Genomic DNA, 53,582 nt, shown 5'->3' with positions numbered 1-53,582 from the left:
GACACAGCCTCCAGGGCGCTCTCCTATTTGGGTCAGGATCACCAATGGCCCAAGCTCCACCCAGAAGAAGAGGTGGGCTCTTCTTATGGAAATCACCGCCCCGCACCCCTGCCCCGGCTCCCTGTGACTCTGAGGGAGTTCTCTGAGGGTGGCTTAAGCTGAGAATGGCCCCCGCTCACTGCAGAGTCACCTCCTGTCCCCACGGCCCTTTCCCCTGCCCACCTCTCCCTCTATGGCCAGCCCGCCTCCCCGCTGGCCCCCACGGCAGCCTCGTCCTGGCCTCTGGTCTCCTCCATCCCCCTTGTGCCGTCTCCTGTAGGACCTGGGTCCCTCTCACGCCCCCGCTGTCCCCAGGTTCAGCCACAGCGCCTACTACAGGCCCAACCTCTTCCCAAGCCTCTTGCCACCCACGGGTCCCGCCACACCAGCTCCTTGCCACTCGCCAAACTTTCTCCCCCTGGTCTTTGCTCAGGCTGTCGCCTCTGCCTGGACAGCCCTGCCTCCAACAGAAAGCACGAAGTTCCCCTCGGTCTCCTTGGAAGACATATCAGTTCCTCTCCCCAGTACCTCCCTCCAAGCCCCGCATGGGGTCCAGCCCTTACCGAGCATCAGTAAAGCAGGTCTGGACAGAGGGGGCTGGGGCTCAGCTGCTCCCTCCAGGTGGACAGATAGCCACGTAGCTTGTTACACTCGGCTTTGGGGGGGAGAAAGATGATCAGCGTGTTAGTGGCAGAGAGCACCAGGGGGTGAGAAATTAAAAAGCCGGAGCGGCCTGAGGCTGTGTTACTAGGAGCATAGTGTCTAGAGGAAAGGAGGTGACAGTCCTGCTCTGTCGAGGAGAATTCTAAACACAAAACCTGAGAGGGACGTTGAAAAAGCAGAGCTAATTCTCAGGAATCCACCTGGAGATTGGTGGGGCTGGAGAGGATGTCTGGAGAGAGGTCAAGGGCATGGTGACCTCTACCTGGGAGGTCTGCTGGGCAATCCTAGGACCCAGAGGAGCAGGGGTGCTGAAGCGGGGAGCAGGGGAAGCTGCGGGGACAGTCTCCCTGTCCCTGAGAAGGGGTGGTGGCCTGGGAAGGCAGAGCGAGCTCCCCGTCCCGGGGGGTATGAGCAGGGGCCATATGGTGCTCCATGGGGGTCTGAAGCTCCTTTCTGTCCCTTCAGCCTGAGCATCTGTGCCGTGGTTGTGTTCCAGCCATGGATGCCCACCCGAAGGAGATGGTGCCTCTCATGGGCAGAATAGCCACTATGCCCAGTGGGAACGCTGCCATCCTGCAGGAGAAGAGGCTGGCAGAGATCACCCCCACCAAGAGGTAGGACCAGCAGGTTCAGGCCTGGGTGCTCTGCTGTGAGGGGCACAGGAGGAGCCTGGCACCCACCTTCAGGGACCCCTTGCCTGGGGTGGACCTGAGAATCTCAGTCTCATCTGGGGTGGCCTGGTGCCCAGCCAGGTATAAAGGGGGGTGTAGGGGGGACAGCACTGCATACTCTGGGGTTGAGCTCGGGAGGTTAGTATGACTGGAATAATCAAGGGAGGCCTCCCTGGGGGCCCAGGGGCACCAAGGCCGAAACATTCAGAAAGACTCCTGGGGGAGGTGGGGAGTTGCTGGAGCCCGAGATAAGGAGCAGAAAGATGGGTGGAAATTCCAGGTAGCAGGGACCCCCTACAGCATACATTTTTTTTTTTTTTTTTTTTTTTACAGCATACATTTTTCAAGTCCACTGGGGGCTTTCATATCCACTGGGTGCGTAGCCAGGTAATTCAGGCTCTCCAACCCTGCCTGTGTAAGAGGGACACCAGCCACGGCACCAGCCCACAGAGTAACAGTTAATTGCAATCGTGCCGACAACGTGCTCGGCATGGCGCATGTTGGCGCTGATAATGTTTTGTTACCTTGAACTTTGTCTTCATTGTTGTCGTTGTCACTGTCATGCCCCAGGGCCCCTGGAAACTGCACAGGGCTGGGACAGTTATGACCACTTCCCAGTTGAGGACACGGAGGTGGCGGGAGCAGAGAAAGTCCTTCTCCGGGGTCACAGCTGGCCCCTGAGCTGTCTCCACCGCAGTCCTCGCCTGAGCCGATTCGGTGTCCCTCAAGCCTGAATGCCCCTCCTCCAACCCCGCGGCACTTCCCTTGGACCCGGGTGGGTCCCCGGGGTCTAGGTTGGCCCATTTGCCCTGCCTCTTCGGCCCCTGTCCCAGGCCCCTTCTTGGGCCGAGGTGAGCCGGGTGCTTTCCCTTCTCTTGATTTGAGTAGAAATTGCTGAGGCCTTCCGTGCACGAGGCGGGGGGCTGGGCCCAGGCTGGGCAAGAACACCTGCCCCAGTTCACAGTCTGGATGGTGAGGGGCCCCCCAGGGAGAAAGTGGGGAGTGGCCTGGAGAGAGGGTGAACTAGGCGGGGCCGGGCCTGAGGAGGGGCAGGTCGTTCTGATCCTGTGGGCATGTCGTTGAGGAGCTGCTGTTACAGTGGATGGTGGCAGGTGGACAGGAAGGGAGAAGGCAGAGGCTTGGGGCAGGAACCAGTGAGGAATCCCATGGGACTAAAGTGCCGGGTGGGTGAGGGTGTCTTTGGGGGGGATAAGTTCCACCGGGGCTGGGTCTTGGCAGTCAGTTAAGGACATTTGACAATTGGGGGTAGTGGGGAGCCATGGAGGGATTTTGTGTGAGAGGGAGGGCATGGCAAGATTTGCATTTTAGAAAGGATACTCTGGGTGATCTGTGTGGGTGATGGATTGGAGGGGAGTCTGTTGTGACTATTGCCCAGGTGATAGGTGGTGAGCCTGCTGGTGAGGGATGGAGAAGCAGGCACAGATCAGAGAAGTATTAGGATAGTGGAGTCTGCCGGGTCAACTCTGGGAGGGGAGGGAGGAGGACCGAGAGACATCCCCTCCTCCGATGGGGGGACCTGGAGGGGTGATGGGGCCACCTCTGACATGAGCACTTCAGAGGAGCAGGAACAAGGGCAGGAGGAAGGAGCCAAGTTCAGCTGTGAAATGTTGGCTGAGAGGTTCCAGTGGCTCATTCAGGTGGAAGCTCCATCCTGGAGCGCAGGAGAGAAAACTGGGTGGATGTGGAGACCAGACAGGTGTCGGGGGCCCATGTGGGAAGCCTGGGTCTGGGAGGGCTTGTCTGGGTAGTAGCAGAGATATCTTGGATCTAAGCCACCAGCACTGCCCTCCTGCCTCCTTTCCCCCTTCCCTCCCCTCTCACTTTCCCAGGGGAGGTTTGGACCTCAGAGAAGGACTGAGGACAGAGTTTCAGGAAAATCCCAGATGCTTCCTGCAGTCGGGCTGCCCTTCTGAGCCCATCCTGGCTCATGAACTTAGTTCCAGGGTCAGCTCTGCCAACGGCCCCCGCCCAGCTAAGGGCCTGGTGTGAGGTGTGAACTTTGTCTCATGAATCGGTGGTCCCTTCTCCTTCCCAAGGCTCTTTGAGGGACCTCGTGTGCCTACTTCTCCCCAGACCCCAAAGGTTTGGGCAACTCCCTCAGAACGGAGTATAGGACTCAGGTTTAGAAAGAAAAAGAAAAGAAAATATTATATGTCAGAAGGCAGTTCTGACCACTGAGGAAATATGTACTAATGGGGGAATTGAAGGAAGCAAGAAATCTAGATTGGGGAGAAATTTCTGGACCTGGAGCTTTTTCTGAAGCATCATGCCCCTCCCTGTGAGTGGCTGCTATGGTTACCTCCCCCTGGGCGTCACCTTGCCCAGGGACACAGAGACAGGCCATGAAGGCTGCAGAGGCACTGGCCTTGAAGCTCAGAGCACTTGGGCTTTTCTTTGGACAAAGTAGGAGAGATAAGCTCCTCCCCAGGCCTGAGTCCGCCTGGGGATTGTTCTCTGCCTTCAAAGGAACAGAAATGCAGGAGGAATTGTACAGAGCTGTCTGCGCATCTGAGTTAACAGCACCTAGGTGGTGGTGCCTTTCTGGCTGGGTCAAAGTAGGAATAAACAAACAGCACCTGCTGCAAGTTAGGAGACAGGATGTCACCTGGCCAAGACCTTGCTGTCTGCTCATGCTGGTGGATGAGATGTGGCACATGCAGTGGCAAGTAGGGCAGGCAGGGGACAGGCCCTCGTGGTCTAGCAGCTCCCTGTCCCAGGAGTTAGGTCCTTACATACAGCTGCGTCCTTTCCAGCTCAGCTCTCACCATCCACCTTCCCAGCCATTGAAGTCCTCCTTCCTCAGTCACAGCCCTCAACTTCCTGTTGAGGGATGCAACCTCACAACTTTTACAGTTTAAGGGTGTGTTGGTCTGTCTGATTATTGGTCTCTCCATCTATCACCTATCTGCCCACCCAAGTATTCATTCCTCAGACAGTCATCCATCCATCCATTCATCCTTCCAACCATCCATCATCTACCCATCTATTCATCCGTCCACTCATGTGTCCAACCAGCCATTCTTTTTTCCACTCATTTATCTTTCACCTATCCATCCTTACACTCAGCCACTGTTAGGTCTTCTGAGCGTCACGACAAATGTTGGGTTCTAGAGAATTAGGACGATGCAACTGTAGTTTCTGCTGTTGAAGAACTTACAGCCAAGGGACAGTGTGTTATTGCCTAGAGCAGCGATCCCCAACATTTTTGGCACTGGGGGCTGTTTTTGTGGAAGACGGTTTTTCCAAGGACCGGGGGGAGGATGGTTTCGGGATGATTCGAACGCATTACATTTATTGTGCACTTTATTTCTATTATTATTTCATCAGCTCCACCTCAGATCATCAGGCATTAGAGCCCAGGGGTTTGGGACCCCTGGTCTAGAGCAAGAAAAGCAATGGCCTTACTGTGCTATAATCTGGTCTGATCCTTGGGGCCAGTTCTTACCAACCCACTGAAACAAGAGCTTTGTGAGGGGAGGAATTTTTGTCTACTTGTTTACCACTGTATCCGCAGCTTCTAGAATAGTGCTTGGCACATTGTACATGCTCAGTAAATATTTGTTGAGTAAATGCACTACTGAACCCAGATATGTAGGGTGGGATGGAGGTCAGGGCAGGAGCTGGACCTATTGTCCTGGGGAAACACCTGCAGGTGTGGGAGTTGGGCTCTGCCTGGAGATAGTCAGCAAATCTCAACCAGGATGTTTTGCTAGTAGATGTGTTTGTTAGTCGCTGGGTCAGAGCTGCCATAGTGGTGTGGTGACGACTTTGGGGTGGCAGTTCTGGGGTACTGCCGGGGTGCAGGGAAAGGTGATCTCACAGGATGACCTCTGATGCCCATTTCAGCTGGACGGTCCCTAAGTAGACAGTCCTAGAGCAGCACTGGCTCCAGAGTCCAGGTCTTTTTTATTTGTTTTGTTTCTTGTTTTTTGCGGTACGCGGGCCTCTCACTGTTGTGGCCTCTCCCGTTGTGGAGCACAGGCTCCGGACGCGCAGGCTTAGCGGCCATGGCTCACAGGCCCAGCCGGCATGTGGGATCTTCCCGGACCGGGGCACGAACCCATGTCCCCTGCATCGGCAGGCGGACTCTCAACCACTGCGCCACCAGGGAAGCCCCAGAGTCCAGGTCTTAAGGATCATGTAGCCCAACCATTTTCCATCCGGTGAGGACACTTGGTCCAGAGAAGGCCAGTGACCTCCTGGGGTCACACAAGAGGAGAGGCAGAGCCAGAGCCAGACTAGAACCCAGGCTTTGGGCTACCAGCTAGGGGTTTGCTCCTCCCTTTGTCTTCTCTTTTGGAAGAATGATTTGATTTTAGGTCAAGTCAGAAGGTTCCTATTGATAGGCAGGAGACAGGCAGGTGGGGGGGCCAATGTATCAGGGAGCCTTGCCCTCACGCCATTTATGCCGCATTTCTGGACTAGCTCTGAGCCTTCCAGGCTTGCCTGGGAGTGAGCACTCCGTGAGATGAGCACCCTTGACAGTGGGGTTGCAGGACACACAGGTGGACAGGCCCTGTCCCAGCTCTAATGGCCTTGCTTGGGTGTCCCCCCAGTGCACACTTCTTCCTGGAGATAGAAGGGTTCGAGCCCAGCTCCACTGTCACCAAGACCTCTCCCCTCATCTTCTCCAAGCCCATGGACTCCAACATCCGGCAATGGTGAGTACTGCGACCCCAGCATCCGGCACTGGTGAGTACTGCGACCCGCCAGCCTGCCACCCCTGCCCTGGCCCAGCCCTCAGCTCTCGCGGGCGGGCAGTGACTCGCCCTGGGCCACACAGCCAGGCCTGCTTGGGGCATACTACCATTGTCCATTTAAAAACTTGACCCTCTCTCTGTCCTCCCCATTCCCCCAGCAGCCTCCCTGGCAGCTGTGATGACATGGACTCCCCACATTCTCCTCAGGATGACGTGACAGAGACCCCATTTAATCCCAACAGTCCCAGGTGAGCCTGGCCCTTCCCCTCCTCCCATCGTGCCCACCAGGCAGGCGCCAGAGGGACAGGAACCAGGACCCTGCAGGAAAGAGAAAGAGGCCAATCCTGGGGTACAAAAGTCTGGGCCCATAGCTATGGCATGTAGGTCATTTTTGGGGGGAAGGGAGTATTACATTTTATGAAAGTAATACCCGTTCATTATAAAACATCCGGACAACAGTATGCAGCAGAATGAGAACTTAACGCAATGCCATATACGTAAATTAAATATATATGCATGTAGGGGACGTCCCTGGCGGTCCAGTGGTTAAGACTTCGCCTCCCAATGCAGGGGTGCCAGTTCCATCCCTGGTAGGGAGCTAAGATCCCACACGCCTCGCAGCCAAAAACCCAAAACATAAAGCAGAAGGAATGTTGTAACAAATTCAACCAAGACTTAAAGAAAAACATACATGCATGTAGCCATCAAACATCAATGTGCATTTTGCAAGAACACACACAAACAAAAGGAAACACATCACGCATTCCCGTGGCTGCCTATTTGGAGTGTAGGGGTGGGGAGAGAGATATGAAAAGTATTCAAACAACACAAAATATGAAAGCGAAATTCCCCTTCCTCTGATCTCATTCTTTCGAGGTAATCAGGATGAAGAGTTAGGCACGTATCTTTCCTGATCATTACTATGTGGATCCAAAGATACAGTTTGATAAAATGTGCTTGCATTTGGGTTAGAAGCGGAGCAGCACAGGGCAACATGAATCCCAGCACCTCCGCCCACCCCCCAGCACTAAAGGAGGGGATTTCAGGCACTGTGACAGGCGCGTGCAGATGGTGGGGGCTGGCGCCGAGCCCCCTGTAGGCACAGCGGCTTTGTAGGGGTAACGGGAGACAGTGGTGCACGTGTGGTGAGTTGGAAACATTTTCTGGCCTCAGTGCAAACCTGGCCAAGCAAGAGCAGAGGCACAAACAGAAGCGGCTGAAGAAGCACATCTTTGCGGCTGTGTCGGAGGGCTGCGTGCAGCAGCTGCTGGAGCTGCTGATGGAGCTACAAGAGCTTTGCGAGCAGCGCCACAGCCTGGAGGTGCCTGGTCAGTGGCTGGCCCTGGCAGAGGGTGCAGGGCTGGGGGTCCTGCTCGGCTCCTGCTGTCCACCTACCCACTGCCCTCCCACCCCGCCCTCCAGCCTTAACTGCCGGGCTGGCAACTTCGAACCTGATTCTAAGGGCAATGGGGAGCCATGGAAGGGCTTAGACAGGTGACGGTGGAGGATGGGGGTAAAACTGGAGAAGGCCGCCGTTCAGGCGGAGTTGGGACTCCAGTGGCAGGGCTGGGGAGGGGGGAACAGCCCTTCTGGGAGTGGCAGTGGTAGGACTCCAGGACGTGAGGAGTGAGTCCATGGCGGTGCCATTTGGACTTGGGAGACTTGGTGGCTTGTGGGGCCCGAGCTGTCTTGGGGACCAGGAGAGTAGCAAGTTAAATGGAAGAGGGTGAAGTCTATTTGCAGGAAACCGGGGTGTGGGGTGGTGGCCTGGAGATTTCTGAGCTGGACAGTGGGAAGCCAGGCCGTGGGTGGGATTGGAGACGGTGGGAAGGCAAAGAGCAAAAGGTCTCTGATAAGGCTCTGGGCAGCTCACCGAGGGGGAGGAGCCAGCAAGGAGGCGGGAGGAGGAAGAGATGGACAGGGCAGAGGGGAGCGCGGAGTTCAGGGCAGGGAGCTCCGTGGAGAGCCCGCCGCAGGTTCTTGAGGTCTGCGGCTGCAGCCGCCACAGCCCGGCCTCCCTTTCTCCGGGCCGGGAGGACCAAGGGCAGCCGGGGTCCCCCTGTGCAGTGGCTCCATCCTGCGACCCTGCCTGCAGACTTCCTCATGCGCAACCTGACGGCCTTGGACACGGGGAAGACCTGCCTGATGAAGGCCTTGTTGAACATCAACCCCAGCACCAAGGAGATTGTGCGGATCCTGCTCGCCTTCGCTGAGGAAAACGACATCTTAGACAGGTTCATCAACGCCAAGTACACGGAGGAGGCCTTCGAAGGTACCCGCCTGCGGGAGGGGCTGTGCAGACGGCGATTTCTGGCGGTGGTGGGGCACAGGCACTGCTGTCGCGGAAGCCCAAAGCCCTTAGTGTGGTGCCCGGCACCTTCCTTCATTCTGCAAACAATCTTGACCTCTGGCCACGTGCCAGGCAGTGTTTTTGGTCCCAGAACACAGGCGTGAACAAGACAGATGAAGGCTGATCTTCTAAATAAGGCAATTTAAAAATTGATGAAAAGAAAATTACAAAAAAACCAAAAGATAATGTCATCAGAAGTAATTGGGGATGGGCAACTTTAGTGTGGATGGTCAGAGAGGTGAGCTTTGACCCGAAGCCAGCACGATGAGAAGGATCCAGAACAAAGCAAGGGTGAAAGCCTGAGATGGGACTGAGCTTGACAGGGCTGAGTGATGGCAAGAAGGCTGGAGAGCTGGGCAGGGCCAACACATAAGTAACTACTAGTATCGCCATTATCCTCATCACTATTAACAGCCCCATTTGGGACTCAGTTTTGTGGCTTCTCTCTTAGGTGGTCTGGAGAGGGGGCAGGGAGACCAAACTCAGGAAGTCTGTTGTGAATAACCAGTAAGGTGTGTCTTTGAGTTTTTGGAGTCAGTAAACGTCCCACTAGGATCTTATGACGCGCTTGTGTCAAAAATGATTGGCCCGGGCTTCCCTGGTGGCGCAGTGGTTGAGAGTCCGCCTGCCGATGCAGGGGACGCGGGTTCGTGCCCCGGTCCGGGAAGATCCCACATGCCGCAGAGCAGCTGGGCCCGTGAGCCATGGCCGCTGAGCCTGCGCGTCCGGAGCCTGTGCTCCGCAACGGGAGAGGCCACAACAGTGAGAGGCCCGCGTACCGCAAAAAAAAAAATGATTGGCCCAAGAATAACTGGATGCCATCTTACTGATATGCCGAGGGTGCTAAACATCTCAGCTTTTTGCAGGTGGGAGTCTGGCTTGGGCCCTTAACTTTTCTTGTGGGAGAAAGTTATTTTATTTGTACTTATTTATTACCATTATTATTTGTTTTTGCCAGTCTGGTGGGTGAAAAGTATGAACTCATTAGGTTCAAATTTTCATCCTCCCGATTACCAGTAATTCCAAACATCTTTCAATTCCTGTATTGTCTGTGTGTATTTTCTTCTCTGTGAGGTGCTTGTTAATAATAGTTTCTCAGTTTTCTTTTAGGTTGTTTGTCTTTTTATTGATTTGTAGGAGCTCTTAATCCATTATGGACTTTTAAATGCACATTGCCTCTTTTATACATCTCAAATATTTCCCCCAGCCTATCACTTGTCTTTTAACTTTCTTTAAGATGTCTTTTGAAATACAGAAATTTTAAATTTTTATGGAAGCAAGTATGTCAGTGTTTTCTTTATGGCTTCAGAATTTTGGATTTTGCTTAAGAAGTCTTAAGAGGGTTTTCCTTCCAAAAAGGTTAGTTATTAACAATTTTCCAGTTTTAAAAAATGCTTAGTTCTTTGATCCACCAGGACTTTGTTTTTATGTATGGCATGCTGGCAGCTCTTTGGAAAATGCTGTTTCTGGTGTAATGTTCTGAGACACCGGCCCCCGCACCCCCAGCCCTCTGGTCTCTTCTGTCTGGAGGTTCTGTAGGCTCCACCAACTGTGTCTATGTCCCTCCCCCACCCCCCTCCCTGCGGCTTCTCCCCTGTTCTGTTTCTCAGTCACCAGAGTATCACCCACCCAGCACCCAGGCCAGATGCCTGGACCTTACCTGAGACAGCCCTTGTCCCCCATCCCCAACAGACCATCCTGAGGACTCTTTCTTCCCAAGGATATTTGGGTCCATTGGACGGACAGCTCCTCACAAGTCTGAGCTCCTTCTAACACATCCTCCAATTTTGCAGCCAGAGTGCTTTGAAAATACACATGTACAAAACCCAAAACTCTGATCACGTCACTTCCCTGCTTCAATGCCTTCTGTGCCTTCCCATCTCCTTTGGGATGAAGTTCTAACCTCTTAACCTGGCTTACGAGGCCTTGAGTCAGCCCCATCCAGCCTGGCTAAACTTACCCCTTAGTTTCGAGGCCACTCTGGGAAGCCCCCCAACCCCTTAGGCTGTGTTAAGAGCTCCTCTGGATACCACAGACCCTGCACCTCCCCATATCATAACGCTCAATTCGCAGGGAGACTGTGAGCTTCCTGAGGACAAGAATCAAAACTGCATCCCAGGTCCTGCTGTGTCCCCATTACCTGGCTGTGGGGCACAGAGCAGATGCTCCACGAATAATCCTTGTTTCCACGCAAAAATGAATGAAGCGAAGAATGAAGCTGGGCGACGCAGACCAGGCAGGCAGCTAGCATTTCTCCACGGTTCGGTGGAGGATACAGAGGACAGAGAGGGGAATAGGCCAGAGAGGGTGTGTCACCCCCGGTCCCAGCCGCTGAGCGCAACCGCCCACCCCTGTCCTGTCCGCAGGGCAGACGGCGCTGAACATCGCCATCGAGCGGCGGCAGGGAGACATCGCCGCGGTGCTCATCGAGGCCGGCGCCGACGTCAACGCCCACGCCAAGGGCGTCTTCTTCAACCCCAAGTACCAGCACGAAGGCTTCTACTTCGGTGGGTGCCGGCGCCCCGGGTTGGGGTCTGGGGGCGAGAGGGGCGGAGGGCGAGGCGGGGCTTCTGCCCATAGAAGCGCTAGCAGGCAGGGGAGACCCCACTGCCAATCTCTGCTGGCTCAGTTGTGTCCGAGGCCCTGGAGGACAGAGCCGGGACCAGGGTGGCGGCAGGGGCAGATCCACCTGAACAGGACCGCCAGGCTGGAGACCGGCACTTGGGAGGATGGGGAGCCTGCATTCGGGGAGTGTCACCTGGTGGTGTTAGAGGACACACAGACATTCACCTGAGCAGCCCCCGGTTGGGAACATAGACCTGGGAGGGAGAGCAAGGAGAGCGCCCTAGTTTACAAAGAGCAGACAGGTTCTGAGAAGGGAAATGACTTGCGCCAGTGTAGTAAGGAACGGATGTAGGCATCCTGCCTGCCAGCTCTGGCCTCTGTCCCCTGTGTACAGTGCCTCTCAGGGCTGCAAACAGGAGTCAAAAGTAAGGGGACAAAAACTCCCGGACTGACACTTTAGGGGGCCCAAAAGCAACTGGTGTTAGGCCATCCCGGGTGAAAAAAAATTTTTTATTGTGTAATTTAGATACAGTGAAGTTCACCCATTTTAATGTACACTTCTGTTCATTTCCACAAATGCGTACAGTTGTATAACTATCACTGTGATCAGGACAGGGGACAAACAGCTCCATCACACCAAAAAATTGCCTGGTACAACTTTGTAGTTAACTCCTCCTCCTTGCCCAGGCCCTGACTGATGGCCACTGACCTGTTTTCTCTTCTGGATGGTTTTTTAGTCAGCAGGACTAAATGGGTCTGGATGGCCTTGAGGACAGGGTCTTGTCCAGTCAGACCTGGCTGGGAAACATCTGTTGGGTGGGATGAAGAGAGGTAACAGGATGGAGATTGGCGGGGAAGCAGCAGGAGACCTGATGTCCAGCCCTGGTTCTGTCCCCGGTTTGCTGTGTGACCAAGTGTGAGTCACTTGCCTTCTCTTTTCTCAACTAACATTGATTGTTTACTATATGTACCAGGCATTGTTCTAGGTATTTGAAATATATCTGTGAACAAAACCAAGATCTCTACCCTCATGGAACTTGCATTCTAGATGGGAGACAGACCATCAATAATGGATATAACAAATAAGAATGTTATGTAATATGTTAGAAAATAACAAGTGCTATTGAAAAAAATAAAAAGTAAAGCAGGGGGGACTTCCCTGGTGGTGCAGTGGTTAAGAATCCGCCTGCCAATGCAGGGACAAGGGTTCGATCCCTGGTCTGGGAAGATCCCACATGCCGCGGAGCAGCTAAGCCTGTGTGCCACGACTACTGAGCCTGCGCTCTAGAGCCCGTGAGCCACGACTGCTGAACCCGTGTGCCACAACTACTGAAGCCCACGTGCCTAGAGCCCGTGCTCCGCAACAAGAGAAGCCACCACAATGAGAAGCTCGCACACCACAATGAAAAGTAGCCCTGGTTCACGGCAACTAGAGAAAGCCCGTGTGCAGCAACGAAGACCCAAAGCAGCCAAAACTAAAATAAATAAAATAAAAAAATAAAAAAGTTAAAAAAAAAAAACAGCTCAAAAAAAAAAAGTAGTAAAGCAGGGGAAGGAGATCAGGAATTCTGGGCCAGGAAGGAGCTGGGTTTCCATTTTAAAAGGGCAGTTAAGGTGAATGATTCATTGAAAAGGTGATATTAGAGCAAAGACTCACAGGTGGTAAGGTAGGGAGTGATGCAGGTATCTAAGGAACAGCACTACTGGAAGAGGGAACAGCCTGTGCAAAGCCCCTGAGGCAGTAAAGTGCCTGTGTGTGCTCGAGGAAAAGGAAGAAGGCCATTGTGGCTGGAGGGGAGTGAGTGAGGGGGAGAGGAGGAGGTGACGTCAGAAGATGTAGGGCCTTGTAGGCTGTCATTGGAATTTGAGCTTTTGTTCTGGGTGAGGTGAGCCTTATGTATTAATAGGATCAGTCTGGCTTCTGTGTTGAGGATAGTGTTGGAGGGCCAGGGTAATAGCAGGGAGACCAGTTAGGAGTTTGTTGCAATGATCCAGCTTCAGTCTCCCACTCCTGCTGAGATGGGCAGGATAAGCCCCATTCCTAGAACTTGGGGAATCACCGCTCTGGTCCAGGAGAGAACCGAGCCCCTGTGCTCCCCCTCCCCCAGGTGAGACACCCCTGGCCCTGGCAGCCTGCACCAACCAACCCGAGATCGTGGAGCTGCTGATGGGTAACGAGCAGACGGACATCACCTCGCAGGACTCACGGGGAAACAACATCCTCCATGCTCTGGTGACGGTGGCTGAGGACTTCAAGACGCAGAATGACTTCGTCAAGCACATGTACGACATGATCCTGCTGAGGAGCGGCAACTGGGAGCTGGAGACCATGCGCAACAATAACGGCCTCACGCCGCTGCAGCTGGCCGCCAAGATGGGCAAGGCTGAGGTGGGTGAGGCCCGGGGCCGGCGGGAGGGCGCGAGGCCCGCTCCCCAGGGGCCCTTCTGAGTGGCCGACTGCACGGACCACGGACAGGCAGCACGTGGGCGCACCCTCTGGACTTCAGGCCCTAACATTCTGGGTTTCTGTCTCCTGCCCTGGGACCCCCTTGCCGGGGCCAGAGTGGAGGAGTCTTAAGGCTGCGGTGACTCAGGCTTTGCGGCCGAGGATTCCTGCGCGGTGAGGCACCCAAGCGGAGGCTGACTGTCTGGCCCTGGGGGCCTTCAGCCTCTTACGAGGACGGGAGTCCCCGAATGTCTGCTCTGGATCCAGAGCCAGTTGGCTGCTGGTCCCTGACGCTGGACAGACCCCAGCCTGTCTGTCAGGTTGAAACATTAAGCCAAGTCCCCAGCAGAGTATGTGGCTGCTCGTGGCTCTTTGTGCCCTTGTGATGTGGCCGAGGAACTCAAGTTAACTGGGAGCTTGGTGAAGACTCAGCTGGGGTGGGCTCCCATCTCTATCTGTGGTGGGAGCCACGGCTTGGTCTGGTTTCAAGGTCAGGACTCATCATGGCAAAGCTGCCCCTGAGCGTCCACATCTTGAGCCCTGGGAGGGGACCGTGGCTCCTGGGAGGCTGCAGGAGGGCACTGGGTAGGGTGGGGACTGTGGAGCCATCACAGCTGTGCCAACCTCAGGGCAACTGATGAGGGAGGTGGTGCCCCGAGGGCCTTGGGTCCCGTCCCAGTGCTCAGGGCTGGTGCCCACAAGGGACCTTTTCATGCTCTTGTGGGAGGAGGAAGGGGTGCAGAACAGCTTTGACAGAGGAGGAATTGTGTGCCTGCCTCGCCCATCTCCTGCCCACCCCAAGGACACAGCTTCCTGGGGGCTTTGAGGAGAGTCAGACTGTGGTCACAAGTCAGAACTTTCTCCAAGGACTGCTGCGCCATGTGTTTGTCCCTGGGGAGGGCCCAGGGATGAAGCTTCCTGCATGGAGCATGGCCCCCTGACCCCTGGTTCCCCAGGGGATAATGTGTCCCTCCACCCACACCCACCACTTCTTGCCAGTCTTGGGAAGCCGCCTGCACCCTTCCTGGCCCCTCCTTTCCTTCATTCAGTGTTCTTTGGAAACTTTTCCGGATGCTGCCCAAGTTGGCCACTATGCTGGGAGCAGAGGGTGCAGTCATACTTGAGACACAGACCATGTCCTCGGGCTCTTGTAGCCTGGGGCGCAGGAAGGGGAGACATGCCTTATCCCTAGGAGCTCCCTGCCTGGGCTGTAGAGACTAGGCTCCCGTGCGAGATGAGATGGGAACCCCACTGGGTCACATGAGATCAGGGCTCTGACACTGTCCTGCCCATTAGGACCCTCCTCCTGGGCCTTGGGTTGGTGCCCCAGGAAGTTCTGCCCCCATCTTATTGTACCCAGGGCTCGCTTTCGGGAACTAATGAGCTCTCCATCTTGCCTGCACTTTGGAACCACCCAGGAAGCTTTTCAAGATGCAGATTCCTGAGTCCCACCTCCAGAGATTTGGATTGAGTTAGTCAGTGGTGTGGGAATTCTAAGTGTTCCCCAGTGACCCTAACATGTAGCAGAAAGCAAGCTCGCTGACCTAGAGAGTGGGTCCCACGGGCCTCTCTGAAAGGCTGGTGTCATGCATCACCCCCTGACTGGCCAGAGCAGTGAGCCTCAGCTGGCAGGGTCTGACAGAGGGTGGGATGGGGAAGCTGGAGAAACTTCCAGCTGCTTCTCAAGTCCAGGCCAAACAGAAATTATTTCTCAAAATTGTCAGTTCCTGGATTCTTCCCGGAACAGACTCCCCAGCTGGTGCAAGGATTTGTGAGCTGATCATACAGCCCTCTTAAGCGTGCAAAAGGCCTTCACGTCTCTTGTCTCTGTTATTCACAATGCCTGGTGTGACGGGCAGGTCAGCGGGCTCTGTGCCCATCCCACAGATAAAGCGGGGCCGGGGGTCACAGTGACAGGCACTCGGCCTGACTCAATCCACCCCTGGTGGGAGCCTCTTCCCAGGCCCTGTCTGCCTGGGGCAGGCCCAGCGGCCTTTGCCCCAAACCCTGTCCAGCGGCTGATGGTTGTGACTCTTCCTGTCCCCAGATCCTGAAGTACATCCTCAGCCGTGAGATCAAGGAGAAGCGGCTCCGGAGCCTGTCCAGGAAGTTCACCGACTGGGCCTACGGGCCAGTGTCGTCCTCGCTCTACGACCTCACCAACGTGGACACCATGACCGACAACTCGGTGCTGAAAATCATCGTCTACAACACCACCATCGATGTGGGTCTCCCGGGTGGGCTGGGGAAGGTCAGAGGGTAGCAGGCTGGGCCCCAGGCCAGGGAGGCCCTGGGAAGACCCCTTGCTACTAGCCAGACATGTCTGTAGCCCCCATTCCTTAGCCTTAGTGGGCGGGGCCTGGGGTGTGTGCTGGGGCCACCTGTTCCCAGCTGACCTTGTGGTGGGGGTCTCCTGGCCCCATAATCCTGGGCAGGGTTGGGGGGGGTGTAGACCTTCTCCATCTTGTTTCCCCCCAACTCCTTCTATTGGTTCCATATGGTCAGGCTTAGAATCCCCTCTTCCCCCAAACCTGGCCCCAAATAAGGGTCAGGGAGTACACAGTTTGAGCAATCAGGGAGGCCTTTCTGGAGGAGGCATAGCTGGGAAGTCAGTAGGCTGAAGGAGGAAAGAGAAGATCAGCAGCGGGAAGTTTCTGGCTCTTGGAGGAAAGTTTCTGGCTCTTGGAGGAAAGTGAGGCAACACATCTTTCACATTTTACCAAGAGTTGTGCTTCCCAGAGCCTGCCTTGCCCGGGATCTCCCTGGCCCTCACAGCAGCCTGACTGGTAGGGCAGGGATTGAGATCAGTTTTACTGATGAGGCGGCTGAGGCCCAGAGAGGGTCAGGGGTTTTCCTAGGGTCACACAGTGAAGGAGGCCCCAGGAGGGGCCAGACACCAGTCGTGGCCCTGGCCTCCCTTCTAGCCCTCCCTCCCCACCGTGCCTCAGATCCCCTTGGCAAAAGCACCAAGCTCTGTGTCTTTTGGTTGCTGTCTGGGTGCGCTGGAATGGAACCTCAGGAGCTAGAAATTACCTCTCCCAACATTTCCAGCCAAACCAGTTCATTGCCTCCTTCTGCCAGGGGCAGTGCTGACTCAGAGCTTCCTTTGAAATGAGGGTCCTCCGAAAATGGTCCCTTCCTCTGTCTCATCTCCATGGTGACTTGTGCCGTTCTACCCCCAGAACCGGCATGAGATGCTGACCCTGGAGCCCCTGCACATGCTGCTGCATATGAAGTGGAAGAAGTTTGCCAAGTACATGTTCTTCCTGTCTTTCTGCTCCTACTTCTTCTACAACATCACCCTGACCATCATCTCTTACTACCACACCCGGGGGGAGGAGGTAAGTGGGCCCCTTGAAGTGGGGGATGCGTTGGTCAGCACTGCTGGACCCTGGAGCCGCCCTATGTGCCTATGGAGAAACTGAGGCCCAGAGAGGTCAAGAGTTGTGCATGGGGTCCCCCAGTTTTCATGCTTCAACAGTGTCTTGGACACTGAATACGTCGCCAGCGCCCGGTTGAGCTCAAACCCAGGTGCTCAGCCCCAGGCTGACCCCTGCTGCAGAATTAGGAGCCCCAGGCCCTGCCCAGGCTCCGTGTCTAAAGCTGGAGCTGGTTGGGTGTTTCTGCTGTGAGGGCCATGGGAGAAAATGGGAGGAGGTGGAAGTCACTTGGAGAAGCATTCCCAGCACTCTGGGTCTCGGTTCCCCATCCATTACACGAGGCACGGAGCCTTGGCTTTAAGTGTGTTATGAGGCCCTGTGAGTGTTTGGATACAGATGGAACAGATAAATGCCAAGAGGTGTGAGAGGGTTGTTAGCGTGGATTGGATCGTGCTTCTCACCGCACAATTCTGGGTTTCCACTCTGGGCGGGGGAGGCAGGGGCTGGGGGCTGCAGTTCCTTTTTGGCCCTGTACAGAGATGCGGCTTTGTGCTGGCCTCTGGCCCAGCTTGAGGGTTGGGCACGTGTATGTGCGTGGTCCCCCCGGAGGTGGCGCTACCCCTACCTTCCTCACTCCCCATCCTGCACCCATCCATTCCTCTCCCTTCCTCCCCAGGCCCTGAAACACCCCTTAGCAAACAAGATGGGGTGGCTGCAGCTCTTAGGAAGGATGTTTGTGCTCATCTGGGCCATGTGCATTTCTGTGAAAGAGGTGAGTAGGTCACCAAGCCCTCCTGGACTGCCCTGTGAGGCAGGCAGGGTGACAGCAAGCTCTGCTACTACTGCTGGGAGACTTTGGGGAGGCATTTCCTTTTTAACCTTTAGATTTACATAAACAAGCAAGCTTATCCTACCTACTTTATCTATCCATTCCTCCATCCATCTGCCCATCTATCTGCCAGTTATCTACACTCCCAGCCACTCAGTGTCCCATCTTCCCTGCCCCTCCATCCACCCATCCAATCACCTGCCCTCTCTCATCAACCCAGCCACTCATTCATCCATTTAAACACCCACTCATCCTTACCCACTGTCCTTCCATCCTTCATCCAACCATCTTTCCATCTGTTTGTCAGTCGATATACCCATTCATCCATCCAACCAATGAATCAGCAGGTATATTCTGAACACCTTCAATGTGGGGCTCTGGAGGAGATGATAGGGATGGAGGGAATCTGCCCTCTTTGAGTTCATAGTCTGGTAGGGATTTCAGATGGACACAAATAGCTAGACTTTAACATAGACTGTGAAAAGACCTGATGTTGGGCTCAGACCCATGCTCAGAAGAAGAGAGATGACATTTATTGGCGGGGGGTGGGGGGGTGGGGCAGGAAGGCTTGAAGGCAGAGATGGCACTTATTCTGGTAGGGGAGGGTTGGCATGAGGACACTGGGGAGAAGGTATTACAGGACAGGTGTGGGGAACAGCATGAACAAAGGCTCAGAGGCTGGAAAGCTAGGCCATATTTGGGGAATGGCAGGTAACTGTATGGTTCTGCTGCTTTGTGGGTTCTGGGGTGATTATGGGGGTGAGAGTAAGAGATGTGAGAAGATCAGGGGAAGCATGCCCTCTTACCCTGGGGTTGCCTCTGTCCCCCAGGCACAAGTCCCCTTCCATATCCCTCACCTGGGCTCTGGCTGGGCCTTCACATACTTCCCTGTTCCTGAGTCTCAGTCCTGGGGAAACGCCCCCCTTCCCCAAATCCTCCAGCGAAGGGCATGAAGAGGGGGCAGCTTTTCTTTCCTTTCTGGTCTCAGGGCATCGCGATCTTCCTGCTGAGACCCTCAGATATGCAGTCCATCCTCTCGGATGCCTGGTTTCACTTTGTCTTGTAAGTAGGTCTGTCCCCTTGGTCACCACCTCCCAGGCAAGGCTGAAGTCCTGTATGATGGCTGCTGTGTCCCTCTGCAATAGCCACCCTACCGTGTCACCTGTCCCTGTCATTTCACCAAGTCATATGGCCAGGGACCTCCTCTCTCCTTTCTGGTAAGAGAGGCACATAGATGCCCATGGAGAGGACCAGAAAACACTAGGACAGTGCCCACCATCCGGTTGCAGGGATAGCCGACTGCACCCTGCCAGAGCCCTGGGCGGCAGCCAGCACAGAGAAGGCATGTTTATTTTTTAGGAAGGGACACTCCAGGCCAGTTCCTCCTGGCTGTCGTTTTGGACCCTGGCAGGTCAGGGCTGGAAGGTACTTGAGAAATCATTGAGTCTCATCTTTAGGCATGAAAACCGAGGCTCAGGGCTTCCCTGGTGGCACAGTGGTTGGGAGTCCGCCTGCCGATGCAGGGGACGTGGGTTCGTGCCCCAGTCTGGGAGGATCCCACGTGCCGTGAGCCATGGCCGCTGAGCCTGCACGTCCGGAGCCTGTGCTCCGCAACGGGAGAGGCCACAACAGTGAGAGGACCGCATACCGCAAAAAAAAAAAAAAAAAACCGAGGCTCAGGGCAGGGAAGTGAGTCACGTCGAGTCAGGCGGAGCTTCGGTCGTGAAGCTCAAGCCAGCCCAGTTTCCCAGTCAGCCTCATCCCCAGCTTGTGCAGGGTTGACTACTGTAGGCTCTAGCCAGAAAGCCCAGCTCAGCAGCCTCTCTGAATGAGGGCTTGTGCCGAGGATTACGTAATCCCTGTCTCTAAATGAAAGGAGGATTATGTAACCCCTGTCATGTGCAGAGGATTACGTAACCCCTGTCTCTAAATAAATAATGGAAAAGGATCTGCAGCTTGAGATGAAGAGTGTTAGGCTCCATGGTTCTGTAGACCCCACCAAAGGCCCTATTCTGAGCATTTGGGAGGCTGGGTCTATAAGACCTTGAATCTTGGCCTGATGTTTCCAAATACCTATTAAGTACGTACCTGCCTTCCAGAAGCATGAGCTAAGTTCTTCATCTCTTTGGGCAGGTGGGGCCCCCTGATACTGCAGTGAATGAATAAGCCAGGTGCAGCACTGCCCAGGGTGCAAGTCACATATGAGTCTGTCACCTTGGAGAAACTGTGACGATTCCAGAGAAAAATCCATTTGTACAGCCACTGGCTTTGGCACAGACAGAAGGCACCAGTGCCATGTCCTGTTCTTCTGCTTCTTCGTTGTTTTCTTAGTGTAGAGGAACGTGTAAACATGCTTCCTCACTTCAGTCCCAAATGCCCTGCTCACCCAAACGTTTGCTTTTCACTGCACAAGGAAATCAAAGTTGCCTGTGTCCTAACTTTAACTAGTTAGATATTTTGTAATCGTGGAGACTACCTGATGTTATAAGCAAGAGAGGGTTTCTATCCAGATGTCTGCATAACTGATGGTGTTACACACTGTTTAGGAGTAGATTTTGATCTTGTATGTTTGGTACTTACTGTACTTTAAACATTTCAAATTGTGGTATAATACACGTAACACAAAAGTTAAAACATCTTAACCATTTTAAGTGTACAGTTCAGTACTCTTAAGTACATTCGCATTGTTGCACAATCTCCTTTTAGCAAACCTATTATATAGCATGTATTGTAGTTTTTTCAAGGATTTCTCAAAATAGGTTATGGGGGACTTTTGTTATGATTGACTTTTGAGTATAGATATCAGCTTTTGTCATTTTGGTTAAAAATGCAATCATTCACCACATCCTCAGTCCACCCCAGTGTACCCCAACCCATGTGGGGGTCAGAAATCACATGGGTGATTTAAAAAACATACAGCCTCCTGGGCAGCACCCTGGGCCTTCTGAACCAGAATCTCCTGGGCCCTGGGGATCTGTATCTTTAAAAAGTCCTTGTCAACTGCAACCAGCACTGACTTGCATCTAGCAATGCAGTCTGCAAGGCTGGATTTTAGACGTGGTCCAGCAGATCTGGGACAGCCTTATCTGTCTCTTCGGCACCAGCCACCAGGGTGACTATTCAGGATTTAAGGGAGGTTGGAGGATTTGGACATCTCTGCCCTGATGCCAAGAAGTAAGTAAGGCCCTTGTCTCCTGTGTCTCCTGAACAGTTTTGTCCAAGCTCTGCTTGTGATACTGTCTGTCCTCTTGTACTTGTTTGCCTGCAAAGAGTACCTCGCCTGCCTCGTGCTGGCCATGGCCCTGGGCTGGGCGAACATGCTCTACTACACGCGGGGATTCCAGTCCATGGGCATGTACAGCGTCATGATCCAGAAGGTGTGTTGGGGCTGCCGAGCGTCAGAGATGGGCAGGGAGGGCCTTCCGAGAAGGCCCATTTCTCAGATGGGGAAATTGAGGTCTGGAGAGGAAAAGAGACTTACCCAAGAGACAGGCCACTGCTCTTTCTCCCAAATACCGTGGTCTCCCTTTGCCTTTGGTCAGGCTCTCTAGGTGGGAAAATATGTATATATAATATGTTATATATATATACACGTAGATATGTTTATTATATATGTTTACCATATAAAGGATGTGCAGCACACAAGTTACAAACAATAATAAAATATACAGTGCCTTTTGTTGTAAATTCCACATGGCTAGTTGAGTCTCACCGAATAGTTTGTTGATTTTGGTTGAACTCATATCTGTTTGCCAACCTATGGCTGCAATTGACAAGTGAGTGTTTTGCCCGCATAAATGCAGGTATTTTCCTCTGCTTTAAGGAGTAAGATGAAAGGGAAACAGTGAAGACTTGTGTTGAAACTGCATTTGTTTGTCAGTGATGCTGAGCCATTTATCTGCTGAATTGGATAATAGTTTTTAAATACTAGAAGAATATTTCATCAACGTTTTTGTGCTATTCCCACTATTAACAGCTACAGATAGGACACATTTTTAAAGTTTAATCTGCCTTAACATTTTGTCCATCGTTGTCTTAAGTCTAGATCTAGATGATCAACAATCTCTGATTTGTAACTTTTACCAATTTCCATGGTGTAAATATTCCCACCATGGCTGACTTCCAGCTGCCAATGCGATGTCACTGAATACAGAATTGGGAAGGGATGCACAGTAATGCACCATTATATAGTGTTTCCACCATATGGTTATGAGAAATAAATAGGCTTAAAAGCCTAGATAATTATAAAATGTAGTAAAGTCACTCGGAAGTGATGCGTTTTGAACGTTTATTATCTTTGTTTCTAACGCAATTTAGTTAGTTATAAGTTTACACAATTTAATTCTTAGTCATGGCTGTGTTTAACGAGCTCAGAAAATTCATGAAAGTGAGACCATCAGCTCTTGTGAGCTGGTGCGAGCTCGGCCCAGCACACTGCGTCCCCCAGGAAGTGTGAGGATTCCAGATGTGAGTTTCTAGGAGGAAAGGTGCTCATGTGCAGCCTGAATCAGCAGGGACAGAAACAGACTGTGTTCTAGGAGGGAGGAGGGTGGAGAGCAGGAACAGAAGAGAAGTCTTTCTGGAGGAGGTGGGCCCAGCGCTGAGCTGTGGAGACAGCATCAGGAGGACCTGGTGAGGGTCGCAGAAGAGTGGCCGGAGTGAGGGCATGGTTAGAGTGCGAACCCAGGAGAGGGTGGGAAGCAGTCAGGAAATCAATGTATAATGAATCTGTGCTCAAACCTTACCCTTGAATTGCGTTTCTTTCTTTGTAGGTCATTTTACATGATGTTCTGAAGTTCTTGTTTGTATATATCGTGTTCTTATTTGGATTTGGAGTAGGTAATTGATTTATAAATAATAGTAACTCCCTCATTTGTAAAACACTTTACACAGATGTCAGCATGACAAAGCACACAGGAGCCTCAGCAGCAATTATATCGGCCACCGGTGGAACACTTTCCGTGGTTAGCATTTCTCAACGATTATCTCTTTACTTCTCGTGACATCTTGACCAAGGGAGAGTCATCATCATCCCTGGCCATAAGGGCACTGAGGCTTAGAGACTCCAGGGTTTGAACTGGTGGCTTTTATCCAACCACCCTGTGTGGTATGCCTCCCACCTTTACATCCATCATCCTATGCGGCTCTCACAGCCTCAGATAGGCTTGGCAGGTTTTCGGCCCCATTTTACAGATGGAGAAGCTAAAGTCTGCAGAAATTTGATTGATGGTCTTTGAAAAATAGGAGTAGAGTAATGCATTGAGATAACCTCCTTTGGCCCTCCACATCACATTACTGTCATAGTTTGCTGCAGATATATCTGTGAGAGCCTCTGGTCTGCTGGGACCAGGGATGGGAAACCCCTCTTGAAAACCTCTCCATTTACACCTAGAGACTGTCATACAGAGTGGAGTAAGTCAGAAAGAGAAAAACAAATATCGTTTATTAACGCATATATGTGGAATCTGAAGAAATTGTTATAGATGATCTTATTTACAAAGCAGAAATAGAGACACAGATGTAGAGAACAAATGTATGTATACCAAGGGGGAAAGCGGGGGTGGGATGAATTGGGAGATTGGGATTGACATATATACATTATTGAGACTATGTATAAAATAAATAACTAATGAGAACCTACTGTATAGCACAGGGAACTCTACTCAGTGCTCTGTGGTGACTTAAATGACAAGGAAATCCAGAAAAGAGGGGATGTGTGTATACACATAGCTGATTCACTTTGCTGTACAGTATAAACTAACACAATATTGTAAAGCAACTGTACTCGGATAAAAAAAAAAAACACCTCTCCATTTACAACAGAGGGAACAGCATAACCTGATTTTATTTCTAACCTCTGCATAAAGAGATATCATTTTATTTTCCCAAGCCAGTTTTTCTTCCCCTAGTTATCACTGGCATTTGAAGTTAGGCAGCTGTTCCCATCTGTCTGGTACCTTTTCTGGGTCAGTTTGCTTATTTATTTGCTCCTTCACTTGTTTGTTTATTCATCCATCCATTTCCTCCCTGATTAATTTGATCATTCATTCATTCATCCATCCGTCCATTCATTCAGTAAAGAGCCACTGCTGTAGTGCGTTGGGGAGAAGAGAAGAAAGAGTCCCAGGCCTTGACCAGAGGTCTTGCCACAGAGCATTAAGAAGAGACTCAGGACTTCCCAGTCTTGGGGGATACAACCCAAGCTACAGGAAGTTGGGAGCTCAAAGCCTGGTTGAGGAGCCAGAGACAGACAGATTATAGATTGTAATTATCGACTGTGCAAGCCCGTGATAGATCAAGGGCTGAATGGTGGGGTAGAGAGAAGAGTTTGGGCCTTGTTAGGCAGAAAGGGCTTTCTGCCCTTTCTGTCAAAGCAGAGCACCAGCCTGATGAAGCTTCCGGAGGAGCTGAGGCTGGAGATGTAATTTAAATAGCTGGAGAGAAGGAGACAGCAGGCCTGCAGTCTGTGTGTGTGGGCATCGGTGTACATGCAGGCATGCACGGGTTTATTGGGTAATTAACCAGACAGAGAGGCTGCAGAGAACACCCTGTTATGTCTTCCCAGCCCTGGCCTCGCTGATCGAGAAGTGTTCCAAAGACAATGAGGACTGCACCTCCTATGGCAGCTTCAGCGACACGGTCCTGGAACTCTTCAAGCTCACCATAGGCCTGGGTGACCTGAAGATCCAGCAGAACTCCAAGTACCCCATCCTCTCCCTGATCCTGCTCATCACCTATGTCACCCTCACCTTCGTCCTCCTCCTCAATATGCTCATTGCCCTGATGGGGGAGACTGTGGAGAACATCTCCAAGGAGAGTGAGCGCATCTGGCGCCTACAGGTGACCTTGTCAGAGTCTTTCTATGGGAGCCCTCATGGGGACTCAGTTCAGCACATGGCACCAGTGGATCTGGGGTGGGGCCTGGAAATCTGCATAAGCTCCCTGTGCTTGGCCAGGTTTGAGGAAGCTAGGTTTCTGGGGTATAAGGTCTAGGGAGTGTGGCTGGACAACAGCACGTGTGAGAGGAGCTCAGGCTTATGGGTGTGCTGTGCTCAGAGTCAATGGTGTGATATGTGGATGTGGAAGCGTGGCCTTAGGTTGCATTAAGAGGAGTAGGTATAGGACAACGTCATTAGGTATAAGACAATGGAGGTGACAGTTCTGCTCTCCTCCAGTACTCCTCACATGCTATGGGCCTTACACACGGAGGATACTAACCCACAGGATGATCCAGAGGTAGTGACCAGGCATGTTACACTTCCTACATAAATGGTGTAAGAAGAGCGTGACAGTTCCTTGAGATATGTGCAGAGCTACTTGTGAAAGGGAGAGCAGCTTCCTTCTGTGGTCCAAGAGGCAGAAATGAGGTATATGGGGCAACAGGGAAAAGAGCTTTGATTTGACACAAGGAAGTTACTAATGATTAGGGCCTTCTTAATTGCATTGTTGCCAGTATTCAGGAGAGATGGGACAAATTATTGCCGGGAAAATTGCTGAGGGGACTCTAAGCCTGACACGGGGCTAGGACCACATGGTGTCCTCCTGGAAACTCCCTTCCTGGTGGGATCCCAGGATCCTAACATTTTCAGTTAGGCAGCTCTGGACTTCCAGAAACATTGTTTATGGGATGTTTAAAACAATTTGAACACCTTCCCCAAACTTACTGGGTGTTCATTTTTGAATTCTGTAGGTTAGCCAGGTCCTCAGGATCTATGCATGAAGCCTTCCATGCAGGTGGAGTGGGCTGTTCGGTGTGTGTGCACGTGTGTATATGTGTGTGTGTGCAGGCGTGTGGGCGCATCCAATGCTCACACGGAGCCGTGCTCCTGGGCTGACTCCTGAGAGATGCACTTAGGCTCGTTTATGTCCCCAGAGAGCCAGGACGATCTTGGAGTTCGAGAAAATGTTACCAGAATGGCTGAAGAGCAGATTCCAGATGGGAGAGCTGTGTAAAGTGGCAGAGCAAGATTTCCGACTGTGTTTGCGGTAACAAACGGAGAAGGGCTCTTTGGTGATGCTTTCTGGGTGGGTGAAGAGAGATGAGTTGGTGAATGTTAGTGAAATGATGCTGCCATTTGCTTGCCAGACCACGGTCTGTTCTGCCTCCTCAGAAGATGGAATTTGCTTTCTCGGGGTCGCTGGCCCAGGGATAGACTTTCTAAGCCTCAGAAGGGAGAAGGAGACTCTGCCCTTTTGGAGGTGCCTCCCCCTGCCCAGTGTCTGCCTTAGAAGAGATTTGCCAGCCTGGCACTATTTGTCCTTCTGAGAGGCACATTCTGTCACAGGCAAACAGAAAGTGAGACAGCTACTTTTGACAGATGTCAAGCTTTTTGATTTTTAAAAAAGTACTTGCACGTGCCCTGACCCTCTTTTCTGATGGGTCTACCTCTTCCGACCCCCTGTCTGACTGCCTGACCCTGCAGACTACCTTCTTGGAGTATAATTGTACCTTGACCTAGTTCTATGACTGAAACCCCTCTCTGCCCCGCGAGCCATCATTTCAACTATAATAGTTACCCTAACAAATATGTCTAATTTTGACACCCTCACTCTAGAGATGTTCTGTGAATGTGAACTTCAGCCAAACTGTCTTCTCCAGTTACAATCCAGTACCTTAGACACTGCCCACTCTTTTGGGTTCTGAACCCTGACCTTCTTCTCTTTTTATAACAAAATTTGGGGCCACACCCCGCAGCATGTGGGACCTTAGTTCTCCAACCAGGGATCAAACCCCTGCATTGGGAGGAGGAGTCTTCACCATTGGACTGCTGGGCAAGTCCCCTAACCATCTTCTCTTAGTGCAACCTTAACCCTAGCTGGACTTCACGCCCTCACATCTTCTCAGCCCAAGCCTGCCCCACTCTCCTTCCTTCCCTCCTTCTCTGTGGGCTGCCTCCCCGAGTCAGGCACAGGCCCTGCTGGCTGAAGATGTCCCCTTTACACCTCTCTGAGCTTCTGGGTCCCACACCCTGGGAGGAGACTGATCCTAGAGGCCTGGGAAAATGGAGATTCGGGCAGGTTTCAAGCCTTAACAACACTGATGTGACCACATGGGGCAGGAATGCCCTTGATCCCTGTGGAGGACTCCCCAAACGCTGTGCTACTTGTTTGCATTTGATGAGGTGCACTTGGGGAGTAGTGAGAATGATTATCACACCCGCAGGATCAACGAGGTGAAGTGGACTGAATGGAAAACTCACGTCTCTTTCCTCAACGAAGATCCGGGGCCCGGGAGACGGTCAGGTACCGCTGCTGTCAGGAAGCGTGACACCCACTCCGTTCTGACCACGTGACCCCAGGCACACCAAGTCGGAGGGCCGTGATTTTCCCCATCTGTAAAATGGGAGGGTTGAATTAATTCCTTCCAGCTCTACTGTTTTCTAACCTGAGTTGGAATAACTTCTAAGGCAGGTGGTGGACTGAGACCTGGAGGTACAACTTGCAGAATGCTGTTTCTGTAAAATAGTGTTTTTTGGTTTTTTTAAGCAGATTTCAACAAAATCCAAGATTCTTCCAGGAACAACAGCAAAACTACCCTCAATGCATTTGACGACATAGAGGAAGTTCCGGAAACCTCCGTGTAGAAGCAGAACCCAGAGCTCGTGTGCATGTGGGCCGTCTGAGGCTGGAGGCTGGGTCCTGGACTTGGTGCTGCGGGCTTTGCAGAGTAATGGAGCCTGGCTCCACCTGCAGAGACGAGGAAAGCACCCTCATGCTGGACGGGTGGCTGAAACGAGGGGCAGTTGTCAGTTTGAGTGGGAAACACCCTGGACTTTGTTATTTGGCAGAGAGTTTGTATAAACCCACGGCCAGCAGTCCTGAGCCTGGGAGTCCCAGGAGTCCCTGAATCCTGGGTGAAGTCTCTGCGTTCACCAACTGCAGGTCGATTTGTCTGGGAGAGAGGGTGGCAGGGCAGGGGCGGGGGCCCAAGGAGCAGGGAGAGGAGTCTTCTGCCAAGGTCCCCAGCCCCAGCCTGCACATTCTACCGTCTCCCTTATTGTAACTGGGTCTCCTGAACTTAAGGGACGCTTGATGCGTCCCAGAATGTGCAGGGGACTGAGCTAAGCCGGGTATCCTGGGACTGGAGGAGAATGAGCTTCTGGAGCCTTCAGGGAGAAGGAAAACACCCTTGGAATGAGTGGCCTTTGTACTCAAGGCTCAAACTGTCTCCAACTGAGACGTTTCTAGTAGCATAATTAACACAGGATTTTTCTTTTCCATAGAGAAAGGCTTTTTCCGTTTTAAATGAAAATTACTTCAAATGAAGCATGTGATTTTAAAGCTGAGAAATAGATTTTAGGATTTGGGGCTGGAGGTAAGTATTATATACTTGGCCTCAGGGTGGCCAGAGCAAGGACAAAAAGCTTTTCTTTATGCACATAAAATTCCACAAGAGACACGCCAGGCAGGGACTACCATCTGGGTGAAAGATCTTGGCTGTTTTCCTCGTCCCAGCCCTGCAACAGTGCATGCCTCTAAGTTGGGATCATGGCTTCGACTGAAACGGAAATAGCAGCTGCTCTATTTACATGGTCTTGAATCTCAGAGGTTACTCTTATACATCAGTATTTCTCACTGGAGGAATTTAACAAAATACCTGAAATGCTCTGGTATTAAATATTTTTGTTAACTGTGAAGTCTGAAGTGGAGGAGAAGGCATTTGAGGAAGGAGTGCTTGCCAAGATGTGCAGCTTATTTTTAGATTCTCATCCTCTGATTTTTCTCCCCCCTGAAATCACACAGAGTCACTTTGGGGGCAGAGGTGAAGTGGAGATAGTAGAAATGTTCCAGGTTACTGGAGCCTAAAGAACTATAAAATCCACTCTGCCTCAGTTATCTGGTAATAGATTCATGTGGGAATTTTTGAGGTGGAATTATAACGCTATTAACCATGAATTTTAATTTTAAGTGGCACAAAAGCCATTCGGCTTTTAGATAACTTGGCTATTGGCTAGTTAATCTGACTTGAGGCAAACTAAGGAGTACAGACCAAGCAGTCCACTCTCAGCCTTCCTTCTTCTCCGCTCTGGGCTGCTCTGTGCCCCAGCTTACCTCGGCCTTCTTCTCCGCTCTGGGCTGCTCTGTGCCCCCTGATGGGCTGGGTCAGGGAGAGATGCCATGAGTGGAGGATGTAGCCTTAGAGCCATAAAATCTGCAGCAGCCCCTGTGCTCTCGGATGACCCAGGGAGCCAACCAGTGCTCTAAGCTGTAGTGGTCAGGCCAAGCTCAAGTGTGAGCAGGGGAGGAAGGGGCTAGGCATGTTCCCCAGAGAAGGGAAGATGTGGGGAGATTGTCCCAGAGGCAGGGGGAGCAGATGTGTTCCAGATGGGCAGAGCTAATGCCAAAAGTTGGAAATTTCAGGGAAAAAAGTTTTAGTTCAATTCAGTCCAGCAACTGCTCCAGATATTGGGGATATTTAAGCAGAAGCTGGTTGAGCATTTATTAAGGATATTGTTAAAGATCACAATCAAATGAACTTGAAGGTCCTTTTAGCCTGGAGATTAGCATCCTGTGTCTGGAATTACCTGCTTGCATTCATCCTGAACAGATGTCCTGGTTTGAAGGGCAGCCGTTTGGATCGATGGCACCATGCTCTACACCATGCAGCTGGGAATTCAGATACGTTTTGATCTGGATATGAATGGATAAAGCCGTATGGTTCTCCATTTACCACTTGAACGAAAGCTGGGACGTTAGACAGACAGAAATCAATAACTGGATCTTTGCCTTCTTACATGTATGGAGACCTGTCTGTGGATCTGGATGGAATTTGCTGGCAGGACCATTTTCTATACTGAATCTTCTTCCTGACAGTGGCATCCCCCAAAGGTTTTCAGCCTAGATGGTCTCAGCCTAGGTAGGTTTACCAAGGAAAGCAATGAGTCAAAGAGCATTGGCTTAAAAGGACCAGTTCTCTTATTTCGCACCTGGAGACTAAAGCTCCAAAAGGAAAGTGGACTTGTTCAAAGTCATGCAGGAGGTCGTATCAGAGCTGTCGAAGCTGGAGTGTTCTGATTCTGGACCACAGATATCCCCCTGCACGATTTTTTTTTTAGCACAGTTATTCGGTAAATTTGAGTCTGCCTTTGTGGTTGACGTATGTGAGGGAACGAGAGCTTTTTGCTCAGAGGATTCATGCTGGCAGTCTGCACTGTCCCTGTGATCCCCACGATGGGTTTAAAATTGAAGTGTGTGCATACAGGTGTGTACAAAACCACACGCCATGCCACACTGACTCCACAGGTGTATCAGGACATCTTAAATGATTCACATTTCAGTAATTTAAGGGGAAGGCATTTTCCAGGGGTGGAATCTCCCACACTCAGATAACAGTTTTGGCTGGAAATTTTCCTTTAACTGAACTCTGCCTCAGGAAGAATCCATTATTTTAGAAGTTATGTGATATATCTGTTTGGAATAAAAATGGTGCTTACTTTCCTCCTTGCCGGGGTGGGAGAAGGAGTTCAAGGCCGTACTGTGAAGTCATTATGCTTGTAGAGGGCTCCTGCCTGCCCTGGAGCCCAGGGTTATTGACCTTCTTTTCCTTCCACAAGGCCTGGTGAGCTAAGTCCTTTTGCTCTGGGTAGGGCCCCAGTAGATGGGCCGTCATCTGGGCCTGTAAGTCATACTTGATCTCTGCATTGATTTATATGTTTTTACTGTGCTCTTGGTCCCAAACACAGAATTTTCACCTTGTTCTCATTGAATGTGCCTGATCCTTGCAAATTCCTTTTACATCTTGTTTTTAGTGTTGTGTGTGTGTGAAACTCTGTGTTCAAGAAAGAAGTCATAAATGCAGTGAGAACATCTTAGTGCCATTGAAGAAATGCTTTTATGATTTCTAATAAATATTTATTTTGCCTTGTTATGATCATGTTTTATCCTTGTCTTAGGTGTGCCACTATGAAGACTGACTAGAAATCGTAGGCTGTTGCTTAACATGAGTGGATAAAGGGAAGGCCACTTTTCGGACCTAAAATATTATTATTGGTCCCAGCTCAGCACACTAAGACATGCCACCTTTGTGCAGCGTTTTACATCTCAAAGTATATCACGTCCAGTACCCCATTTTCACCACTCAATAACTCTGGAAGTAATTTGAGTAAAAGGAGACCTAGAGATTTTAAGTGACATGCCCAAGGAATCACAGCCTGAAAACCTTATAGGTTCAGGTAATATGACCCCAAGCAGGGGGTCCATCCATAGAAATCCCTCCTGTCTACCTCACAGGACCTTTATTGATAAGGAGGCAATAAGGGAATGGACAGGAAAGAGCTGATATTATTACTATCATTATTGCCCAACATATATGCATGTGCATTTTTTCATTCTTTTGAGTTATTTTGAAAGAATGGCAGTTCTCAACTTGAATGCCAAGATGCTGCTGTGTCTTGAGGGGTTGCAGAACTTGCAAACAATGTATTAATACGTGATGTGCTGCATTTGGTCAATTACTTAATCCAAACGATTCCCAGAGTAACACCCTTCACTGGGATATGTCTTCTCGAGTGGCAAGGAAATGGGAATTGTACACAAGCCACATCCTAGCTCAAACAGGTTTCAGTCTATAATCTAGGATTGTGCCATCCACGGAAACATTCCGGGTAGACTGATAGAAAAAGGGTGGAAGCCCCTGTTGTAGTACATATTCTGGGAGTGGGATGCCTAGGTCAATGAGGATAAACAGTTCTATGACTTGATACTGTGAAAAATTATCTTCCAAAAGATATTTTGCAATTTTTTCAGCCTTTGAGATTGTATGATGCCCTATTTATAAAGTGCTTTCATTCATATTGGTTATCTTAATCCACTGTTTTTTAGATGGCTTGTTTAATTTTTATTTTTTTATTTATTATTTTTGGCTGCGTTGGGTCTTCGTTGCTGTGCGCAGGCTTTCACTAGTTGCGGCGAGTGGGGCTACTCTTCATTGTGGTGTGTGGGCTTCTCACTGTGGTGGCTTCTCTTGTTGCAGAGCATGGGCTCTAGGCACGCGGGCTTCAGTAGTTGTGGCACGCAGGCTCAGTAGTTGTGGCTCACGGGTTCTAGAGCGCAGGCTCAGTAGTTGTGGTGCACGGGCTTAGTTGCTCCGCGGCACGTGGGATCTTCCCAGACCAGGGCTTGAACCCGTGTCCCCTGCATTGACAGGAGGACTCTCAACCACTGCGCCACCAGGGAAGCCCAAATTTCCCTTTTTTCCCCGAAGGGCTGCTGGCTTAAAAGGGTGTAATTTTCCATCCGCCATCATTTGGCATATAGTGACAGTCTGAAGAGTGTGGCATGGAGTAAATTCTACCTGGGAGTGATGGGGACACTCAGGAAGTGACTGGGAAAGAAGGCAAGAAGGCAAAGAGAAGGCAGACATTGATGGAATATGAAGACATTTCAGTAGAGAAGGAATGGTTGAGCACACTCATTTACTCACCTGAACTTTATCAGGCATTTAGTAGCTTACAGGTGCTGAAAAAGACACTGGTAATGTCCCCAAGTTTGGATGGAAGCAGAGAGGGTCAAAGGGGCAAGCCAAGAAAGGCTTTATAGATGAAATGAGAGTCGAGTTGCATTTGGAAGAAAAAAATAGGAATTTGCTAACACGAGGTCTTGTGGGGGAGGGGCAGGGATGGAGGAAGGGAAGGGAAGGGAGAAAATTCTAGGTGGAAAGGCCAGTCTGTGTGAAGACATGCAGGAATAAAACAACACAAAGCCCACCGGAACAGAGAGGACCTGAAAGCAGATGAGTCTAGAGAGGTTGTGGGGAGGGAAGGGCAGATCAGGAAGGGCCTTTTATGTTAGGAATTTCACTAGGCACCCTGCTAAGTACTTATCTGCATTAGCCCACTTAATCCTCACAATAATCCCATGAGAGGGACACTATTATTATGATTATCCCCATTTTATAAATGGGAAAAATGAGTCTGCAGACTGTTAGAAATAATCAAAATAAAACTGAAAGTGGCTAAAGCCACACAGCAATATGTTATCGTTATAGATTAAAAAAAGTCACACCTGGGCTTCCCTGGTGGCGCAGTGGTTGAGAGTCCGCCTGCCGATGCAGGGCACACGGGTTCGTGCCTCGGTCCGGGAAGATCCCACATGCCGCGGAGCGGCTGGGCCCGTGAACCATGGCCGCTCTGAGCCTGCGCGTCCGGAGCCTGTGCTCCGCAACGGGACAGGCCACGACAGTGAGAGGCCCGCGTACCGCAAAAAAAAAAAAAAAAAAAAAACACACCTAACTAACTGTAAAGATATAAATATTGAGTCAGAGAGAATAAGACTTGATAGAAATAATCAATACAAAACCGGAAATCGCAGTGGCCTCAGTTGCACATTGTAAATTTTGTAACTAACTAAAATTTGATGGGAGAGTAAAGTATTTTTGCCAAAATATACGTATGGAAAAAAACCGACCTAGAAAAATTGAACTTAGACGTAGAGCACAAAGGAACATTCTATGTTCTATGGGAGAAGGAAGCTTGGTAAAACTTGTTATATACAAAAGGTGATTGATAAATCGAATCTTTAGTAAAGAATTCAGAAGGAAGAGAGTTTATTCCAATGAAAATAGTTTTGGTAAAGTGCAAAAATAAATGCTGAAAATTTAGAAACAGTTTAATTGTGTGCTATAGAGCAGTGAATATGGAATGAAATGGGCTTAATGGAATCTGCTTTGCAAGAATGGAACTGTCTATATATAGACATATATACATTACAGATAATGTTAGTGTGATTTTGTAAATATATGTGAAACCATAAACATGGGTTCCATGGGGTCCAAATCATGGGATAAAGTGTTCTTTACTTGGCTGCCATGAGGAGGGAGGGGAGGCTCCTGCAGGGATTGGAGCGGGAGAGAGGCAGAGTTTTAGCCCGAGGACCTTTGCGGAGAAGAATCCTGGGAGTGAGGGACTTGGGCATTTAGGCCAGGGGGGAATGTCTTAAAAGAATGCATTTGTGAACCAGAGATGGCTTTGGGTCACATTTCCGCTAGTGTCCACTGCCCTCTGCTCTTTCGGCCTTTACTACCTATGCTACTGGAGCCCAAAGACTTCCTTACACGTTGGCTGGGAAGAAGGGCAAGCGTGTTCTTTCAAAGTAAGAAGGGAGGGCTGGGAGCAACATGCCTGCCAAGTTGGGAAGGAACGTGAGCTTCTAGCGGGGCGTGTGAGAGGTCTGAAGGAGGTTCTTCGCTCCCTGAGGTCAACCCAGAGCAAGTGGGCATGCCAGAGAAGTGATATTTTGCGATGCTTTGTGTGGGTGGCTGTCAGTGGACAAAGGACCATTCAGAGTTTCTTGATTTATTCATAATGTCACCTTTACAATCAGCCCTCATTTCTTGTTCACATTTCGTCTTCAAAAGAGCATTGAAAAATCTACAGATAACACAACTACTGCTAAAGTTGACAGACTGGATCCTTAATACTTTATCATTAATTCAAATGTGAAAAAATTTAAAATACCATTAGTTTCCAGCAGCATTTTTATATTACTTGAAAACATACAACATTTAATTATATGCTCAAGTTATTTTTTTGTGTATATAGTATCTATTTCAATGTTAAAATTTAAATTCAAAGGCTGTTTACTAAGAATGTTAAACTATCAAAGTAGAAGGTATAAAAAGCTATACAGAAATAAGAAATGTGCTTCTTTGAATAAGTTACACACATAAAGTACGATATCTATAAAAGGTATTCATTAATGTATTCACTCATTCAAGAAATTTACCTGAATGTCCATTGTGTGCAAGGCACTGGGCTAGGTGCTGTGGAAATGAATAAGGCACAATTCTGCTCTTCAGGAGCTTACGAACTAGTAGAACTTTTCAACGTACCCTATACCAAGTGAGCTAGAAGTGATTTCTAATGTAAAGAGGAGCGAATACTTTTCGCATTGAGTGTTAGTTTAGCTGTCTTTGCGAAAGCTTCTTTCTTTTCATAATATGCAGCCTCGTTTACAAACGCTGGGTACACGGTATGGTCTCCGCCCAATGGAATGGTCTTTCCATCAAGAGTTAAAAACACAGGATCCCCAGGGTGCAATGGTTTCCAGTCTTGATCCTCTCAGGAAACAATTAGAATACATAAATTACATTAGATTTTTCGCCTACTTTACACATTGTATAACGGAAAAGAATATGAAAAAGAACACATATATGTATAACTGAATCACCTTGCTGTACACCAGAAAGTAACACAACATTGTAAGTCAACTATACTTGAAGAAAAAATAAATTAAAAAAATGTTTATGTCAGGCTCTAGACAACTCAAATGACAGCATTGTCTTATTTTAAAAGAGATAGTGTAGAGGCATGTGAGTTATCTGACTAAACAGATTGAGCAGTTAATTTGGGCAGCGGTTTTAATAGTTTCCCTTTTTATTCTTATAACTGACACATGTGATTATAGTTTGCTTCAATATCAGGTTTGCCTTGAATATTGCCAAAGAGATTTATAATATCAAAAGGCAAAACTAAACGAGTGTCTCCTCAGGTGCATATCCTAACTCTTGCTACCTGAAGTTAAATTCTGCTCAGCAAAATTTAGGAAATATCCATTAAGAGCCTTCTGTGTATAAGACATTCTACTGTTGGGGATAAAAAATGAGTGACGTTGTGCCTGCATGCTAGGAGGTTCTATACTGGTGGGAACTGGTGGGAGAAGGTGGGGTGTGGGCTGGGAAAACTCTAAGACGACGTGGATATTTCCCATACGTGTCCCCACATTAGGATAACAACTGAATCGTTTGAGAGGTCCCCACCAGGGTTTGGACCTGTGAGCCCTCAAACACCAGTGCTGGCACCCCAAAGGAACCCTAGAGCAGTTCTCCTCAAACTTTGCTGTGTTTGCAAATCACATAGGGATCTTGTTGAAGTGCAGATTCTGATTCTATAGGTCTGGGGTGGGGGTCTGAGATTCTGTGTTTCTAACAGTTCCCAGCAGCAGAGCAGCATCACCTGAGAGTTTGTTAGAAAAGCAGAATTTGATTTCCCACCGCAGACCTGCTAAGTCAAAATCTTCATGTTAACAAATCCCCAGAGGTTCACAGGTGCAACATTTAAGTTTGAGAAGCGTTGCACCACAGCGATTTTCTGAACCCTGGCTGCATGTCACAATTACCTGGGATGTTTGAAAAATATAGATGAATAAAGGCTGGCCCCATCTCAGATACATCAAATGGGAATCTCAAGAGTGGGGCTCAGGCATCACTATTTTCTAAATTTACATACAGTAAAATCCAACCATTTTGGGGTATGATTCTATGAGTTTTGACAAATGTATAGCACAGAGTCATATAAGCATGTAATCAAGAAGCATAGTTCCATCACACACCTCCTCCAATTCCCTCATGCTACTCATTTATAATTCGCTGTTTGTATTTTTTTTAAAGCCCCAGGTGATTCTACAGGACAGGGTGGCTGAGAACTACTGCTCCAGACCAGTGGTTTTCAGTCAGAGATGTGCCCCGGAACGACCGACAGGGTTTCTTCAACACCTCCCCACTGTCTGCGAGCCCCACCTGCAGAGATTCCGATGGGCAGTGCTACCCAAGCCTGAGCCACATGAAAATCACCTGGTGAACCTAATTGACTTCTTGTCTCCACCCTGATAAATTAAATCAGAATCCCTGGGCCGGAGAATGAGGATTTTAAAAAGTTCCTCAGGTGATTCTCATGTGGCTGGAGCTTGAGAAGCACAGTATTAGTGCTTTTGTGATAGGCTCCAAGCATTGGGGGGTGGGAAGAGGGAACCTGGAGAATTCTAGTGAGCACCCCTGATTAAGAACCATCATTTTTCGAATAAAATCTGGACTCATAACCAGGTGCCTGCCTGAGTCTCTGGCTCCAGGGTCTCTGTTCACTTCCTACTCTCCCTTGACACTGGTCTTCTTGCTGTTCCTCAAACACTCCAAGTTTGCTCCAGCCTCAGAGCCTTTGCACTTGTTTTCCACACGGCTGACTTCTCACCTTCCAGGTTCCAGCTTCCATGCCCTCATCTCAGAGATAGCTCTTTCTGACCACTCCATCTAGTAGGAACCCTTTGTTAACTGCTCCTATATTATTCTGTTTATTTCTTTTATAGCACTTATTACAATTTGAAATCAGGTGGTTGATGTATTGTTTACTTATTCACGGTCTGTTCTCCCCTTATTAGTATGGAAGCTCTAGGAGAGACCTTATCTTGAATCTCAGGGCCCAGAACAAGCTGAGAAGTCCTTCAAATATATTTATTGAAATAGTCAATCAGTCAATCCCTCCTGTAGAATACTGAGCCGTTCCTTATTGTCTACCAAATCAAAATGATCCTTCCTGACTTTCAAGACCTACAACTAGCCCTGTTTATTAGTGATCCCATCAATCTTACCTCTCTGCCTCCCCAGGATGATTTTTGTATTTTTCATGGATATCCTTGAGGAATGTAAAACTTACATTTGTAACTATTGATACTATGTATAAAATAGATGACTAATGAGATAACTATGTATAAAATAGATAACTAATGAGAACCTACTGTATAGCACAGGGAACTCTACTCAGTGCTCTGCGGTGACATAAATGGGAAGGAAATCCAAAAAAGAGGGAATATGTGTATACGTATAGCTGATTCACTTTGCTATACAGTAGAAACTAACACAACATTGTAAAGCAACTATACTCCAATCAAATTTTTTTTTTAAATCCTGTGTTGTAGCCGGTTGTGACATCATCACTTTGGCCTCTGTTTCTTGTATGTGCAGTTTTTGTTACCTGTAGTGCTTTCCTCTTGTCTCTCCCCCAATCTTTATCTTTCTGTCCTTTAAAACACTGCCCAAGGCTCCTTCTTCAAGTTTCCACCCGGATCCCACTAAGGCACAAAGCTGTATTTGCTCCACGAGTCTATTTTTGGGCAGGCTACTTTATTAAGTTGTAAGTCTGAATAACTGTCATTAGGGTCATTAAATGGGAGTCTGAACTGGATCAGTGGTTTTCCACCCTAATTACCCACGCCAGTAAGATCAGATTACCCCAGAGTGGGGAATTGTTATGTTTTAAAAGGCTCTCTAGGCAATGTGCATCCAGGGATGAATGCACCAGACTAGACAACCCATTGGATCACTTCCACATTTCTGAGGTCTGAGATTGTGCATGGAGATGGATGTTTTAGCTTTTTGGAATCTTTGCTCCTCTCTGCTTTTATCTCTGCCTTTTCCAGTTTTAAACCTCCTATACATTCCTATGAGCCTTTTCTTCCCCTTCACTATGCCATTATTGATCAAACCACACAAGGAGCAGATATTGAGGTTTTGAGGAGTCAGGAAAAGGCGGCAGAAAACATTCCAAAGAAAGAGGTTCTGATTGTTTTGCTCTAACTTATACAGTAGTGATCACAGGGAGGTGGTAGCAATGTGGTCAACTGCAAAGAACGTTCGTTCTGGATCTGTCATCAATAACTATAGGACTATGGAAAGGATATAATTTTTGAGCCTCTGTTTTCTTATATTAAAATAGATATAATAATTCTTACCCATTGCACCTGAACAGGAATTTCACATTCTCTGACCCCCATCCCCATCTCATTATTCTGTTATAGCATCTGGTTATCTTCATTTCAAGATCACAGTTTAGACTTTAGTATATCTAGACTATAAATTCCACAAGAATATAAACCATGTTCACTGATGTACCCCCAGAGCCAGCAAAGGATTTACTCAGTAAATATTCACTGAGTGACGGTCTGAATACCTTAGACTGCAGTGTTTTTGAGAACATCAAATGAGCTAGTGCATGTAAAGTGCTTTATGGACTGTAAAGTTCTACTCAAAGGTAGGGCGTCATTATTTTCAACATTTAAAAGAAATAGTGAATGTTACCTGCAGTTTAGGGTGGATAATGGCAGCAATTTCTCCACTTTCATTCCTGGGATAATCAACTTTCTCCATTATTTTATAGACTTCAATAGCACAGGGAGGAAATTCTTTCCCTATGGGAAAAACAATATGTATAAATAGCAACTAACAAAATCTCCTGAAAAAAGGGAAGTTGATACTTTAAAGAAGGAAGAAGAACAAAAACTGAAGACAGACAGTTACAGGGAGGACACACTATTTTCTTGCTTTTGAACCATTTTATTGTGAAGTATAACACTCAGAAAGTACATGAAACATAAGTATATAGTTTAATGAACTGTAAAGTGATTAGCCATGGAACCACCACCCAGGACAAGAACATTGCCTGCATACCAGCATCCCTGCATGTCTCTTTCCCATCATGATCCCATCGCCTTCCCATCTGAGCAGTAACCACTAATTTTGGTAATGACTCACTTGCTTTACTTTATAGCTTCACCACTTGTGCATGAATCCCACACAATATAGTTCAGGTTTGCCTACTTCTAAATATTTTACAAATATAATCAATCAATATATGCATCTTGTGTCTGTCTTCTTAAGATCAACTTTTGGGGAAGATTCATCCCTATTGTGGTATGTAGCTATTTTTCATTTTATTTGCAGTATAGTATTCCACTGTGAGAAAATGCCATAATTTATTTATTCTTTCTATGGTTTATAGACATCTTGCACATTTCCAACTTGGGGCTATTAAGAAAAATGCCACAGGCTTGTACAGCTTCAGGCAGAGAGCTGCTCTGCCACCACTAACACTGAGACACTGTACAGGACCTTCTTTCTGGTGCTTGAATGTCCTAACCTAAAGCTGAAAAAGCCACCCTTAGAGGCACATGTCATTGGCCATAACAGCTCTTGCTCTAGTGTTATCTTATTTCATCATTGCCAGCATTACCAAAATGCTGAGTGTTGGCTCTATGACTAAAGATCTCAGGTCCCAGAGGCCTTTAACTTCCTTGGCCTATGGAGTAAGTGGACAATATATTATAAAGGACTTGTACCCTTTCTATTAACAATAAGAAGTTTAGGTTTCATAATCCTGAACCAATCCAATACACCAAATAGTCCAACACTCGATTTCTTATTTTCTTTGATTTCTTTGTTTCTTCTATTTATTGGATTTGTCTGTGTCTTACTGAGTTTTTCATGGTTACACTGTGCTTGAAAAATGAAACTTCCAGGCTGTCTAATAGGTTAGAGTGGCTTTAAAAAAATTCAATTTATTTAAATTAAAAAACCCCTCAGACAGTTCATCCATTTCTCCCATCCCTACCTGTTTCTGCTTTAAGGCAACCCCCAATTTGTTTTCTGTATCTACGAGCTTGGTTTTAAATTTTTATTTATTCAATTTTAGATTTGACATATAAGAGAGATCATATGGTAATTGTCTTTCTCTGCTTGACTTATTCATTCAGCATAATGTCCTCGAGGTCCATCCATGCTGTACAAAGAGCGAGACTTCATTCTTTTTTATGGCTAAATAATATTCCATTGTATATGGATACCACAATTTCTTCATCCATTCTTCCATTGATGGACACAGGTTGTTTCCATACCTTGGCTATTGTAAATGGTGCTACAATGAACACAGAGGTGCCTATAGCTTTTCGAATTAGTGTTTTCATTTTCTTTGGATAAATACCCCAAAGTGGGATTGCTAGATCATATGGTAGTCCTATTTTTAATTTTTTGCAGAACCTCTATGCTGTTTTCCATAGTGGCTGCACCAACTTAGACTCCCACCAACAGTGCACAAGTGTTCCCTTTTCTCTACATCTTCAACCAAACTTGTTATTTCTTATTTTTTTGATAACAGCCATTCTAAAAGGTGTGAGGGGATACCTCATTATAGTTTTGACTTTAATTTCCCTGAAGATTAATGATGTAAAGCATTTTTCCACGTATCTGTCAGCCATCTGTATGTCTTCTTTGGAAAAATGTCTATTCAGATCTTCTGCCCATTTTTAAATCACACTTTTTTTTTTTTTTTTTTTTTGCTGTGAGTTGTATGAGTTCTTCACATATTTTGGATAGTACTTCCTTATCAGATACATGATTTGCAAATATTTTCTCCCATTCAGTAGATTGTATTTTCATTTTGTTGATGGGTTCCTTTGCTGTGCAGAAGCTTTTTAATTTGACAGAGTCCCACTTGTTTATTTTTGCCTTTGTTGCTTCTGCTTTTGGTGTCAGATTCAAAAAATCACCAAGACCTATTTCAAGGAGCTCACTGCCTATGTTTTCTTCTATAAGTTTTATAGTTTCAATTCTTATGTTCAAGTCTTTAATCCATTTTAAGTTAATTTTTGTGTATGGTGGTTAAGATGGTGGTTGAGTTTCATTCTTTTGCATGTGGCTGTCCAATTTTCCCAACACCATTTATTGAAGAGACTGTCCTTTCCCCACTGTATATTCTTTGCTCCTTTCTTGTAAATTAAATGACCATATATACATGGGTTTATTTCTGGGCCCTCTATTCCGTTTCATTGATCTGTGTGTCTGCTTTTATGCCAATATTATATGGTTTAATTACTACAGCTTTGTAATATGGTGTGAAGTTAGGGAATGTGATGCCTCCAGCTTTGTTCCTCTTTCTAAAGATTGCTTTGGCTATTCAGGGTCTTATATGGTTCCATAAAATTTTAGTTAAGGATGTTCACAAACAACACTAAACCAAAAGATGTTCTCAAATTATGCCTACCGACACACTGTCCACAAGTACACCGAGGTAGGACAGAGGTAGAAAACGGAACTTAAAAAGCCAGTGTGGGAGAGAAAGAGGCTAGGACTGGGAGTCATGATACCTAGGCTCTAGTCTCCTAGCTGTGTAAACTTGAGCAAGACACTGAACTTCTCGAAGCTCACTTTCTTTACCTCTCAAATGAAGGTTTCACATTAGTTTACCTTGGAGGACTCTTCCAGCTCTGACACTCTGTGATTGCATAACTTCAGGAGGACGTTCAACTGGTTAGATGACTTCCCCACTGTGCTCCTTCTCTTAACTAAGTATGTTAAACATTTGGGTAGCTCCTGAGCAGTGAGATATTGGGATGCAGGCAGTCTGCCAACAGTGGAGTCCAACTAACAAAGACGCAGCATTAAACAACCCAATGCCCAGAAACTTGGAAAAGCAGTAGTTTACATTTATACCAGGCAAACTCTTAATAAACAGCATGAACTTTCATCCAGCGTAGAGCCCCTAGTGTGCTATGGTTGCAATCCAAAGAAAAATCTTCCTTTCCCCTTGGCGCGGAAAGTGCAGCCAGGTTGGAATGCAGATACCCCGTGATTACTTCTGTATCAGTTAGTTTTTGCTGCGTAACGCACTATGCCAGAGCTTAGTGGCATAAAACAACAACCACCTAATTTAGCTCATGACTCTGTGAGTTGGTTGGCCCGTTCCTCTGGTCTAGGCTGGACTGGCTGATTTCTAATTGGCTTGCTCATGCATTTGTGGTGAGATGGCAGGTCAGCAGGAGGCTGGATGATCTAAGACAGCTTTACTCTCGTATCTGGCATTTGACAGGCTGTCAGCCGGAGCTGCAGGACTATTGGCTGGGGTGTCTCAGTTCTCAGCCTCACAGTCTCTCATTATCCAGCAGGCTAGGGTGGACTGATTCACATAATGACAGTGCAAGGTTCCCAAGGTCAGCAAGAGAGCAAGCCCTGATGTTCAAGTTCTTTTCAAACCTCTTCTGTGGCACAAAACACGTCACATGGCCAAGCCAGATTCAGGTGGTAGGAAAACAGACTCCATCTCTTGATAGGACATGGAAGCAGGGAAAGGAAGAATTTGTGGCCATTTTTAGAATTTACCACACCTTCCAAGATGAAGATGGAAACAGCAGATGTCATACCTTTAAACAAGAAGGTCCATTGGGAGGAAAGGAGAAAGTGGTAGAACACAAAGGAACATGTTTTTGCTACTTAGAATCTCAGAGCTAGAAGGAGTCTCAAATGCCTAAGTTTCATCGATGCTTGAATATTCTCCGTATCTTTCTGACCAAGTGGTCATCTTGCTCCTGCTTTTAAACAACCTCACAAAATGTGGTCTGTTCCATTGTTGGTCAGCTTCGTTAATTAGAAATTTCTTTCTTTCTTTCTTTTTAATATTTATTTATTTGGCTGCGCCAGGTCTTAGCTGCAGCACGCGGGATTTTTTTTTTTTTTAGTTGAGGCATGCAGGACCTAGTTCCCTGACCAGGGATTGAACCTGGGCCCCCTGCATTGGGAGCGTGAGTCTTAACCGCAGGACCTCCAGGTAAGTCCCAGAAATTTCTGTCTTTAGGTAACACTATCCCACCGATTCTATTCTGGCCTCTGAGTCACAGGAAACATGTCTAATTCCTTTCCAATATAACACTTCTGAAACTCTGAAATAAAATTGGCCTTAAGACTTCTTTTTGCCAGTCTAAGTATCTTTGATTCTATCAGTCTCCACTCGTATTGTCACATACACGAGGATACATGTGAATGTACTTTGTAAACTGAAGTTCTATGTGTAAACTGAAGTTCTATCTTTGGGATCATTCCTATTATGGTTTTCAAACTCTTCAACGTGCTCAACTAACTCCTTGGCTAACCTTTACTTTGTAGATGTTTCTCCTGAAATATGGGCTTGGAATTTATTCAGACGTCTCCAAATGTTGTCTAGCCAAGCAGAAAAGAGACTATCACCTCCTTCATTCTGGGATTTTTTAACATGAAAGTAAAATTTTGTTCCTGATGTATTTAACCTTAAACATTTGGTCTAGATTATTGTTAAATATTGTCAGAACTTTTTGCATACACCTTTTGAAGCCAAATATTTTCCTGATAGCTTCCTGTCACTTACCACTTATATAAGCATGTCACTTATGTCCTTATCCAAGTCACTAATAATAATTTTGAGTAGCACAGAGCCAAAAATGGAGCTCTTCTATACATTTCTAGAGACTTTTCTTCAGACGGTTATGATCCTTTTGCCAGCATTGTTTGGATAATGGTGCTCTTTCCATGTTAGTTAAAAATCCATCAAACTGGAGAGTCTAAATTAATAATGGTTTTAAAATGTTGAATTGCAGAATCCTTTGGTTAAATGAAATGTTACAAGGATAAAACAGATAGAACTGCTCTGATTGAAGCAGAGGTGGGCTGGCTGTCCCAGAGCTACTAGGACAGCTACTAAATCCCTACCCGGTAGCAGGAATCTATGGATTGTGATTTGAAAACCATGTGTTTTTTCAGTCAGGTCTGTGGCCTTCTACCTGGGTGCATTGTTTCTTAACATCATAGTCTCACACTCACTATTTGAATGGTTTCTTGTGAATAACTGATGACCTTCCCAACACCAGGTCCACTAGACCGTATAGAACCTGTCCTCAGACAAAGGTGGTAGAATGCTGATTTTCAGTCTTTGTGACTTTGGAGTCAAAGGATTCCCAAGCACGGAAGAAATTCCTGTGATCACAGTAGGATGCACAAACAGGTTAAGGGATTATACTCCCCACAGGCACTGAACTATTCATCAGCTCTCTCACTGTAATGGCCCATTCCTCAACAAATAATTTCAGTTCTGCCTGTATGAATAATTATTTACATAAGATGCCTCTTTGATTTTACTTTTATTATAATTCTTAAAAATTTTAAGTTATTTTTAAAATAATTAATAGATTTCATTATTTTTTTCTGCTGCAGTTTTAGGTTTACCAAATGAATGAGCAGATAGTACATAGAGATCCGTGTACCCATCTCACCACCAGCCCCATCTAACTGTTTTGTAATTGCACAAATAATACATGAATATGTCATTCTTCCTGAACACAATTAAAACAAAATTAACCTGGCTTTCCCCTCCTCTCCCCAGTAATTGCTGTTATCAGTTTGATATGTTTTCTTCTAGAACTGTTCCTATGTATTAACATATATATTTATGTATATTCCAGCAAGTGTTTATTATTATTATTTTGAAGCAAATTGGTATATTGTATGTTTTGGTCTGCAACTTGCTTTCTTTCAATTAACAATGTAGTTTGAAGATCTTTCCACGCTATTTTATTTAACTAACCAACTGATGGATATTCAGGTCATTTCCATTGTTTTGCTTTACATACAATGCTGCAGTGGCCACCCTTGTATGTGGCATGTAGGTGTGCATGTGTTTGTGTTTCTTTGAGATGTGGAACTGCTGGGTCATAGGATCTGTGCATATTAGAAAGTGGTTACTGTAAAATTATCCTCTAAGTGTCTTTACCAATTTATACCAGCAGGGAAGGAGAATGTCTCCTTTTCCTATACCCTTACCAACACTTAATATTATCAGATTTTAAAGTTTCCCAATCTAATGGGAGAAAATGGTTTTGCATTTTAATTTGCACTTTTTGATCACTAGTGATACTGGACATCTTTTCATCTGTTTATTGGACATTTGTATTTCTTTGCTTTTAAAAATGGAGATTAATAGGAAAATGAGGATTTCATTTGGGGAGCTTTATTTGGTAGCTGCTTTTCTTGAATGTGTCTACACTGGTCATTGACGAATGGCTGAAGTGATTAAATTCTTTAAAAAGCAACTGATGTCACAAACATGGCAAATTTAACCTAGGTTCCATTGCTATTCCAATGTTTAGTGGTTAAGTCATTATGTGTACTCCATCTCATCTTCCTTTTCTGATTTATTTACACACACAAGCTAACAATTAAAGAAACAATTTCTGCCTACTACTTACCTTCATTGAAATTATGTATAAAATCAAGAGCATGTTTAATCATTTTTCTCATTTGATCCAGAATATCAGCTCTCAGAACCCCTTGAGGCTGGGGACCAACTTCTATACCTAGGTACAGAAGGGGAGACAGTCACACTCATCTAAGTATTAGAATATAAGATCGAGCATTCTCATATATCAAGATCTAGAATCCCATCATTAAAAATGATTAAAGAGGTAGACCATGCAGCACCATGGAAGATATTTGAGACCTAATGTTAGGCAAAAAATAAAGCAGAACATTTACATGTACAAGTTATATGCATAGTAAATAAAGACTGGGAGAGAACATGGAAAAAAATCAAAGAGTTGTGTTATAATAGCAAGGTTTGGGGGTCTTTTTTCTTTAAATTTCCTTCAATATTGTCAAAATATTAAAAAGTAATAATATAGTAAAAGGAGTAGACAAATTTATACTGACAAAATAATAAGTAGCCACAAAGAGAAACTGTCACGGACCTAACATTTAGCTTGTAGGAGAAAACGCATCTATGATATTTAGTAATAGAAATCTAGACTAAATGAGCCATGGATTTAAGTCAAATGACAATCTATGTGAGCCTAGAGCAACATTCTTGCCTTTAATATAACAACCCATCCCAACATGATAGTGCAATGGTTTTAATTTTCTGTAGAAACAATTTGTATTCATTTCTTCTCACCCCAATAAAATTCTGCCTGTACTATCAGGTCTATTTCCTGTGCCTGTCAAGCATCCATCCGTAAACCTACAAAATACTCTTTCTCTAAACCACTTACCTAGTCCCTTCCCTCCTGCCAAGTCTCCCACACTGTTATCACTCCAATCATCATCTTAACCATTTATAAAACCATTTACCAAGTATAGCATCATCCACTCTCTTCCACCAATTCATATACAGTCTTTTCCACCTATTCTATTTTCATCCGCTTCTGTTATTTCTCAGTTCACAAAATCTTACTGTATTCTCTTTTATCCTCATTTTCATTTTCGTGCTAGCTTTCCTGGATATACTTAAGTATATGATATAAGTGCGGTTAAGGTATGTATCAGTACATAAATGATTTGTACAAATGTGTGAAAATGTGTTCATGGACATGTCTTGTATGCATACTGTAGAAGACATTGTTGGTTGCCTACCCAAAATTCATTCTGTCTTACTCCTTGCTGACAGAGTCCTGATTTTGGTTGGGGTATCCAACTCAGGAGTAAATGTAGAATAGTTTTAGTCAATCATAGTAATCTCGTTAATCCTAGTAATTAATTTAAGAATGGATATGTGACCCAGTTCTGAACTGGCTATAATGCAAGGTCTGCAGGGGAGTTCCTGGGAGTCTCCCTTCTTCCACTAGATATTGTCATGTTGGCTTATGATGCTTGAAATTACAATGCACATCTTGTGGCACCTAAAGTCATAGGAGTATTATAAAACATTGAGTTGGAGAGAGTGTCTCTCTGATCTTAAGTGTTTTTCCCCCCAATGGCTGGATGATATAAAAAATATCCCAAATAAAATAGTAAAGTTGAAAGGAGAACATATAATATTTCTATTACTTATGGTGATCTTAATACTCCCCCATATTGAAACCTTTGAAAGATTTGGCTCTCTTTTTATGAGCCAAACATATCAGTAGATATTTGTTCTACCTAAGAGCAGCATTGCCCCCTAAATGTAATAGACCAAGATTGCTCTCTCAAGACTTGGAAATCCTATGCTTTATATGGTGTCACAGAGAAAAAGGAACTTTATCCATTATTGTCAAGCATTTGGTTTGTTTCAAATAATTACCTATACTTGGCTATTTAGCTTGCATCAACTGATCCCTTGATTATGCACCAAAATTGTCAATAATTGAATAACCAAGATAACCTTAAATTTGCTTCTATTGTTTGACAACTTGTTTTTAAATTAAATTTCTCTTATTTAAACCACCTGAGATCTGACAAAAAAGATTTTAAGTCGTGGCAGCAATTTTAATGATTATAGTGTGGTCTGCAAACAATTACGCTAATAGGTCACTCAGGAAAGAGAATGGAATATAGAAAAAGAGACTGTCTGTCTGGGAGAGTGTATGAGAGTGCAAACCTGCATGTTGGAAGTTACCAGAAGGTAAAGATGAATTCACAGCCCAGTGACTGACAGGGCAAACAAGTGAATGGATAACAAACACAGGTTACCAGAGACTCTACTGCAAAGCAGGTGCTAAGAGGGATGTTGGGAGAGAATTTTCCAGGGGTCCTTTGTACTTCTGCACATCTTGCCAGCAAGATAGTGACTGCCTTGGCTCCAGATTATATTTTTAAAGAATGTTTGTATAGTAAATAGTCTTGGAAGATAGGGATGGTGTCTTCCTTAAGCAAAAGGCAGGCTGCTCACTGTCCATTATAAAAGATTCAAATTCCCTCAGCTCAGTGTTTTTTCCTGGAATGTAGAAAGCTGCTCAATGAAATTGAGGAAATCTGCTATAGTTAGAGACTGCCTGCGATATTTTGCTTATTACTTGACAGTTATAAGCCATACTGATAAGCCAAGTAGCTATAAATAGTCTTTAAATTAATTTTCTCAGAGTTTCATCTCAGACATATTTTGTTTAGTTGTGACAGTGGGAAATATGACTTACCAACAGGATACTTGGCTATAGAACGAGTGGTTGCATATCTGAGGGAAGGATGCTCAATAAGGTAAACATAGCAGGGTAATGGAGCCAAAGAAGTCTGAAAAGAATTTAAAACATTTTTCTTATTATGTAAAGACCATATGCCTTGTTCTCTTTGCTATTAGAGAGTCAATAATGTCTTCAACATGTTTCACTTCATCAACTAAGATTAGTAAGACAGCTTTATGAAACACACTCTAAAATCCGATGGTATTATTAAAGCTTTGAAAGCACATAAATGAATTACATATAAAATTGGATAATACATAGCTTTCTGGATAAAATGTACATTAAACAATTCCCCAGAACCATAAACAAAGAATATGAATAAATTCTTTTTCTGAATGGATTTGGTTATTTTTGTTTTCACCACTGGTTACACTTACTATGTAGCTTAGTATTGGTCTCTTAAAGAATTCTTTTTCTACCCCTATGGGCCAGGTCCCTACAGATGTCGGCTAACCCCCCCTTCCTCCACTTAGCTGAATGAGAATTCAAGACGGCCCTCTCAGTTTTGATAACATGCTGCTTCTGTGCCTGGCAAGCAAAGTATTCAGCTCTCCCTTCAATCAGCAGCAAAGAATAGCTGCATTATGATCTCTTACCAGAACTACTATTTAGTCAACGCCAAAAAATTCAAGGAAACAAAACTAATAATCTTTACTATCTGCCAGGCATTCAGCTAAGTGCATTAAATATTTTATCTCATTTAAGGCTTATAACAGCCATATGGGGTAAGTATTGTTATGATGTCAATTTTATAAAATGAAGAAAGCAAGGTTTGGGGAGTTGAATATCTTGTTCAAAGTTAGTGAGAGAAAGCCAGGATTTGAACCCAGGCACTGGCTATATGGGTCACACTCTTTCCATTAAATCATACTAGATCATACCAGCTCTCCGGAAGGAAGGCTATCCTTTATATAAAAATAATCATACAGTTTATTATGTGTGTTTTTGTTGGCTTGTTATTCTCTAGCAGTTTTTCTCTAGGTATAGCAATGGATTGCTGATTTTTTTCATCTTGTAGATTTTTGAACCTTAAAATGATTAGCTATATGAAGTACTGAAAGATCAGATGTATGTTAGGGTATCTGAATCAAATGGAGACAAGGGCAGGACTAAAGAGAGCCAATCTTTTTACCATTGGTCTTTAGTCAACATTAAATGACTATATTTTGAGCTTCCTAAAATGGTAATTGAGCCACTTCAACCATACCATTTAAAATTTTGGTATTAATTTTACCACATAGCCTATGATTTGGTGGCTGTCTTGATAAAAGATTTAAAATTTTATAGACACAATGGTCCATATGTTTTATTATTTTATTCATTGCATTTATTGTTTTACTCATTTCTTCTCCTTTTCTCCCGCCTGTCACTACTACCTCTATTCTGGTGCTCCTCCCAGCCCCCCATTTCCCTTGGACCCTCCCTCCTGACCCTTTTCTGCTTGTTTCACATCTATAAGTGACTTAAAATTATGGATCCTATGCTAACTTGTAAATTAATAACATTGACATTACCTTAATATAATGAAACATCTGAATTAAAAAGTCATTCCTGGAATCTTCAAGAATGAGAGTGCACCCCATATTAGAAGTAGTGTTGTGAAGGTCAAAAATAATGTCATACGAATCTTCACTATCTTTTGGACCAAATAAATGATTTATTTCTTGAGCCCTTCTCACTTCATACGGCAAATCCTCTGACATTTTTTTGCTGTTATTAGCAGAGAGAAAAAGATTAACAACATCTGCGGCTAAGGTAACATAAATATACAATAAGAACACAGTATATAAGAAACCAGTTGCTAAACCTTTAATATGAAAAATCTGTAAAGGAATTGGAAATTTATTTGAAAACTTTATAATCGAAAATTTACATTTTTTCCTTCTATTTGATTCCATGTAATGTTGCATTGACATGCTTGCAAATAATAGTTCATTTATGTGGCTGGTCACAAGAAGGACATTTCCATTTATCATTTGACTTCAACCCTGAACAAAATTCTTCCATTAATTTAATCAACAGTCTCTTAGTAGTTAAGTGCACTAGGCTATAATGGAACTAGACCATCAAATGCACCGATTTTTCTTTTTTTTTTGCACTACAGCTAGTTCTAGTGCACAAAAATAGTCAAAGTTAGGTGCTCACATCATCTAATTAGGGATTCTTAAGTGATGTCCAGGAACCACTAGTGGTTCAGGGTCAAGCTTTACAGAGAAGAGTCTGTAGACGCTGCAAAAATACAAAAATTTGCAGGTATATGCATACACGTATTTTCTGGGATGACGGTTGATAGTTTTTATTGAATTCTCAAATGAGTCTCTACCTGCCCCAACCCCAGTGGTTAGGATACATTTTTTTCTTAATGTACATGATAATTTAAATTTATTTTTCCTCATTAAAGCATTCAACCACATTTCTCTCTAATTCCATTTATTTCCATTCTCTGACTGCTTTTGTTAGTCTTCAAAGGACCTACAGTTTGCGCCTGGGTAATTCTTGCCTGGAAATCAGTCAAGAAAGTGGAGCAGCCATTTTTCAACTATGGGACAAAAGCTGCACAGCAAGGCCGGTGCAGTGGGAAGATAGGAGGAGTCTGCGGCACTGATGATATCATTGCACCACTGTACCAGCCCTGGACTGCCTACCTCTGGACTTATTACTTGTGAAAAAGAAACCCTTATTTGTTTAAGCTACTGTTTTCAGATTTCTATTACATGCAACCAGACATAGTTCCTAAAGGATACGTATGCACTTTAAAAGTTACTTCATGCAACAACTTGATGAATTCTCCCCTTCCCCCAACTGATTTGCTTCTCATTCTCCCCCATATGAGTAAATCACACCACAGCCACCCAGTTGCCCATGGTCAAGGCTTGAAGTCTTGAAAGATAATAGACACTTTGAGCTCCTGTGCCTGGAATCCAGGTCCCACGGGAAGAGTCCCAAAGGATAAAGCTGAAAGAATAGGCAGGAATGATATCCTAAAGGGAATGACATCTATATACCAAATTACTTAACTCTATTCTGGATAGGAGATTTTTGAAGAATTTTTAGCAGGGGAAAGACATGACAAGATTTGCATGTTAGAATGATCCCTATGGCTAGTGTCATACAGACAACACATGGTAGGGAGGATTGGAGTAAGGCTGGATGCAGGAAGATTCTTTAGGACGCTACTCTAACTACCTATAGAACAAGTAAACTAAGGCAGTAAAAATGGTGAGGAAGACTGGATTTGCAAAATACCTACAACTATTCAATATTTGAATAATTGGGAGACTCTGTAACCCACTAGACGTAGGGGATGAAGAATGGGGAAGGTTCTAAGATGATTTCCGTAGGTGATTTGGTGGGTAGTCGTGACATCACTGAGATGACGAATAGAGGAAAAGCAGCAAAATTTGGGAGAGGGAAGATGAGAGAAGGTAATTAACTTATCTATTTCATAAGTTTCCATAACTACCCTGAGAGAACTGTCTAGCCTCTGATAAGTGTTAAATGCAAGAAGTAGAAAGTGAATTTAATTAAAGAGACTACTCTCATTGAAATGCATGTTATTGAGTGGTCATAATAAGAAAACTCACTCTAGTTCATCTCAGAGTTATTTGGGAAGATACCATGCCAACTAAAAGTTATTCTTCAAGAAATCCTTACTTGTAATATGAGTTAGTTAATAGCTGTTTTAGGTGAATAGATAAACCTTAGTTGTGTTGACATAACCTCAGTCATGAAGATAAAGCATTTTTGAAATTAAAATTTATGTTAGTGAGAACATGGCCTGATACGCAAGCTATGGCTAATGTATAATTGCCCCAGAAGAATTTATTCCATAAAGTGAGGCAAATTTGTATAAATGTAGTAACCATCTTTTGATCTGTGATGAGATTAAGTAACTCTTTAAACTCAAATTAGGATTTAATAGAAAATGAGTACATAAAGTGGTGCTCCATTAGTTGTTCCTGTGCATGACTTATGTCTTAGCTTGTAGTCTGCCAACCCATTGAAAGTAGAAACCACTTTGTCCATAGCCTTGTACTCCCACAGTACCTGGCACAGTGCCCCATGAAGAGTAGGTATTTAATAATATTTTTATGTAAATGAAAGAAAGAAGTGGTAAAAAGCTTAGAAGCCTATATATCTACAGTGGTAGCTATAATGATGTAAAAAAAAGGCAAAAATAATAACGACATACCTAGAGTGTTATGATTGCATACACTGTATGCAATGTATCATCAGCAGTAACTTAAATTCAGAAAACTCAGGTCTTAGTAATCCATTACTGAAGGTAGTACATCTACTCCTCAGATCACAGAGCGGTCTAATGTTTTCTGATGATAGACATTTATTCACTCTTTCATTAAACAAATATTCACTGAAACACTGCACTTTTCTTAACTAGAACTTTCTGCACTACCATAAACATAGTTGCAAAACACATAGTAGTAAATCACCTAGGAGCTAACAAATATGTATCCAAGCATAGTGGCCAAACATTCATTTAATGCAAAAGACTATTAAATCTGCTTCTTTAAAGATACGACTTAAAAATAAAAACCTTTGTTATTTGTTGTCTCAGTCTGTGTAGAATACATTTAAAAACAACATCAGTTAAGAACAGTCTGATGGTTATAAAAGTTTATAAAAGAGCCCATGAATGCCCAGTTTAGAGAACTGAGTAATTCATAATGGCGTATAACAAAAGTGAAAGTGATCTTATTCACAGTAGCGACTATATGTACAAACATGAATATCAAACGTATATACATATGCTCTCACACACACTGCTTTTCAGACAGCCACATACACACACGTGTGCATGCATACACACACAACACAACATATAGTCTTACCCAAGATTTTCAGGTCCAAAAACTCGATTCAGGTCACAGTCAATATATCTGGTGCACTCCTTCACTGCTCTTGGGTTGGTAATAAATGGTTTTACTTCCAGCCCTGTTCTCTGAATCTCAGTGCCGTTCTCCAGCCAGTGCTTGACTAGGAATACTCCTGTTAGTTCATTCCCATGAGTTCCTCCAAAGATAGCAACCTTTTTAATAGGATCTTCAGCAGCGTGACAGGAAATCATTTTATCAAGTAGTTTTATCTGATTTCTGCAATTCAGAAGAGAGGAGATCAAAGAAAACTTAATTTTGTAAGCAAAGTTTAGAAATTTAAATCTAAATGAGACTTTAACCAAAGTGCAAAGTTAACCACGCGAGAACTTGGGTGGAGTGTATTTTAATTTTCTGTTACAAGTTCTGAGCCCTGTTTATTATAAGAACACTCCCTTATTTAGCCCTGCTCTTTACCATATTTGGATTAAAATATGAAGAGATCAACTAGAGATACAGCTGTTTAACTTCTAACTCCCTCAAATGGTCGGCAGACCTAAATGCAATAATAAATTAACATCTCACACTAATGCAAAACTTCTGTTTTCTCTTCAGCTAGAATGTCATCTAATGGTGCTTTCATGACTATTTGTAGTAGTAAAAATAGATTACACTTTACTTATCCTCAAAAATATAAGAAATAAAGAAAAGGTCTATAGTATGCCTGTTATTATTCAATATTTATGTTTCCACTTTAAACCATTTCTTCTCTGAAACGAGTTCAGGCCCTTTTTTATCATCTGAGGGCATTTG

At 46.1% G+C, this 53,582-nt stretch overlaps 2 protein-coding genes across 3 annotated transcripts; one reads left to right on the top strand and one right to left on the bottom strand.

Annotated features, from left to right (window-relative positions):
- Positions 1 to 1,200: 1,200 nt before the first annotated feature.
- On the top strand, positions 1,201 to 27,248 carry TRPV3 (transient receptor potential cation channel subfamily V member 3; the record flags this gene model as incomplete). Of its 2 annotated transcripts, none has more annotated exons than XM_082860850.1 (17): positions 1,201 to 1,316; positions 5,951 to 6,055; positions 6,256 to 6,342; positions 7,268 to 7,422; positions 8,190 to 8,366; positions 10,811 to 10,951; positions 13,118 to 13,398; positions 15,503 to 15,679; positions 16,638 to 16,796; positions 17,512 to 17,607; positions 18,653 to 18,726; positions 20,876 to 21,041; positions 22,437 to 22,503; positions 24,230 to 24,504; positions 25,538 to 25,650; positions 26,828 to 26,907; positions 27,154 to 27,248. In XM_082860850.1, the coding sequence occupies 17 exons, from the start codon at positions 1,201 to 1,203 to the stop codon at positions 27,246 to 27,248; spliced, it is 2,364 nt and encodes a 787-aa protein (XP_082716976.1). The 2 variants fall into 2 exon arrangements, with proteins under 2 accessions (XP_082716976.1, XP_082716975.1); XM_082860849.1 differs by having other exon boundaries at positions 27,151 to 27,248.
- Positions 27,249 to 33,835: 6,587 nt separating this feature from the next.
- Positions 33,836 to 53,132, bottom strand: ASPA (aspartoacylase). Its single transcript, XM_082860887.1, has 6 exons — positions 52,788 to 53,132; positions 49,452 to 49,647; positions 47,893 to 47,986; positions 45,253 to 45,360; positions 38,510 to 38,619; positions 33,836 to 34,718 (listed from the first exon to the last, which is right to left on the bottom strand). The coding sequence occupies exons 1-6, from the start codon at positions 53,021 to 53,023 to the stop codon at positions 34,521 to 34,523; spliced, it is 942 nt and encodes a 313-aa protein (XP_082717013.1). The 5' UTR covers positions 53,024 to 53,132; the 3' UTR covers positions 33,836 to 34,520.
- Positions 53,133 to 53,582: the final 450 nt, after the last annotated feature.

This window comes from Leucopleurus acutus, assembly GCF_964270905.1.
Source record: "Leucopleurus acutus genome assembly, chromosome: 19".
Lineage (NCBI taxonomy): Eukaryota > Metazoa > Chordata > Mammalia > Artiodactyla > Delphinidae > Leucopleurus > Leucopleurus acutus.
This window is presented reverse-complemented; position numbering and strand designations above follow the sequence as displayed.

What these genes read in the sequence shown, in the direction of transcription:
- ASPA (XM_082860887.1), bottom strand. Translation starts at nt 53,023, where the DNA reads ATGATTTCCTGTCACGCTGCTGAAGATCCTATTAAAAAGGTTGCTATC. An exon ending in TTTGGACCTGAAAATCTTGG is followed by an intron (nt 49,648 to 52,787) that starts GTAAGACTATAT and finishes TGCTAATAACAG; the next exon opens with CAAAAAAATGTCAGAGGATT. An exon ending in TATAGCCAAGTATCCTGTTG is followed by an intron (nt 45,361 to 47,892) that starts GTAAGTCATATT and finishes TTCTGTACCTAG; the next exon opens with GTATAGAAGTTGGTCCCCAG.